Consider the following 71,553-nt stretch of genomic DNA (forward strand, 5'->3'; position numbering starts at 1 on the left):
GTAATACTTCTACAGGGAAATCATATTTGAAGAAACTCACACAACGGGGTCACCTGCTACATGATGGAGGGAAAAAAAATCTTATATCCTGATGAAGATAATTTTAGGTTCTCTTCACTGATGCCTCTTCTATGAATTGAAAGAAAATAAATACTGCCACCAAAAAAAAAAAAATCCCCCCTTCTATTTTCTAGGTAAAACTTTTATTATAAGAGTCCACAAGTTATTAAAAAGTCCCATTCCTTTTTCCTTCCAACGGAGTGCGGGTAAAGAGCAGTGGGAAGCACCAGGGAAGCCCTCTGTCCGGCATATGGCTTTGTTAGATGCGGAGCTGGTAGCCTACCTCGTTGAGCGTAGCCAGGTCTCCTTTCTTGTCCACCACCGCAGGCCTGCGAGCAAAGGAGGGAAGAGGGCGCTGCTCACCAGCAATCCCACACTGCTGTGCAGGAGTGGAGACAGCAGTTGTCAAATCAGGAACAGTTTGTGTCAAAATAGGAGTGACTAGATCCAAGTTTCTCATCGTAAGCACGATCCTGCTGAAATTGTAACATGAACTAGTGTGACCGAGCTACTCATGTGGGCTGGCTCTGAAGCCAAGCACCAGCAAAGAACAAGTCGTCCCATCCTGGGGTCTGTGACCTGAGCCTGGGAGCACCCCTCTCTCTCTGACTTGAGAGAGGGCCTAAATGAGTAGCTAAGACTACACATGTCCCGCCCATGATCTACCCGAGAGCAGGACTCCAGCTTTTAGAATAAAGTGGAAACTACTGAGAGCAAACAGGCAAGGCCTCTCACATGGCCATAGCGTGTTGTCTCTCTGAACCTGCCCTTTCTTCTTGGCTAGGTCTGTGTGAAGGGCTAGAGCCCGCCGAATAGAAAACACAGGATGAACTCCCTTCAGTCTCCAAGCATTTTACATTCTGATACAGTCCAGCCATTCAATTGAGTAATCACACATACACGTATGTTGTTAGGTCATTTAAGTGTATCAACAACCTGAAACAAATGATTGAGATGGAGCAGTCAGTCTATCCCTATCTAGCAAGCAATGGAAAAGCTCCTGCAATAAAATTGTCACAATGGAACAAATCTTGGCAATTTATAGTCTATGGCAGCGTCTAATCTGAAAGCTTATTCCAGGCTCTTAGCTGTTTTCATGCTAAGCCATATGTTTGCTTTTCTGAAGAAAAACTTTGTTTAAAATACACGTTTCTACTAGAACTAGACTCTACAGCACATCTGCTTCACTGCAAAAACTCCGCTAAAGCCTGAGTAGTACAATATGAAGCTGGTAATGGGTCCAGTGGTTTCCAATCACTTCGCAGAGCTGGTTTCCAGCTTACTCTTTGCTCACTGGGCGGCAGATGTGACCTGAGAGTTTGCACACACCAGGCTGACACTTACTCCCTCGTTGCCAAAGCCGCTCTGGGCAGCCAGCACGGCCATGGGAGAGGCAACATGCAGCAAGCAGGCTGTCGGGCCAGGGAAAACCTTGGCCTGCCTGTGGCATGCTGCTGGGTGCACACAGCAATCTAAAAGCTGTACCACTGCAGCGCTAGGAGGTGGGGATGTGTAGCTTACATATATACACACATGCCCATGTGGCAGAGCCTCAGAAATAATTCTGAATTCTTTGATTCAATGCATGATTTTTTAAATTTTTTAGAAGCAGAGCTGCTAACGCCAGATCTCTGCTAATAATTTGCACAGCATTAGAGAGCTGGGGACATTGCTATGGACAACTAATGCTCTTCTGCCTAGTCACACATTGAATGCAACCTGTTTTTTTGCCACTTATCCAAGCACCTCTATTAATAACCCCATCATCCTCTTTGCAGTACTACCCTGCACCCTGCCTCATGTTTGTCTCAGTTTGTAAGTACTTCACAGAAGTGAAGGTTTCTGCACTGGTCTCTGTCACTTGCAGGAAGGGATTGCACCTAAAGAAATCACTGTAAAGCAGTTCAGATTTTTCCACTTTATTCCTTCAGAGCAGATGGGAATTGTCTAGCCAGAAAACAAACTACAAGCTGCATCCCTCAGAGTTTGTGTAGGGGTCAGAGACCAGCAAGAGGTGCACTGTATGAAATTTCCAGTGTCCATCCTTCCTCTGTCCCTCAAATTTAGGGATCCCCTTCCCTTCCCACCCTTTTTTCCCTCCCTCCTTTTAATTAAAGCCAGAATATGGTTTTAATTAAAGCACCTGGATGGTTCTACCTTCTCTGATTATCCAAGAGAGATGGGGAGTCACTGCACACCCATGGCGACATGCCCATTTCCACTACATGACAATTCTCTAGCTTGTAGCTACAAACAGACTGTCCTCCATAAGGTTCACCCTCCATTCAGGGTTTTAGGAAAAGGCAAGGATTTGTCCCTATTCTCCTTGGCTGGCAAATGACCTGACATCAAACATTCCCTCCGAAGTGAGGGACCTCTGGGCCCATCAGATGGCACCTTGTGTCCGAAGTGCCGCGATGAGCATGTGAATAAGCTGCTGGGTACACAATATTCATGAGTTGTCTGCATTAGATGTGCCTGATTTTACACATCCTAATATAATATAATCCTAATATAATCCTGCCCCCTTGCACATCCTAGTGTAATGGACTAACAGAGTTTTCCTTTCAACAGCTAAATTAGGCCAGAAGCACACAAGGCCAGTGTTGTTATGACACTCACAAAGCATGCACGTGTTAAGCCTCAATTTGAAATTAAAAGGAAAAAGATCTGGTGAACTGACATTTAGAATCAGAGATTGCTTCAGGCTGCTGCATGATGCTCCCTTCCAAACTCAACTCTCCCAAACCCCTCCAGCTCCAAGTGCTTCTACTGAGGATGAAGCACTGCCTTGCCTGTTCCAGCACAGTGGCTTGCAATTTACTGCATCCTTCTGCTTTGGGACTTCAGAGGGTGGACAAGTGGACACAGTAAAGCTTCAGACCTACCAGACAGATTCACACCACCCTATATCCTCTTTAGGCATCCTGCCTCCTGGCCACCCTTAGCTGGATCACATCTGCTGTGGGCTAAGAGCACATGGATTGTTACATAGCTCAGTTAATGAGCTGCAATTTGACTACGCGCCAGTGTCCTAGACAGGCATGTACTGCTTATTGCGTTGCCACCCGTGTCCTGCAATGTACCCTATCTGCCTTGTAGCTGTATTTCCAGGCTAATATGCTATCGTGGGCTTGCTAGCGGCCACCGCTGGCATTTACCTAACGAACTAGTAAGAAACCAGGATGAGAAGTTAAAGGGTTGAGGCTGTAAAATCCACGTCTGTCCTTAAGCACCGCTTCAGCCTTTGTCTTTCAGAAACAATCCAAAGACATTCCAGTTCATGTATTTTTCACTGGGAGATTTCTCCCAGCAGGCCCGTATAATTTTATTGTTGACAAAAACCAGGCTGTAATAACAGCTTGTCATCGGCAGGTGAAGCCTCTCAAATGAATGTGTTATTCAGCCCCTGCCAGCTCACGCTAGAGCAAAACACTTCTCTTCCCCTCCCCTGCAAGCTCTAAAAAGCTGTAATTACAGCATGTGAGTAAGAGATCTACAAAGAAAGAAAACACAGTGTTGATAAGCATGGCCATTCTTTAGCTAGGATTTCAGCCTAAAGCCTAGCAAGCCTGAAAGTCTTTCCTCTTCTGTGCATAACACAATGGCCTCTCACTGCAACTAGGTTCTCAGAGATACATCAACATGCAGAAGAGAATACCCAATCTCCCCTCTTGTATTTCTCGCCCCCTGTCAACTGCTGTACGTGCTGGTATGTGTCATGCAGCTCATCCCTGATGAGGGGCTGCCATTCGCCCTTCAGATCTCGGAGACATCCTGTTGCAGACACCAGCAGATCTCAATTTTTGAAATGAAAGGGGTTTATCGCCAGAAGGGAACTCCCTACAGCAGCGCACTCCTCTGCAGCATCACTCCCACTGGGGCAAAAGGCACAGTCACCAGTGCCACTGCACAGAAGCATCATTTTAACATCAGGAACGCAGTTCTTCCCCCTGGCATCACTTTTCTAACAAAGAGCAGCCTCTTGGGTCTGCTCAAAGGCCCTGGACCTGCCAAAAGCTCCTTCACTCCCCTTTTCCTTCCAAGCGTACCGGCTAGGCTTGCGAGGGGACTGTGCAGGACCCACAGGGCTGTCACGCAGCCACAACACACGTGCTGCAAGAGCTCCCACCCACTCTGAGAGCCTTCAGCACCTTCTGCCAGAGCAGAGATGAAGGTCTCGTGTGGAGACTGCTCTTGATCTCCTGCTCCCCACATCATGCTATAGCTGGGTCCTGGATCTTGTATCATGGTGACCCAGGGTTTATTTTAGAATAACATATAATTCACTCTAGATACAGAGAAACACAGGGGAACCACCAAGCACGTAACAGGTGCTGAAGCCACTGCAAGGCCACCAGTACTTCACTTGTCTTTCTGTCCTGGAAAAGCAAAGCTGACAAGATGGAACCATCCACTGCAGAACAGCCATGTGCCCAGCAGGTCTCTCAGGAAACAGCCCAACTGGCGAGTCTCCAAGTCCAGTGAGACTCACTTGTCTCTCCAGACATACGTGATCCACTCCAGCAACTGCAGAAGCACTACCAGAAACCCAAAGATGAAACCATCCCTCAAAGCGAATCTAGGAGGTGAAGAAGCCTGGAGCAGCAGAGTCCATTACAATTATAATTACCCATGCACTAAACCAGGAGCTCTCAGTGATGAAGCCCAAAGTACAGCAGCATGGACTGAGTGTGAATTCACATGTAAAAATAAAAGCCTGCTGTGAAATCACCTGCTGCTAAAGTATCTTGGAGTTATCTTTAGAAGGCTAGTCTAATGTCTTTGTTAGCTGCTTTAAAATAATTAAATAACTGCTGAGACAGTAGTCTGGGAGCCTATTTAAAAAGCGGTGATCATAAATATGTGACTAATCTGGGTTATGTATAGGCTTTCACAGTTGTCAGCTTCCTGGCATGAAGCAGTACAGCTAAAACTCAACTCTTCCACATCTAAGGTATGGGAGTCTGAATTGCCAGGGGCTGTAAAAGGCCTGTGATCTGGAAGATCAGTTTTATCCATTTAGAGGTATCGCATGCAGTTAGTCCATCCTTCCCTCCCCCCCCCCCCCCCCCCCCAGTTAAAGAAAAACTATTAGCTACGACACATGAGGGAAGTGGTCTGGGTTTTTTTAAGCCGATTAAAATCAAAGAATAAAATGCAAGTGATGTTTCCACTTCAGCAAGAAGAGAGGTGGTTTACTTTTTCAGCATCCCTATAAGTCAGACAGTCCTCAGCGAAAACCACTCCATCAGAACAGCTCAATACAAAGGCTCATCACAGAGAATCCAATTTCTGTCTGAGTGACCATGACAGCAGGGCACCCCACCACCACCAGCAGATACATCCTCCTGCTTTTAATACCCATGTCTGAACACCCTTAAGTGTGATCAAACTACTTTCCCTCCTGTACAGGTCCCCTGCACCCCGAGCTAGGTTCTTTGTTTCCCCAGGAAGTGGACTGTATAAAGACTGAAAAAATAAAAGGGGAAACCCACACTTTCACAGTCATCCAACACCAAGATGAACCAAGCAAAGGCCATCGAGGCCTCCAAGGACACCACATGGAGGGGCCATCGGGCAGGAGTAAGCACAGCAACACAAGGACATCAGCAGTAGCAGCAGCTTCTGGAGCCTCTCGGGCAACCAAGATACTTGGTGCAGTCTTCCTATATATGCTAGTGTGCATGTAAGTTTTATCCAGCAAAATAATACGTCATCACCCTCAACTTCTGACCCACCAGTGATGGCAGCAGGAATACTCACGATTTGTCTCTTCTGCACACCCGTCTCTGAGGGCTGGCTTGCCTTCGGCGAGGGGACAACGACTTACCCCGTGATCTCTCTTTCATTGGAGAATGAGCACTGGAGGGTTTCAGAATCTGCGAGAGATGGGGGAGGGGAGGAAAAGGCGTTCAATAAAGGCAATGATTCACTGAAAATAAAAAATAAAAATAAAGGGCCTCATACAGTAGCGGGGATGGCACACAAAGAGCCTTCAGTCCCTTGGGGCTCATTAAAACCCTGTCCAGGTTAAGAGGAACCCAAAGCTGTTATCATGTGATAGCTGTTCAGGGGGCCCCTGCAAAAATTAGTTGGTGTCACCAATTCAGTTGCCAGCTAAATACTGAAAAAAAGGTCTCATCCACAGCTTTCTTCAGAGCTGGCAACAGCAAGGCATAAGAAAAACAGCTCTGAGCCTCAGCTGAAGGAAACTCATGCAGTCAAATCGCCCTCTCCAGCTTTCCTCTCTGCAAACAGAGGCGATCGCCTCCCAGGCTGGCAGTTGAACTCTCCGCAACAGTGGGACTTTTCAGTAGGTCTCCTGTCCATTCGCACACTTGCCCGCATCCCCCAGGCCCTCCAACCTCAGAAGTCCATCAGCATGACGCTCACACTCCAGGCAATTTTTAAGACCACATCCTCCAAAGTTAGCCCCCGGGAGCCCTCTGAATCAAGTGGCTCAAGTTCTGAATTAACTCAAGGGAAGAGTGAGATGCAGGGCCTTCAGCCTTCAAGGGTTCAGGGCTGTGGTCCTGGCCTTGAGGCACTTACAAGGACTGGACCCAATGTCACAGCTCAGCACACACACAGAGCTGGTCCCTCTATCAAAAGCGAGTTACATAAGTCATCCACCCATACGGACTTCTTCAACTAGAGCCTGCTTCAGCTGTTTGCTCTCTAGATGGTATTAAAAGTGCATGAATAGAGAAGACAGGAAAAAAGCTTCATTACATCTGTAATCAAGCACATGTGCTTAAGGTGACAGTATGGTACAATTTGGCCCTCAAAACTCCTTGGCAGGTCAGGAGAGGTGGCAGCAGGACACAGGGGCTATGGTGCCACTGGTGACACTCACCTCAAGGTCAGGGCGAGGGGGCAGGTGCCTCAGCCAAAAAGGCACGCGGCTGCTACGTAGGAGCCATTCCTCAGCAGGGCAGGGGACAGGAACCCAGAATAACTTGGACGCGATGCCGCATGCCTCTGCACAAGAGCCAGCCCCATACTTAGCAACACACCTGCTCTGCCTCTGCTGCCAGCAGCAGGCTGGAAAGGCACTGAATCCCCTTCCACCATGACCACAACCAGCTCCCTGCCCACACCAGCCCCAGAGACACAGTCAGGGACACCCCTTATCCCCAAGGGCAGCCTGCCCTGTCTCCCTGTTGTTTCCCTCCAGGCTCTTCAGTCCAACCAGCTAGCGGGGAAGCCCCAGCCTGTCAGGGATGTGCTTTCCTCACCCTTCCCATGTAACCTACTTCGTGATTTAGCCGAGGGGGGTAGGCATCAGGTGGCACAGGGCAAGCCCACTGGCACGCCCTGCAAGGAGAAGCAATCACTGACACGGCTGTCCCATAGCATGCCTTGCAGCTCAGGCGCAAAGAGCAGAGATCCCTACCTGCGACCAGGCCACCCACCCCACCAGCTCCAGCCCCAGGCACACTGGTTCTTCCCAGACACCTTCTTCCAGAGTCGGTGAGAAAAGCAAACTAGGCAATAGCTCCTTGATGGCCAGGGATGAGTATGGGTTCAAAACTGTTTCCCAGGCTGAAGGGGAGCTCTTTGAACTGAAAAACAGCTATAAGGGCTTGAAAACACACCACACCCTGAGGGAGAACCACTGAGACAGATGGAAGCACACCCCCAGCCCACCTGATACCACCTTAATCTCAGGCTAGAGTCAAGTCTGCTGACATGGAGCAAGACCAACCTCTGCATGATAGGACAGGCGCACCCACCTCCGAGTCCACTGCCCGGGCATGCGGACCTACCTTCATCCTCATATCCCTGGCAAACTTCTCCAGCTCCTTCCTGACTTCTGTGCGCATCATTTTGGATACATTGAGGACCAGCTGTTTCCACTCAATAGGCTGAAAGCTGTGTGGCTCGTGCGGGATGTATAATCCAATTTTTACTTTTTTGACTGAATGCAAGTACTTTTTATAGGAGTCTTCAAATTCAAAGATGAGGTCGCTCAGAGTCCGGTAAGTTAGAGGTTTGTCCATCAGATCTGATCGTCTGCTCATGCCCAGTGAGCCATACCGGCCGTTGCAGTAAATCCCAAGCACCACATGATGAAAATAGTTCCCTGAGAAGTGGGTTTTAAAGCTGATGGGGAATCGTTCCACAGAGGGCTGCCCGTTTGTTAAGTATCTGGTGTGAACTGCATCAAGGCAACAACAGCACTAGGAAGGAAGCACGCACAATTACACCTGGAAGACATCTTCAGCAGGTTTTTTTAACTGCCAGGACAAGTGCTTTCTTGCAAACACAAATTTATTCTCACTGTGCCCCAGAAAGAGTCAATGCTACCAAAGCCCATTTCACTGCTTGGAGAATAAGATGCAATGGTTCAGGCAGTGAAGGGCCCGATTCTTAACCATGCTTGGGGGGAAGGAAAAAAACCACAACTGTTTTGGGGTCAGCATGCCAGAAGAGAGACGACCCTCCTCAGATCTGTGGGAACTCCCCCATTCGATGCCAATATCAAACTCCCATACACCCAAAAGGGAACAGTGTTTCCCTCCGTTTCATGCTGGAGCTTGGCATGACTCAGGTAATTGATCCTCATTTTCCAACATCTTCAAACAGTAAAAAAAAAAAAATCTGAATTTATTGCTCTCCAGGGTGACAGTCTGCCTTTCCATCTGTAAACCAGCCCTCAGCATGGCCACTCCTCATACAAGAATGTTTTTGCATGTTAACTTTGTAATGCAGGAGTAGGGAAGTGATTGTACCTTTCTACTTGGCATGGGTGAGGCCGCACCTCGAATACTGTGTTCAGTTTTGGGCCCCTCACTACAAGAAGGACACTGAGGTGCTGGAGCGTGTCCAGAGAAGGGCGACAAAGCTGGTGAGGGGTCTGGAGCACAGGTCTGATGAGGAACAGCTGAGAGAACTGGGGTTGTTCAGTCTGGAGAAGAGGAGGCTGAGGGGAGACCTCATCGCTCTCTACAACTACCTGAAAGGAGGTTGCAGAGAGGTGGGTGTTGGTCTCTTCTCCCAAGCGACAAGTGATAGGACAAGAGAAAATGGCCTCAAGTTGCGCCAGGGGAGGTTTAGGCTGGGTATGAGGAAGAATTTCTTCACTGAAAGGGTTGTCAGGCTTTGGAACAGGCTGCCCAGGGAGGTGGTGGAGTCACCATCCCCGGAGGTATTTCAAAGAAATGTGGATGTGGTGCTTAGGGACATGACTTAGTGGTGCACTTGGCAGTGCTAGGTTAACGGTTGGATCATCACCTTAAAAGTCTTTTCCAACCTAAATGATCCTATGACTCTATGAACTCATTGCTGAGACAAACAAAGTAAAGCTCCCAGGCGGATAATTAATTAGATAAGCACAGAGGCATGGTCAGGAACAAACGCTTTGAAAAAGCAAAAGAGGTCCCCTGAATCACTGGCTAACCATTTCAAATGCACCACATGCAGAGGCTGGGGCCAAGCTCCGTAATAGTGTAGTAGTGATCTCAGAGGGGAACTATGTGCGGGTCCCAGGTCACCTCCTCGGGAGGCTGCTGGCCTGTGCCAGCGGCAGGAGAGAGGTTTGCATCAGTGCCTACGTTGCACGCGGCTCCCTGCTGCTAATCCCCAGACAGCTGAAACCCACCCTGGCTCCATGTGCTGACACCCAGCCCCTGGGACAGCAGGCACCCTTCCCCTCTGCAGCTGAGACCCCCACCCACACCTGGGGAATGGAGGAGGGATGATTTGCTGCAGCAAGACACTCCAGCCAGAGGTTACTCCAGCCAGAGGTTACTCCAGCCAGAGGTTACTCCAGCCAGAGGTTACTCCAGCCAGAGGTTACTCCAGCCAGAGGTTACTCCAGCCAGAGGTTACTCCAGCCAGAGGCACTTGCTGTAACCCCGGAGCCATCCCCAGAGGCAGACACGGTCAAGGTGGTCAGTCAGGGTGGTGCCACTACAAAATACACCAGCCCAAGGGGCAGTACTGCCAGGATAGCGTCAGAGCAGCCTGAAGAACGGAGCAGTGGGGTTGGTCCCTGCTAGAGCTGCAGGGACTGGCTCAGACCAGGGTCCTGCTCTGGGGATCTCCAGCATCCCCTCCTCCCCCCACCCCGTGCACAAAAAGGAGGTCTTTAACAGCAGTGAAACAAGAGCTACTGCACAGCTGAGATGCCCTGGGATGTTACTGCAGCCAGGCTTCCTCCCCTGTCTGCATAGCACAGCTGTCCAACAGCTGCTGGGAAACTGAGACCACAAAAAGCCTTAGTACCAATACTGTAAAACACAATTTGGGTTCGGTTCTGGTTCTGCCCAGCCTGACACCCCACCTCACCACCAGCATAACTCCCCAGGATGCTGACCCCCGTCCACACCCTGCATTTCACCTCTTCTCTGTACAGAGGTGCAGGAAAAGCATCCAGCGGCTCTCATCTGTCTCTAAAGCATTTTCTGAAGGGAGTATTTCGTCCACCTGATGCTTCTTGAATTTCACATACTCAAACTTTTGCCTTCCAGGTGAACACAGAACACACTAGTAAGAGATTAATGAACTGCCCAGAATCTGAGGTCAAGAGCAAGGAGCAAAATCTCTGTAAAAAAAAAAAAATGCAAGAAAAACACATTGGCAAAAATCTTGGAGAACAGCCACAGGGAAGCTTTTCGGTTCAATGTCAAACACATTTAATTGTGTTCAGTACTAGATGTCATCAGCTTTAGCAGTCTGGAGAAAATGTATTAGAGAGTATAGGAATGGACAACACTATGGGCCCAGCTCCTGGTCCACTTCAGTATCTGCACGACAGTAAATCTGGAGAAGCGTGCAAAGCAGAGTACAGACCTTCCTACCACGAATACAACCCCTCACCCAGCCAAGACTACATGCGCCCACCTCTGCCTGTCTGCTCCCCCACCTACATCAAACATAAGCACCCTGCAGTAATTGTCAAAGCTCACCCCAATATCAACTACACCGATGTGGAACAGAAATAGCTCTATTGCCTTCAGTGGCCTCGCTGGATCGCTGATGCATTAGGACTAGCTTCTCCAAGAAAAACCCCACACCATCAGTAGAATTAAAGATTATAAATACACTGCAAGGTCAGAATGGGGCCCAGCACCATTATATTAACCGGAAAACTTAGCCCACAGTCACCTCATTTAAAAGGTCACCTTGCTCCAGGCCTTAAAAGGAGCATCCTGTCTACATCAAAGTCACGTTACAATAATTTGTATCCTACAGCCAGATTCTTGCAGAAGCCTATTGTATTTATCATTCTGTGTAACTGAAAAAGCAGTATCTTTTATTAACACCTATGAAGCTTTCAAACATCACCACTATTTTTTCCCCCTCATTATGAAAGGGTTTTCTCTCTGCTCCCCGAGTGCCTTTCTATTAAGTCCACACAAAGCTTTGGTGGCCACCTGCCACACATACACACTTCTGCCACGAGGTCTCGGAGAAGTTGCAATTTAATCTCATTAAATACTAGGTAGGAGTAAAAGAATCTTTTGAGGATGGAAATTACCCATCATCAAATAACCCAGCAACAACCACTGCGGAAATTAACCTTTAGGTACAGGTTGCTTCTGCTGAGTGACTAGTTAATGAGAGTCCCCACCCGAGATGAAATACACAGCAAACGGGCTGGAAAGGCACATCAGATCTTCCCCTCCGTCCATGCATCATTATTATTTCTTTTCCTTTCTGCTCTGCCCAAGGAGAGCTGTATTGTGGCAAACAAAAGGCAATGACACAGCAATGCCGCAGCTGTAATCACACTTTTGAGCTGGGACTGTAACTGCAGGATAGAGAGTCAGGGAGTAAATTATGTGCCACAATACAGAAGCAGCGCAGAGCAGGAGAGGGCAAATGCATCTGTAATGAAAGCTCGGTGGCCTCCCGATCCCAGATCTTCGTGTAAATCAAAGCAGCAGAAAAACAGCACTGAGGGATGCTCATCTCCCTGGAGATCACACAAGGGGGACACTAATCTTCTGGCTGGCCACCTCTTGCCCCAGTATCCCTCCTCTTCCCCCGCACCCAGGAAATGCACAAGGACAATACCTGAAGCTCCACCAGGGTCTCACAGGAATGGGTTGGTACAGCATGTCCCCATCCCTCGGAGATTCCCAAACCCTGCCCACCCTGACTCTCAGCTCTTCTGCAGCCTCATAGTAGTCCTTCAACCTCAATTTCTTCCACCCCGCAGAGACACTAATGCCTGCCAGCCAGGGCTTCGTGTATTAATCAACTGATGAATTCTGCTCTCGTACCCCAGAAGGCTGATTTTGAAAGAGGTCAAAGTAGTGAGAGAAGAATTGGGCCTAACACATACACCACGCTTTGGAGGTGACAGGCCGTTGGGGTAAACCAGTATGGCTCTATTAACAAGTAGGCTTGCTTGACCACACCAATACTGCTAGCAGCCTGTAGAAAGGGCCACAGGTTGTTGCGCTTCCCATAGTCCCATCGCCTTCACCACCCAGGCTCACGCACAACCTAGCTTGGATACTGGGGAGACATTCAGGTCCCAGACTCAAATACAAGCAAGATTTGGGACACAAACCTGTACCCTGGCCACCACCTGGACCTTCCTGGGCAGTGGGGCAAACGAGGAGTAGCAACCTTCGTCAGTTGAAAAGAAAAGGGGAGAATTAGTTAAGGTGTTAGCTGAGTCAATCCCTTAGTCTTAAAACTCGGGAGCAGAAAGCATCTGGATGGGTTTTCTTTCTATCTGCACACTCACACAATGACTCAAACAATTCCCTTCTGTGGTTTGTTTGGGTTTGTTCCACCTCCTGATGAACTCTAATAACAAAAAAGTCTCACAAAGAAGTCCCAGCATCTTCCTTCCCAGTACAGACCCTTCCCTACACAGCTGCCCCCACTGCAGAGCACAGAGCTGCTCCCAGCCCGAAGTGAGACTCGAAGCCCTTTGCCTTGTTTATTTACCAGCTGCAACTTTTAGAAACAATGTTCTCCCTTGCCTTTTTTTTAATTATTATGAATAATCGGTGCAGGATATTTCCACGTGTCAGCACTGTGGCTCTGGTCTTCAAATATTTCTGGAAATAGGTCTTAGCAGCTGATACACCTGCCGGACAGTTAGGTGAGCTCGGATTACTTGCTGCCAGCAGTTTTCCCACCACTGCTAGGAACTGCAGCCAGCTGAACAGGAGGTGGGAGGACACACTGCAAGGCCCTGCAGAGCCCATAGCAGTTTGAAACAAACCCAGACATTCTCAGGTTTCAGAGGCAAGTGCCAGCATCAATTGTTTGACCAGACCAGCATCAATTGTTTGACCAGACCAGCCCACCAATACTGATGCCTGAGCAGGTATAAGCACCCAGCTGTCCCAGTGCCCAAACTCACAAGTGCTTCTCCTCCAGCTGCAGGAAGACCCAGCATCACACCTGACACCTTCCAGTGTCTCTGCTACAAGTCCCACTCTGCCTTGCAAACCAAAGACAAAAAAAGGAAAGCCAGATGAACCTGATACTGAGCAAATGAGTGCCCATTGCACCACTTGTGCTAATCAATTTGTTATTTCTTGGTTTGAAATTCTCCCTTATTTAACTCAGACAAGATGACATTGCAGTGCTTCATGTCTTAGAGCCCAGCAAGGGTGTTTTTTGCTGAAGTCTGGTCGAGATGAGCACAGAAAGCCACAGGGTGTCTGGTCCCCTCCTCTCCTACCGCTCAACAAGGGCTGGGGAAGCGTGAGCAGGCGCCCTGAGCCATAGTGGCAGACTGTGCCACAGGGCACAAGCAAGCTGGAGGGGATGAAAGCAGGCTGAGAGGAGCAAGAAGGCAGCTTTATTTATGCTAGCAATGCTGAAGCCGCTAGCTCAGAATGAGGAGGTGGAGCAGGAGGAAAATAAACCTCACACTTCAAAACTGTCAGATAAGGCTTCAGTAAAAACTGAAGAGCTGTTTTTCCGAGAAACCAAGCAACTGCTCACAATGTCAGAGAGCCTCCGGCCACCAGCAGTAAACACTTGGAGAAGTTTCCAACCACAGCCTGGAGTCAGACAGCATTTCCCACAGGCTCCAGGAGTGCCGAGAACCCAGGTTTGGGATTGCTTACTGTGAGGCAGAATGCTACCAAGCCCACATCTGGATGTCATCTGTACAGAGGGCCTGGGTTCCCCCCTGCAGCTCCAGCGCCCATGAAGGAACGGCTCGAGCAGCTGGCTTAGCCTCCCAAAGAGGGACTGCCAGGCCGGCATCGCTCGTTTTGAGGGGCCTGTTCTCCAGTGCCCAGCTGCAGTCTGAGGTGACTAGCTTAAGATTAGACCGTGACAATGGAAGCGATTAAAAGCTCTTTCCCAGCTCTTCCTGGCTACCAGAGGGGCTGTAGATTTTCAGCAGGACCCTCCTCGCCCATATTTCAGTTAGCGAGTGGGTTGAGCTGTGAATGAGCATGCAGGAGGCAAAGAGGGGCACTGCAGGGACATCAATATCCTGCAATGACTGCAGGAAGAAACTCTCCCCCCCTACTGAAAACACTCGCTCCCAGCCCAAGGATGTACCTGCTAGGCAGAAGGAGCAGGATGGGCCCAGGTCTCCAGCAGCGATAAACATCATACATTGATTAAATGCTCAGAAGGGATAGTGCAAAAGCTATTAAATAATTCCTCCCTCCTGAGGCACTACTGCTCTCTTCTTCCTCTTTTAATGATATTATTGGATGGTGGGAGGTCTAATACACTGCATGGGTCTGACCGTTACCTCACATGAACTGGGAGAGGCACACTGAAGGCAACAGGAGTGAGTTATGTTCACCCGACACAGACACGCTCTGTGAGACTCTCTGAGGATGGATGCACTGTGCCGCTTCCCTATCTCCCTTTGATATTTTGCTCTCCCCATTTTAATAAAGTGAATACAGCATGGATAAAATTCCCTTGGCACTTTTTGGTTTACTATCCCCTTCCTTGAGCACAAGTCGCTTCGATCCTTGCTCAGAAAGGATGGGCTGAATGCACCATTACTCAGCTGATTCACAACTGAACTGAGAAATGCCCAGAGGAAGACAGCAGGAGGAATGTCTCTGGTTAGGCACTGATGAGCAGACCATGTAAGCAGAGAGATATGAAGCCAGTTCAGACAGCTACACAGAGAAGAGCCATGCAGACTGCTGCAAAATAATATTGGAAGATCTGTACGAGCTTTTAGTCATCTCACAGCAGCTGCTCTCTTGGTGCGTACAGACAGGGTAGCTCAGTATTTTAACTCACTGCCCTATAAAAACACCTTAAGATCTAGTGCAAAGACAATTATGGAAAACATAATTCTGCACCAAGAGGGATTACAAAAGCGTTTTATAAGAAGTCACATAGTAAAAGGCAATTGCACGAGCCAGCAAGCAGCTCAATTAAAATGACATCTCGCTAAGCTGCTCTGCGCGAGTCGGTCTTTGAATGAAGGCTCATGCCGAGGGTCCGCTGTAGTGGTCTGTGCTCTTTTTGGTATCCAAGCAACATGGCAAAGTCTGCCAGCACACAAATGACAAGCAGTACCTTATTTCCAGAGACAGAGAAGGGAACCAGAGGTTAACGCACACATGCAGGGATGCTCAGCTCAGGCATATGTGAAGACATTGGTTTGATGCTCAGGAGAAGGTAAGCGCATCTCTTATCTGGTAATGGCCTGACCTTGAAAAGCAAGTCACAGCGGCTGGCCTCACTGTGTCCTCATCCAGAGAGCAATGCTGAAGATCAAAATCTCACGGCTGAGAAAAATCAGCAAACTTTCCCACATGCTTTTACAAAGATGACTCCTAAAAACCCAAATGGTGCACATGCAGCACAACACCATGCAGTTGTGCAAGGACACAGGCTTCATACTGGCCACTTTCAAAGCTCATATATTCAGACAGCCCAGCCACTTAAGCAAAATAATTAGGTTTTATATATTAACATCTGTTACTGGACCACCACCCCAGCAGATAGCCCCTGTTCTCACACAGGAGACTTCCAAGATAGCAAGTAGAAGTCATAGGAAGACAGGCCTGTCCCATACTTTCCCCTCCCTAAGCCTTCTCACAAGGTAATCTCAATTAAAAAAAAAGTTTTCCATAAACATTTTTTTAAAGTAGCATCTAGAGACAGAAAGATTCATCCAAATCTTAAAAGTCCAAAGAAACTTCAGATGACACCAAGTAGTATAAAACAGAGCTTTCAACTATTTTGCTTCCCCCACTGCTCAAAAAAAAAAATTTTTAAAAATTGAACAAAAGTCAGGTTTGAACCCTGGTCAGAAGGTCAGAAAAAACCCTCTTGCCAAATGAAAACAAAACGGTCAAAACTTTCAGATCAGCAAGAATACTTGTAGGTTATCATGGTCATCTGTAATCCACTAATCACCCTCTGCTCGTGTGGTATGTGGAATAGTCACTTCAGTGCTAGAAATACAGCACTAGAAGCCACCCTGACACTTACTAGTACTGCAGAGCAGCATCAACTCCACATAGGGATTATTTCCCCCATCCCTTTGGATCCCAAATAGTTTGGGACACAACCCCAACACAAGGGCAAGCACAACAGATCCACTGACATTATTTCTGTTTCTGGGAGGGCATCGGTTTGAGTCTCCAGATGACATGAAGCCCCCAGGACCCCCATCCCTGTAGCTGCATGCAGACCCCCCCCAGCATTTGCAGGGGAAGCCCTGTCAGCCAGAGCCACCTTTCAGACTCAGACCCGAAGCCCTATCCCTGGCACACGCGGAGCCGCGAGCAGCACCCAGTGCATACCACAGACCTCCTAGCACAGCGGGGGCCGCATCTGGCATTCAGTCTTGCCCACCACACATGACACTTGCTCAGCCCACGTCCCCTTCCCACCCCACAGCAGCTACCCCCTCTCATGAGCCGACACCGGGCACTACCTGCCGGGCTCTGCCAGATGCTTCTCCCACAAGAGGGGGCAGCAGCAGCAAGCAAAATGCCCCAGAGACATGCCAGAAGCTGGTTTGCTTCAGTTTATTTGGGGTTGGGTTTTTGTTTTGTTTTAAACCAAACTTGATCAGTGGTGGTAAGATGTATCCGGCATACCGTTATTCCTGTAACCCTGCTTTGCCCTTCTCTAGCGTTTTAGGATGATGCAGGTTGATTTATCAGTGACAGAACAAGAGGGTCTAGAAGCGAGTCAGTCTCTAAATGAAAATATTCTTGGGTTTTTTTTCTGAGAATGAATAGGAAGCAAGCATTATGTTAAGGTAAAACTTAAATGTTTAACTATAATACACATGTTTCTGCACAAAGCACAGCTGTGGGCTGAGAGACAAAAATTAACGTGACTTTGCCATGTAAACCTTAGACAAATATAGGACAGAACCGGCGTTCCTCAGGTGTTACCAAGCTCCAACAATAACCGGCAGAGAAACACTAATGAAGAAAACAAGGACTGTGTAGACAGATACTTATCTGGGCACTTTGGGTCAGATCCTGACATTATGCAGATTACCAGGGCAGGAAGCAAAGTCAGCACGGCCAGAGCATGACACTTGTGAACTGGGCACATGGCATCCAAGCTCCTACCGACAAGCCTAGGCAATTCAGCAACTTGTTGATCAATACCACAGCAGTTCCCCAAGCTGCTGGCACTCACCTTTCGCTGTGACCATCTCAAACACCATCTGGGAAAGGCAATATATTAAATGGTGCTGCAGCAGAAAAAGCCACAGGCATGTGAAAGGATACATCCCCAGGATAACTGCTTCAAGGCATTTGATAGGTAAGGACTCCCTGGTCATTTCTTTTGCTGTCTCCATTAACCTAGGATAGAAACAAAAAGGTTTTCAGTCCTTTCAGTTGGAGCAGTTGACAGGAATCATACGGTCCCCTTGTACACTGAGAGCCAGGCGCCTCCAGTTCTTATCTCAGCAAGCGCTGGTGAATTTGATTCTCCTCTTCAGCAACTTTGCCAGAGTGCTCGTGACTTCTGGAAAATGACTGGCAGGGGGGCGGGGGGCGTGTCACGGGTAGAAAGGGTGTTTGGCATCCCAGTGCCTTCCAGACTCTGAAGATGGGTTGGAGGAATGTGGTCCTCACTGCCTCTCCAGCAACTCCATGAGCATCACTGCAGGCTGTAACACAAAGCCCTGCTGAGCTGCAAAAGCTGACAATCATGCAAGCTCTATCCATATCCTCTCCTTGAGAACAGCTTTGTAAACAGATCCCTACTCTATAGAAACACAACATAAAATGATAAAAATATTTGTATTAGAGAAGATGATGAAAATACGCATCTGAAACCATTAGTTTGTTTTTCCCACTTTCTAATTCACCCACCTTATGCATTTTAAACCTTGTATTGACTGCAAATGGCAATACAGCTTCCACTGCTATTACAGCCTGTCACAGCCATTCCGTGTCCCATTTATCCAAGTAAGAAATTATCTTTTCATTTGTAAACAACCGCCCTTTACACTCTGCATGCAGTACAGAAGACAAATTAGAGTTAGCCTGCCTCCTACACACTCACAATCGGCCACAGAAACCCCACTGCTGGAAGCAGGGAGCAGCTCTGACAAGGGCACACAAAGGGACCCCTTCATCCCCCACAGTGGCTCCTCAGTGCTGATTGCAGCAGCAGCCGCTGCAAAACCCCATCTCTGTCCAGAGAAGTATTACATGCGGACGATGCATAGGAGGTACCCACAAATGAGATGATCCACCGAATTTCCCACCTTCTAACTCCATGGGAGAAAAAAAAAAAGATCACAGCTGATTATGAATGTTTATCAGAGGCAAGAAAAAGCTCAAGTTGTAAAGCTGTTTAGCTTCAAGCCATTTAGTGTGGTGCATACCTGGTTAACATGGTCCAAGGGGCAGGGCCAGCATCTCCTCCTCAGGTACACACCTACACTGACCCAGCTGCCAGCCAGCAAACACAGTAACTGCACTGGAGCTGCCTCGTCACCACATGCAGCATCAGGTCTCCTAACATCTGCTTTTATAAGCTCACTGCTGTCATGATTTCAAGGTGTTGTCAGCATGGAGATAACATTAGTAACTCCGCAGCCAGGGAGGGAGTCTTCAAAGCAATTGGCCTAAATGAGCAGTCAAATTACTATCCACTTATCTGTCACAGCAACACTCACACTATTTAAATACTAAGTTGTATTTAACATGCACTCTGTTTGCAAGCCTCATAGATGCTGGTTCTGAAGCACAGGTCTCCAGGACACTATATGGTTATTAAGACAGATTGGAATTGAACAGGAGAGGCATTTTGCTTGCTTAAAAACATGTTCCTGCTAGTGCACGGGTACCTCAGCTGACCCTTCTGAGGCTCGCAGCAGCCTTCCTTTCGCTTTACATAGCATCATTAGATAGCTGGGCTCAGAAGGGACCCCGGGAAGCCCTCCTGTCCCACCTCCTGCTCAAAGCACCCGGGTCCAAGAGCTGCAGCAGGTGCTTAGGGGGGCCTGGCACTCAGGACCTGGCAGCTCAGAGACAGCCACGGCCTCCGGATCGTGACAGTGATGAGGATCTGTGCAAAGGGAGCATCGGTCAAGAAGCATCACCGATGACCAGTGAACAGGCATCCACCTGCACCCACAGGGCAGGCCCTCATGCACACCCATCCCAGAGTCCTGGAGAATACTCTGCAAACAGTTTGCTTTTTTCCCTGCGTTTGCAACACAGACCACAGGATTTCTGCACATAACCCAGTTCAATAACCACTGAGAGAGTCTTTCTTCTGCTTTTGGCAAGCTTGAGATGAAGCATGGCCTTAAACCTCATGTTTGCATTGGAAGCAAAGCCTTTGGAGACTCCCCAAGCCACCACTCTGCCCAAGGTAGCATAAGCCAAATCTAAATCTCTCCTCACAGATAATTTTCCAACCTACTTTTAACTGTGTTCTCAAAGGTTTGGGAACCCAACAGTTAATCTATCTTATATTTAACCTTGCATCTAAGAAGGTTCCCTAATGTTTAAACTAAATCTTTCCTTTTTTTTTTTTTTTGCTATTTAAATCAGAAGCTATTTCTGCTATCCAGAGTGGGCATGGAGACCATTTATTATCTCTCCTCTTGTAACTGACATTTGTATACACTACAGGCTGTAATCTACCCTCTCCTCTGTAAACATGAGAAAGCAGACACAGATTTTTTTTTTTTTTTTTTTCCATTTTCTTTTTAATCCCCCCCTTTCTCTCACCTCAAATCTTCCCTTAGGTCATGTTTTCTAGACCTTGGACCATGTTTGTAGCTTTCCTTTTGAACTCTCTTCAACTACCTGCATTTCATGGTCCTTCAGCTGAGCCCACCATACCAATACAAACAGACCAATTTCCTTCTGAAACCAACTTTCAGTATATTTTTCCTATCAACCCCATGGTTTTTTAAGATCAGCTCCATCTATGCAAAACTAGCCTTTCGTTCTCCATTATGTATTCCCACAGCTGGCTATTTCCAAATCCCTTCTCTGTATTTGCCCTTACTCATATACCTCCTGTTTGTTCCAAACCAGCTCTCTCATGCGCTTTGAGATCACTCTGAATTCCAATTCCAGTTTGCAAAGCCTTGTCACCTTGTCCAGCCTGGACCACAAAGCACATCTATTAGCAAACGATTAGTCTTATCTGTACCATTAATGAAAAAACATTAATCTGGGACAGAGATTGCACACCTCAACTGACCACCTCTGCTAGGCAAGAGCAAGCTGTTGGTTAAGTACCACTTCCTAAGTGCTGCTTTCCACCAGGTTGGGTCCTTATGTCAAAATAGTTTCATTTAGACTCAAGGTCCCTGCCTTATCTGAGGGCTGCCAAAAGCTGTACTACAGCAAAGAGTTATCACAACCACAACTTCTCCCTGATTGACAAAAGCTCTTACAACTCTCATAGAAGGAAATTATCAGAACCAAACCATGCCAAACTAAATTCATGTTGCCTGTCACTTACCACCTTGTTATGTTCCAGACACTTGATTATTTGCCCTAGCATTTTTCCTGAAACGGCAGATAAACTCAAATAGTTCCTAGACTTACCTTTTCCCTCTTTTTTTTTTTTTTTAAAGGCTGGTATCTTTGCCTTCCCCAGTTTCCAACAAGAGTACCCATCCTCCCCACACCCTGTAACAGAAGTATTAATGATTTGGAGGTTGTTTGTCAGTTCTCTAAGCAAGCATCCAGCTCATTTGAAAACAACCAATTACAAGTGCTCTTTGACTTGTCCTTTCCCTATTTTCTTTCACTGCTGAATTCTGAATTCTTACCATGCTGTCTCAGATGTCAATCATGACCAGAAAGGCTGCACCATTAAACTTGTGAACAAATATTTAAGGAAGGGGGGAAAGAATTAAAAAACAGCATCAAGTATTTCAATTCCCTGCCTGAGCTGGGTTTGTTTCCAGGATTTTCTTTAAATCTTTCCAGTTATCTGAACAGACACCACATATAGGATACTCTAATGCAGTACTTTTCCATCTCTTATCACGGTTAGCTGGGAACTAGCCCAAAGCTGCCCCCTCCACAGACCCCAGTGAGCATGGGGGCAACCCATCTCTTCCAGTACCTTGGGGGAGACTGCTACATTCAAAAATAAGCATCATGCAGCTTTCCTCTTCATGGCATTTACACCACTGTCTAAAGTCTGCCAGGCAGATCTCTATTCCAGACCACAGTGAACATTTGTGCCTCTAACAAACAGGCTGCACACTCCTCCCTCAAGATCTAGTCCTTGGCAGATGGTGATATTTCCTGGTAAATTGACTCAAATTTCTTTTAATGTTTTTAGAAGCCCACCTGGATTATCTCCCTTGCTTTCTGCACTAAGAGAAGGCCCATAGAGGAGATGGTTTTGCATCTTTTGGATGCTTTCTGTTTAAAATGGCAGTAACTGCAATCATCTTAGGGGAACCATGAATTCCTTTTGCTCCCAGATTTTTCACTAGGGCATCCGATCTCATATACAGGTTAGAAAAAGCTTTAAACCTTTCAGCATGCCCCAAACTGGAGGATCACACCAGCTGGCACCCATCATGCCAGAGTCACTTCAGAGATGACCATGCTGAGGAGGAGAGGTTGTCCATTACCTTCACCAGATAGACTCTTACAGACTTCAATAAACTTTAATTAGTGAGATCCTCCAGCACATTTTCCACTAAGTTCTCCTTCCCTAGGCCTCAGTACTTGCATGAGGTCCATAAAATGTCCCTCTCCCAAGTTTTACCAAGGCTCCTGACAGTCTCTTTCTTCCTAATGAAGCAAAGACAAGTGAAAGGCACCAACAGGAGTAAAAGGAGATAAAACAGCAGAGCAGCTACTGCTCTCATGAATCTTCTCAAAACCAGTTTGTTTCAATGGCAAAAGCACTTCTATCACATGCTGAACGTAGCACCGTATCTGTAACATTCTCTCTTTGCGCGAGAGAGAAGCAGATGTTCAAATGCCTTCTGCAGTTTATTGTCTGGAAATGGTATGAGCCCATTTTTCTTTACTGCCCCATCAGGGTTCCTTAATAACATAGTGTGTTGAAACAGTATTATTTTCCACACACATACCCCCTTCGCTGTTATTTGGTTGCATCGTTCCCACGTGACTACTTTTATCATGCTCTTTTATTGCAATTGATTACCCATTATATCTGCAGCCACTGAATGTCTCTCCTTCTTCACAGAGCAGCTTCTGAGCTGTAATTTCCCAAAGTCCCCAGAACCTACCCAAACATCACTTTTTGCTTCAGTCATAGGTCCCACTGATCAGCTGGCACTTAACTGGAGGGAACAGCACAATATCATACCTGTCTCCAACCTCCCCAGATACTCTGTGGAGGACAAAGATATTTCTTCCTCGTTGTGGCTCATGCCTGCACCCTAGAACAGAAGCTTGCAGAGGTCTTACTGCTCCTTGTAAAGCCAGTAATAAAAGCTTGTTGCATTGAATGCTCAGTTACAGATACTACTAGATATCCATAAATATTTTTTTTTTCTAAAGCTCTTACATGATCTAGACTTGGGAGTTTTAAAGAATGACTATTCCAATTAACAGTGCCATTTTTAATAAGAATGGTTGTACCAACAAAAGCTGTAGTGTAGGTTTTGCCAGCGTAATCCTGTATGGCAAAAGGAAAATCAGCTCAGTCAGTGTCTGAAACACTTCTATCGCGTGTGTACACACATCACACACATACCATGGATCAGTAGAGCTGAACTCCATGGGGTACCCTTTACCTACCTAGTACGAAAGGGTACATCACGAAACCTGTGTAAAGGATACCATCCCAGGTCAGGATACCCTGTATACTCTATTAGCAAAGCACTCCTATAATGGATGTAGCTGCACCTGTAAATCTGGATTTTGTGCGAATACAGCAAACTCAGGCCAGGTAAGATGCATTTTCAGACATAGTTTGCCAGTACAACAGGGCCACCACACACAGTTTGCAGGATCACATCTCTACCACCCCAACCCACACAGCTATGCCAACAAAAATCTAACATTTTCAAAAGTGTTATCTGTAGTCTAGACAAATCCACAGGGTGTCTGGCAGTCTAGAAGCAAGTTGATAGCTAACAGTGGCTTTTTCTTAAGGGAGGTAGTAAATACTGAATTATAGCAAGCCTGTGTCCCTTAATGTTATGAGTTCCTATAGATAATTTATGCTCTTCTTCCTAAGCGCAGCCAGGCATTTTTATTTTCTCATGTATCACACCGATGCTGACAGTAAATCTCTATAATATCTAGTCCTCCCTCCATAATAGAAAAACTCATTAATATGCCCCAGCTGCTTTAGAACACTTTCACATGAATTTATGAATATTCAATTTCCATCTAGTGCTCAGCTTCTTTGTGTCCGGCCACTGCTCTCTTGAAGAGAGGCTGCCAAAGATCTCATAATACTTTCACTAGCTTTGAGCCCTCATATTATGAAATAAGCAATATGTTTAATATCAATAAATCACAGCTCTGGGAACAGCCTCAACTTCCAAGAGCCGGTGGCAATTGGAGGTGCTCAGCATCTTGCTTGATCAACTTGCAAATACAAACTTTGCCTTGCAGCAAGCGAGGCCTTTCACACCACAGAAGCTTGCTGAGCAGCGCTTGTCACCTCAGCACAAGACACCTGTTGTCACCACACTGGAAGCAGATTTCTTGTAAAGTGGAACACACCTCCCAGGAAAAAACTTAGAGGTGTGAGCGATTTTTCAGCTCTCATGAAAACTAGCCTGGCAGCAGGAAAACAAATCGCCAAGGAGAACTGCAAGAGAAGACATCCTCAGCTGGTATGAACAGCCATGCACCCCAGACGAAGGAAAGGAAAGCCTTTAGGGACACCTCAACATTACAGGGCAATCAACACTTTATTCCCCTTCTCAAAGTTGGGGAAACCAAGACAGGGCAAATGCTCGAGCCCCGCTGCAGTACGACAGGATCTGGGCAGCTAAGTGTGCTCCTAACAGCTCCACTACTCCCAGCACTCACATCCACCAGGTCAAGGAGCAAAGCAGCACAGGTCTTAGGACTTAACACTGTGCAAGTCCAGCATACACCACGTGCAAGCAACTGTGCCTGGCAAGCTGGCAGCAGCTGCCCCGAGGGGCTGGACCATTTCCAGAGGCACTCTCCTTAACTCTGCAGAAGTCCTGCCACCACATACCAAGTCACTCACAGAAGTCGTAACAGCAACAGGACAAGGAGAGAAGTCAGACACTAGTCCCCAGGCAAACATGAAGGCAGGTAAATAAGATGAAATAGCACCACTCAGGAGAGGATCCAAAGCCACAGGTGTATCTCCAGCTGTGAGCACTATATCGGTTCCCTTCCAGGAAAGAGTACCATCCTCGTAAGCCAGGCTTTCATCCAGCCCAGGAGGACACTGAACTTTCGAGTGGTGAGTGCTGAGCACAATTCATTTTCATCCTCCACTTCCTTGAAGAAAAGTAATGGGACAAATTTAAAAATGAGTGACCAGCCTGAAAATTGGTTTAAGCTGCTGTAAACCCACCTGTTCAAGGCACAAGATTTCTTCTAAACTAGATCCACCGGTGCAGTGAACATGACTCAGAGAAAGGAAGTGGGAAAGACTGCTGTCAGCAAGATGAGAACCTGAAGCACAGAGCTGGGATGGGAACTGGAATTTACAGTGACAGACAGATTAATGACAGACAGCTGGGGAGAGCTAGAGAAAAGCCAGTCTACAGGAGTAATTATATTCTGCTTATCTAAATTTCACCCTAAAATAAAAGCATAATGTTGTCAACATCACTTCCCGCCCTAACCTGCTAATTTACTGGGTGCTGTTAAAGAGCTATCCTAACTATGATGCAGTTCTTACATGCAAGGGATCCAAGCTCTCTGTTGCCAGGCTCCCTGCGCACATGTTCGTACTTGTATTGCACGACTTATCGGCAACCAGCACATGAGTCCACCACGTCGAAGGAACGGCAAGATGAGCAGCAATGGGAAAAGCAAGGCCATGACTTAAACAGTCCATTGTGATCCTCCAGGGGAAAGGACTGTGCCTGTGACGATGTCAAAATTCCTGCAGCGTTTTGCACAGTTGATCTCTTCCTATCATCAGCAAAGTGCATTACAGCGCAACCAGAATATCAGGACTTACATAGTTTCCATAAAAGCAGCCCAGCCCTCCCAACCAAACACCAAGTGAGAAGTGAGAGTTTTCCCAACCCTGTGCATTCAGCTTCGGCCTGCAGCTATGCAGCAACCATGCAGCTGCTGAGCAAGACCAGCCCTTACACTCGTTGGCTCTCAATGGGTCCATTTGCCACCTGGCAGCAAGCTGGGACCCTCCTTGCAAAGGCAGCAATGTACACAGTTTTGGCCCTGCCAGAGGAGCAGTGGCACAGAGGAGACAGCCCTCCCATGCCATGGTGCTACAGTGCTTAAATGCCCAAGGCGATCAGCTGGCATGATGTGGGACAAAGGCACTAGACCACTTCCAGAGACACTTACCCACTTAGAGGTCTGGTTTTTCTAATCTCGAAGAACTGTGTTCCCGTGTGATTGTATCTGAATTTTGTCTGTTAAAAGGAAAGTAACTTGAACAGTCAAACAATAAAATAACCATGTTCAAAAGGTGTATTTCAGTTCTGATTTCCCGTTGAAACATAAAACAAGCTTGAAAGCCATTGACTCTCACAGATAAAACCCTGGCATGTGAAATAAAGCAATTTTTTCACTTGACTTTTTATATGACATATTTATGGCATTAGGTAGAGAGTCAAGCAAAAAGGTTGCTTGTCTAAAATGACACTTATATTTGGCATTTGCAGGTTAGGAATTCACTTTTCCTTCAGGTCCCACTCACTATTAGGTTGCAAGTTTGAAAAAAACCTCTCCCATTTGGGCAAGAGAAAGCTTTTATAGTCTAGCCAAACCAATCAACATTATTCATGGTTTGAAAGAACTTACTTCCTTTGTAAGTTTTTAACTCAGTCAGCCACATAGCTCACATAAACCAAAAGCATGGCAGGTGCATCCATTTACATCTAGGGAATATAAATCATTCTCTAAAAAATACAATGCACTTGAAATAGAAATAACCAGCTAAGTGCAACTCAAGAACATTAGTTAACACTATAAGCATAGGAGAAAAGTTCATCACAAAGGATGCCAGCAGACAGTCACCCATCAACCAAACCTCAGCACCACTTGCCTAGGAGCGCAAGTTACCATGCAGCAGCATCATCACCAAAAGCAGCCTCTTCCCTGCTCCTTGAGCATAGCTGTTCAAGTAGTAATGCAGTAAATCACATCAGAAAACCAATCTGTGCAGTAAAAACAAAAAACCCAGTAACAAAAATAATAATTTAAAAAAAAAAAAAAAATCACACCATCCACGTACTTTTGCTAGGTTATTTTTCCAGTTGAATCTGTTCCCCAGCCTGGTCCCCAACACGGCCACAAGAACATTCACGGCAGCAAAATTGTTGTGGTGATACCAGGGCAGAAACAGGTGACCCCATGGAGACAAAGGGTACCTTGCAAGGCATAAATAGCACAGCGGCTGGCTGTATAACCATGGTCTAAATAAAAACTCCAGCTCGCACCAGGATGCTCTGAACTGACTTCAATTAGAGTTCAGAGTTCTCCGGAAACGAGGCTTTGCTCCCCTTCTGTCTTCAAAACCTAATTCATGAGGCCCTCAGGAGGCCCTTTCAGAGCACTCTGAACAAAGCATACAGCCTCTCTTAGCCCATAAAGGAAGCCCAGACCCTGTTCCCCAGTCCATGTTGAAGCTTTTCTGAACACAGATCCAAACCCTGTGCCTCAGGCCTGCTCCTGCTATGTAGTACAGGATTTCAAGACTGCTGGGGAAAAAAAAAAAAAAATGTAATTTTTGGAGCTTTGTGTGACATAGTTTCCTCCCCAGTACAACCCCACTGAGCAGCGAGCCTCTCATCCTGCCCAAGTGGCCGACATGCAGAAGAGAAACCCCCCGCAGAGCAGGCTGGCCCCAGCCTCCTTCCCTTTGGCAGCTGCTGCGGCTCCAATCCCTGCTGCCGCCTTGATCCCAGCCACTACTTCCCAGCAGGCTAACCACGCCTGCTATTTTTGGATGCTCTTCCAGCTGCCACCCATATCCTTTCTTAATCCTTACCAGGACTTTACATTCGTTCCTCATCCCCACTGCTTACACACACACACACACACACACATAAAAAGGGAGAGTTTAGAAAAAAGGAAAACAGAGAGAAGAGCAGCATCTGGGCCAGCAACTGTCTCCTCTGATATTATCTGTCAGCAGTGGAAATGGTCAGGTATTAGGCGTGGGGCAGCGATAGGGAGGCTGGATAGATGTGTACATCTCTGATGAACCCCCCAAGCAAGGTGGGACATCTGGAAGTGGAGACTCCTTTGGTCAGTTCCTGTGTCGCGGGCAAGCCTGCCCACCTGAGGGTCAAGACAGCCGCTTGTGCCCCCCATCCCAGTGACAAGCACTCCCCATGAACTGAACACATAGGCAGTCCTCAGGGAGCTCGCAGAGGCTGCCAGGGCATAGGGAGAAAGGGTTTGCCGTAACACTGGCTCTCTCTTATTCACTTTAAGACGAGATGCCATACTATTTCTCCAGGCATCACGATCCGATCATAATATCCTCATAAATCAATTTCAAAATAAGCATTTCTACTCCCACCAACGTCACTTCTGTTAAATTCTTCAGTATCATTTACAGTTAATTACATCTCCCAGAGGATTGCTGTGACAAGCTCAGTGCTGCAGGTGCTATCACAAATCCTCAGACGCATCCTTTCACCCCCTAATGATCCCAACCCCTCGCAACCAGCTAGTGCTTCGGTAAAGCCCCTGTTAATTCATGCCAGGCCTTATCTCCGGAGACCGTGCGCTGGAGAAGGATACTGCAGCATCTTCATGTAGGTCTGTATTGCCTGAAGCCATTCTGGGATTGACATGGAGAGCTTGTAGTTTGGCACCGGTGGCACTGAGGGCTGGACACAAAAAAGCAAAGATAAAGAGGTTAGACAGTTACCACTCCCTGCAGAGCGGATAAGTGATTTACTTGGGCAGCGGCATGCGCTTAGTGCAACAAAACGCGGCAGCACAGATGGCTTAAATCACACGTGAACTCAAGCGTTGGTCAAAGTCATCCCGCTAACAACACGGGCTACCCATGGACCGGAGCCAACCCCATCCCTGCTGGCATGGAGAGGCCAGGGCAGGCCCCTCAGGGCAGGCTGCTGATCCCAGCCACCAACATCCCTCAAACGCTGCCCTAGGTGGGCAGGCAGTCTGGCACAGAGGCCAACGCTTCCCATTTTTCCCCTCTAGCACAGGGCAGTTTGGATGAGCAGAGTCCCAGCACTGGCTCTGCTGTCCTCCCTCCCCTGAGAAGCCATTTCAAGTCAATTTTTGGCTTCCTCTACCACAAGAGAAAGCTAAGAGACAAGGATCCCAGCCTGCATAATTTCCCATCTGCCGCATGTCAGCGGCACACTTGCTGGGCAGGGAACGCACGGTACCTAGAAGACCGCCTGGGACCCAGATATTTAATGATATTAAGACACTTAATGATATAGACTGGCAACGTAATGGGATTTTTCCAAAACCCCCCAAGACATCTGCTTGTGCCTAAGCACTTTAAGAAGCCAGGCCCTCAATCCATATTTAATCCTCACAGCTATGTGGCTCCTGAGCCTGTAACCATACAGGAAAGGGGCACGGCCTTGTCCCAAGTCCCCTTATTTTAGGGGGGAGACTGCAAAATATGGGGTCAGCGGATGTTAAAGTGGGCAGTGTGGTTAAAAAGTAGTTAGTATAATTCTCACAAACGGAGCAGAGGAAACAGTTTATTTAAATACTAATGCAGACCCAAATTCAGGAACCAGCGACCTGGGCAGCCGTGATGGAAAGCGTGCGGCGTCTGTGGGCCCACGTAGTCATTATAATAGTTTGAAGATCACAAAGTGAGATATCACTATTCTAAATACACTTCAAGTCAGTGATTACAGGTAAGAAATGCAAGTTCAGGCGGTATGGGGCCGTCTCCGCCACACAGACTTCCCTCTGCGGTTCCCACCTCCACTAAGATGGAGGGATTGTGTGTTCGCTTTCAGAGAGCGAGCACCGATAATCCCAGGACAACCAAAACCCAGCATTTACTACACGTAGCTAGTTACTACAGTCAAATAGTAAATACACCTCAGAGAAGGGAAAAAACCAAAACAGAGACTCCTACACTACTGGCACACAGAAACGTATTTCACGTGGCAAGCAGACAGATGGCCAGGCCTCCAGCTCGCTGCCGCCGTCCCCAGCACACGGGAGACAACCGGCACGCATGCGCGCGCCACAGGTTCTCTCTCCTCTCAAGTGGGAGTTACGAGCAAGACTCATTAGGGGAGTTACCCACCCGTCCCTCCCCGCACTAAGGCATGCCTGCACCCAGCGCACCAGCTGGGGCTCGAGTTTCAGGAGCAGCAAGTGGCTGAACGAGGGAATTAAGGCAGGCCTGTCAAATCCTTCCGGGGCAGCTATTTCTGCTCCCATATAAACTCTCCTTTTCTTCAAGGATAAAGAAACTCTAGGTGCACACGTTGCACTTACACAACACAACGTGCCAAGGCAATGGGAGTCCCAGCCAGCGAGAGCTGCTGCAGAGCAGCTGGGGCGATAGGACCCCTTTCCCAGCCCTCCATAAAATGGAGGCCCCTGCCCTCACCCAGCTGCGGGACGGGACAGGACAGCACCCCATAGGGACTGCAGCAGTGCAGAGGGACGCAGCCCTTGCTGTAACCCACAGCGGCCACCCTCGCCATGGGGGTCGGGTTCGTGCTTCTAGGCGAGGCACTTCCCCATCTCCAAGGCGGAGGATGATGGTGTCAGCCACGGGGGCATGCTCGGGTAAAGAGAACCAAGGTCTTCCCGATGGCTGACGCGTATCCCATCACCTGCCTGTTAAGAGTTACCCCAGCAGGCCTGCCGAGGCAGGCGGCACAAGCCCCTCCAGATCTCAGGCAATGAGGGAGAAGCAGCCATTGGTCTTCCCCCGTGCAGGATGGTGCACTGCTCTCCTCTTGCCAGTGCCGGGCAGGCACTACACGGCACTACGCCGTCAGCCAGGCCCGGTGGTGGAGAGCCACCCACCACTCCCACTCCCCCCAAACAAAACCCATTTTTTCCACCCAAATTCCTGCCCCAGCTGCAGGAGCACCAATCCTGGGCACCCAGCCAGCACAGAGCAGAAGCCAGGGCTGCACGATACCACAAGCAAAGGAAAGCGCGACCTTGTTTCGGCTGAGGCTGCAGCCCTGCAGCTACTGGTGCACATCGCAGCACAGCAGCCAGGGGCTGGTGAGGGTTTGTAGCAGCAGGCCAGAGCCGCCGAGAGGAAACACAGACACAGCACTACAGGCCGTGAATTTGTAAAGCGAGTGAAATTCAGAGACCAGGCAGATCATAGAATCGTTTAGGTTGGAAAAGACCTTTAAGATGATGATCCAACCGTTAACCTAGCACTGCCAAGTCCACCACTAAGTCATGTCCCTAAGCACCACATCCACATTTCTTTGAAATACCTCCGGGGATGGTGACTCAACCACCTCCCTGGGCAGCCTGTTCCAATGCCTGACAACCCCTTCAGTGAAGAAATTTTTCCTAATATCCAGCCTAAACCTCCCCTGGCACAACTTGAGGCCATTTCCTCTTGTCCTGACGCTAGTCACTTGGGAGAAGAGACCAACACCCACCTCTCTGCAACCCCCTTTCAGGTAGTTGTAGAGAGCGGTAACGTCTCCCCTCAGCCTCCTCTTCTCCAGACTGAACAACCCCAGTTCCCTCAGCCGCTCCTCATCAGACTTGTGTTCCAGACCCCTCACCAACTTCGTTGCCCTTCTCTGGACACGCTCCAGCACCTCAATGTCCTTCTTGTAGTGAGGGGCCCAGAAAGATGAAAGGCCTCAACTCTGTATCAGTATTTCTAAGTAGTGGCAGCTCCAGAGACAGCAGAGCCTCTGCAGTGCAAGACCTTGTGACAGAGCTGAAGACCATCATCCTGGGGCTGGAAATGCTGTAGTCTCAGTTCACCACAAACAGCCTGTGTGAAACTCGTCTTGCCTGACTCCGTTGTGTCTCATTTAATGACCAGAAAGTAATTTTCTGCTAGCTCACCCCGCAAGTACGCTGTTACTTAGCGCGGATGAAGCTGGGAGGCTCGAGCCCTCAAAGTTGATGAGAGGTTTAATTCATTAAGATCTCCAAGATCACAGACCGCGTAAAGGATTGCACAGCCCTTCCAAACCGGGAGCCCACACCCTTCCCAGAGCTCAAGCCAAAAGCCAGAGGTGGGGGGTGCAACCAAGGGACCCCTCAGGTTCCAAAATTGCCCCCCTTGTAGACAGGCCGGCTTTTTGTGAGGACTCTTCCTCCTGGGAGAGATGCAGCCCTGCACCCCTGCAGTTCGTGTTTGTTCCAGTAAGGACAACATCGCGGATACAGTAAGAAGCTACTTACCACCCTGCGTGTATGATCACTGAGACTAATACCAAGATGATTAGAGCAATCAAGTGGAGCTTCTTGGGGAGGGGATGAAAACTCTCTCCCATCACTAGGGATTAAGAACAGATCAGATGCAAGAATGGAGCAGTTACACACACCACTCTCTCAGCCTCCACTGACTACCAATGCAAGCATATTAAAACCATCTTCTCACAGGCACAAGTTTCTCTTGTCACTCGCGATCAGCACTACCTGGTCTTTTGCAGGTTGCCACATACCCAGTAGCACAAGCCAGTTGAAAGAGCTGTACCATCATTTAAGGAACAACTCTCCCCTCACATTCCGACTCTGACCCAGAAATTACATCACAACTTTAACAACCCACTACCACTTTGTAGCAAACAAACCTGCTCCTACCCTTCATTTGCTCACCTGAGCTGTGTTGGCCTTAAGGACCATGTGGTCCTCAAACTACCCTCTGACCCCAGAGGTCCCAGGCTTAGCCGGCAAGAGCTAATTAGTCACAGGGGACATCAGGCCCTTCTGCCCTTGAAGTTAATCACTGCAACAGGGAGTTTGCTGCCAGACAGTGCTGGAGAAACTCAATACAACTCTTCTACAGCACCCTCCACCAATCGGGAACCAGTAACTAACATAAAATTTTTTATCCAAGCAGATTTCAAAACATTTTTCCTCCTACCTAGCTTCAGCACAAGTCGCACTGAGTCAGCCTTGTGCTTTGGCACCAAGGAAGAAGCCATGGGTGATGCTCCCTGGGACACTCTGGCAGGCAGCGTGCCGACACATTGGAGCCACTGGCATGTCTCTCACCAGATGCTTTGTCAGTCACTATGGGTATCACCAGCAAAAGTCACGTGCTTTGGAGCTGGGAAGCAAGGGAGGGAAATAAAGTCCAGTGTGTGCTTTGCCATCTCATAACACCAAACAGATCTGCAGGCCGTTTAGACTAGTGTAAGCTGGTCATGCTGCTGAAACGAGAAGTTCTGCCCTCTCCCTGCCCCTTCATTTCTACCTCAAGCGCTTGTGCAAGTGTGAGATGAACCACACCAGGGAACCGCAAACAAACCCAGCAAAACCAGATTGTTCTTTAGCTGGATCTGCTCCCCCCATCCAAACAAAGGCTGGTGCCAGCACGAGGGAAGCAGGGGAACGGAGAGAAAGAGATTGCCCCTTTTGCACTTCTGCTGAACTAAACACTGCAGAAGAGAGATGAAAGGCCTTTTCAGCCTGCATCTTACTTGACAAGCACCTTTGCAAGACGGCCCTACACAATATACTTTCAACTTCTCCGTGCACAGAATTTTTCCTTTCTACCCCACGTAAAGAACAAGCGTACATCTCACTGACAACCAGGATCGTGACAGCGCCAGCCCAACCATCTCACCCCAGCATGCAGAGGGGTACGAATCAATGCCAACTTCAGTGGTCAGCTCAGATTAATGCTGCTTGGTGGGAGGAGCGAATCAAGCTCAAAGCCTGCGAAAGCCGACAGCGTTAAAGACATTGTGATCAGTAATGCAGTGCAGTGGTGAGAAGCCTTGGAACATCAGCAGACAGCAACATTTTATTTGCTGGCTGGAGGAAAAAGAAAAGATTCGGGTCAGGCACAACTGTTTGGAGCTTGCACCAAGGAATGTACAAGACAAAAGTATTTGGAATCTTTCCCCGTACTGGAAATGAAACGTCTGAGTTGTAAATCCCTTATTACATTTCAGGAGCAAGGCTGTGTTTGAGGAAACGCCTGTGTTCCAAAGAGATGAGCAAAACGTCCTTTGGATTGCACAGAGCGCTTCATTCAGTCCCTGAAGATTTCTTTTAATTCTCGTTTTCCGCTTTTTCCTCCCCAAGATAACAAAACAATTTTCATCCTACTTCCTTCCCAAGACAACAACTCCGGCTGCTCGGCACCCCGCGGCACAGCCCCCGCACCCCGTTCCGGGTGCCTTCCGACAGCGGAGGCTCCAGCTTTCCCCGTGCTGCCCCTCGCAGCGGGCCGGGCCCGAGAGCGCCCTAGGGCTGCGGCGTGACGCCCCCCTGCCCAGCCCCTGTGTCTCCCCGTCCCCTCGACGCCCACAAGCCCGGCAGCCGCGGGATGTCCGGCTTTGGGCTTTGTGGCACCCTCTCTTTTCTTAAGGGGCGGGCGGGGGCTTCGCCTTACCCGAGCCAGGCGGGCGGCGCTCCGGATGGCCGCCGCCACGGCGCCGCCGTCGGGGTGCACCCGCTCCACGTGTCCCCACATCCGCTCCCAGGTCTGCCCGTCCATGGGGAAGCCGCTCTTGTTCACCAGGAAGAGCGACCCGCCGTCCCGCTGCTCCTCCTCCTCCGAGCCGCCGCCGCTCCCGCTGCCGCCGCCCGCCGCCCGCGGCTGAGCGCTCCGGGACCGGCCCCCCGCCTTGCCGACGGCCGCGCGGCGGCTGCTCCCGGGGCCGCCGCCGCCGCCCGCCGCCGCGCCCGTCATGGCCCCGCGGCCATGCCCGAGCCTGGGCGCGCCGCGGGGACCGCTGTCGGGAGGCGCCCCGGGGCCTCGCCGCCGCCCGGGCCCTCCCTCTCTCTCTCTATATATATTTGTAATATATATATGTGTGTGTGTGTGTGTGTGTTACGTGCGTGCGGAGGAGGCTGGGCAGGGGGACGGCCCCCTCCCTAGCGGCGGGCGCCCGCCCGCCCTGCGACACGGCAGCTCGCTCGTCCCGGGCGCCCCGAACCGGCCCCGCTCGCCCCGGCCCCGGCCCCGGCCCCGGCCCCAGCCGCGCTGGGGGCGCGCCCCGCGCCACGCTCCATGCCGCCGCGTTACCACGCTACCGACCGCCTGCCCGCCTCCGGCGCGCTCCTATTGGCGGCCGCAACAAAGAGGGGCGGGGATCGGGGGCGGGACGAGCCGTGACTGGCGGAGACGCTGGCTGGAGGCGCCCCCTGCCGGGCGGCCCACGTCACAGGAGCCAGGCGGCACAGCGTGGGCCCTGTCTCCAGCAGCTGGCCGGCGTGGGGCTGCGGTCCCCGACCCGCCGTGCCGTGCCGTGCCGTGCCGTGCCGTGCCGTGCCGTGCCGTGCCGTGCGTCCCGGCCCGCCGCTGCGTAAGGGTCCTTTGAAAATCAAACTCCTTATTGAAGAGAGCTGGGCTGCTCCGTTCTTCCTAACGGAGCTGGAAAATTCATTGTTAACCACCGAGCGTTACAGAGATGGCAGGGATGAGTGGCTGTGGTCTCGTTGCAGCCCGCACCCTCCCTTTGCCACAGACGGCTCACGGGGTGGTGCTCCTCCTCCGGGGGAATATTTCCTCCTCTAATGGTAGCAGCACCGGGTGCCCGACCGCTGAGTGGGAGAGGGGGTAGTCACAGTGTGGCGTTTCTGTGTTTTGCTGCCACACAGACTGCCAGAGGACTGGATGAGTGGTCTGTGACTCAGAGCACAGCCCATTCTCAGGGTGTCTCACACTGCGCTACGCACAGCGCCAATGCCCTGCCTTGACCCCCTGCAGCAGTCAGAGGTACCTGCCCTACGCACCTGCACACAGTGCTAAGCACAGAAACAATGGCGCCTGGTCCTTCTCTGCCAGTGCCCGGTGTGAAGGAGCTGCCTCCGAGAGCAGTGGGGAGCCTGTCTCTTTCCCATGGCTTTGCCCAGCCATGTCGGTGGCCTTGCAGCACCTCCTGGACAGACGACTCCCTGGCTGCCGCTGCCATCTCCACCACTTGGCTCAGTTCCCTGATGCTTATTTCCATGCTCGGAGGAGGTTTTTTTTTTAAGCTCTTTATATCAAGCACAACAGTGTCAACCTAACACAAGTCGTACAAGCTAGAGGTGACTCGCCATTTGAAATAAATAGTAGTCTGAAAAATGTTGTTCCCATCCCTGGCCCATGCACTCAGATACTGCCGCCGCTCTGATCTCCCCTGCTCCCAGCCAGGCTGGGCGCGTACCTGTGCAACTCCTCAGCAGCTGCAACTACTGATTTTCATCTCTCACCATAAATAAATCTCTCCACTGTCCTAATCAGCTTCCTGAAGGCTCTCAGGAGCCTCGGGTGTATGTTGAGCTGCTAGTCACTCTCCACAGGGGTTGACGTCCCTGTGAGTCCCACCAGTAATCTTCGCGGCTGCATACTGGCCCCACGGCATGCCTGAATCTCATCAGGAGCTTTCACACAAGGGAGGCCGGAGGAAGACTGTTCCATCAGCTAAAGCAAACCAAGGGTTTCAGCTTACACAGCTTGCCCAGTGTTAGGTTTCAGCCCAGGAGACTTTGCTCTAGGGACCCCCCCACCCCGAGCTGAACATGGGGGCTCAGTGTGTAAATAACAATGCAATTTGGGGGAGTGGAGGGAAGTTCAGAGTGGGTTTAGAGCTGCTGTGAAGTCTTCACCCTCACAGCTATGTCCTGCATTTCCCTAATGATCAGGCAAACATCTCAACTGGAGGGCAAATGAGCCCCCCCACCCCATGCCTGCCAGAGGCGATCCGCACCCTGCCCAGGTTTTGGAGCAGGATCCCAGGGGAAGTGCAGTCCCTCTCCTTCTGGAGCGCAGACAAGTCTGCTCATCAGCAAGATGTGAGAGCACCAAGATGAGCTCCAGATGGGAGCTGATGAAGCACAGAGACCCAGAGAGGCTGCAGATGGCTGCAGCCATGGAGGAGATGGCTCTCGAGGAGCAGAGGGAGGCTCAGGCAAGGCAGAACAAGCAAAAGGAGGCTGAGAAAGTCTGCAAGTTCGCTGGAGCAGAGCCAGGGGAAAGCTCAAAAATCATTCAGGCCTGCATCTTAGGACTAAGGGGACTGTGCAGGTGGTGGCAGCCATGGGTGAGCAGTCCAGGGGCACGCTGCATGTCACAGTCTGGAGCATTGAGATTGCACAGCAGAAAGTCGTCATCAAGGATGCTGACACACAAGCTGGCAGCCATGTAAGTCCCAGAACCTTGTTCACTGTTGGAACAGGCAACCGTGGTGAGGCTGCCGCAGCCTCACTCAGTGCTGCTGCACTGCTCAGACCAGCCAGGAACCCTCAGACCACGCTTTCCTAAGCCCACCCACTTCTTAGCCACCCTGAAAGTGTGAAGACCAGAGTGATGCTACATGCTTTGAAGTTCAAAGCCTTCTGCATCCACAATGACAGAGCATGCTCTGTGCCAGAGGGAAGAACTCTCACTGGCCGGGCAGGTAAGGGGCACGGCAAGACTGGACACCACAGCCCTGTCTGTAGCAGCGCTTTGCAGCACCCAAACGCCTTCCAATTTGGAAGAAAAAAAAAAATCTTACCAGCTCCTCCTTGATCCTCAGGCTGAAGAGGGACAAGTTGAACTCCCAGAGGTCAGCCAGCGTATCCAAGGCTAGCTGTGGGCTGGACAGGCAGGGCAGAAGTTAGCTGAGGTCCTGAAGCTAAGGCAACTTCGAAACAACAGCCTAAGGGGATAAAAGCAGAGTCCCCAAGTCCCTACAGCTAAAGGAAAGCCTTAATTACACTCTTCCTAGCTACAAATTAGAGTAAAAATAGAAGAATGCTGCCTTTGTTACCATGAAAAATTAACAGAAACTTAATGCCTTTATATTATAAATCAGTTAGAAACTGAATGCCTTTATATTATAAATTAGTTAGAAACTGAATGCCTTTGAACTATATATTAATTTGCTGTCTTAAAACAATGACTGGGGATAAATACTGATTTGCAGATTTAGGAGCCCATAAAAAAGCAATTAAGGTTGTCAAACAAATGAAAAACTAGGGTAAAGGTAATTCCGGCAGGGGCACATCACGACCACCGGCTCAAAGACCACCGGCTCAAAAAAATTAGGAAATGAAATTGTAAAAATACCTATTAGGCATGCATGACTGTTTACATACTAGATAGGAAAATGTAAACTGATCGTTGAGAGCAAGAGTGAATATGCATAAGTACTGTGTATAAATAACTGTTAACTTGTGCCAAGGGTGTGCTGGTTTGGACCAGGCACCCGTATCTGCGCATTTACATAATAAAGGAAAATACCTTGACTCTGTGTGTAAATTGGGCGATGCACACCGGGTAAAGAACCCAAGTTTTGGGACAACACCTTGGTTTAGCCCAAGCCCTCCACAGTATTAGTCATGAACAGACATTCAAGATGAGTTAGAGCAGGGTGGGATATGCAGCATGTCCCCCTGCATCCCCCCCAGCATCCAATGGCTTTCACCTCGTGGGACCACCTACTTTTGATATCGTAACTCTCAGCAGAGCTGCCTTGTTCCTGGCTCTTGTTCTTGGCACTGTTCGCAGGTCTTCCTCCACCCTACCAGTGCTGCCCTTCCCCTTGTCCCCAGGCTGCTGCCTGGCCCCTGCTCCAGAGTCCCAGACCCTTTTGATTTTGAAATCCAGTCCCTTTACATGGAGGTACCTTTCTAAAGGTAGCTCTGAGTAACACCTTGAACATACGGTCTTGTTCCTAGTGCAGAGCTTGTTGCTACCACAGCTGCTTTCTGGGTCAAAGGAACTAATTTGATCATAAAATCATGTAAGAGGGTTTTAACCTTCATTATTTCCAACTGCAGACTAATTTAAATGCAGTATTCAAAAGGCCCTGCAGCGCAATTACACAACTAACTGCGGGAAGATTAATGGCCTTTAATTGTGCCATAGCAGCAAGGTGATACAGCATCCGCACTTTTTTCCAAGATTTCTTCTCCAGAAGTGTCACCTCCACCCCTCCCTGGAGTCCCACTAGCCCCTTCCCCAGCAAGCATCTTCTTGTGCATGGCAACAAATTCAGCCCTGCTGCATAGAAACCCCTCACTGCCCTGTGATATTCCATACGCACAGAGGCAGTTTATTTATTTGGGCTTATTTGGGAAAATACTTCCTCTATTACCCATTGTTTGCAAGCAGCCCTTCTTGCTGGCTTGGTGCAGGCGGGAGCTAGGACTGAGCAGAAGAAGTCTTCCCCGGTCCATGGCTCCAGCCCAACCTGGGCTCAGAGCAGGAACCTGCTGGCTTTGCTGATGAATGGACCACTGGTGTAATGAGTGCCTGTGAGGTCTCATGCAGTCTTTCGTTCCATCAGATAAGTGCAAATCAGTGGCAGCATGATAGATCTGGACCTGTGCTGTTACCCAGGTCAGCAAAAGCGGATGCTAAGTGCTCCACACTCGCTGAAGGTCCTTGTACCAGCACTGAGCGTATGAGAGGCAAGTTGGTTACTGGTGGAGCAGGAAACACATCCAGTACCTCCGGCTGGCAGCAGTCAGTGCAAAAGCCTGAAGCCTGGGTACCTTACAAGTACCCCCAGCTTGGGTGCTCTCTACTGCTAAAGTCGGGCCAAGTGATCTTCATGGCCTTCTCTGAATTTAGGAATCACTGTATGTCCAGAAAAGCAGCAGCAGTTTGAAACGGTTAACCCTACAAAGGTGCTTCAGCTTTGCAGAAGGGAAGGAGGAAAACACAGGTGGAAAAGTTTACCTGCCATAAGTGAATTGCATTATTGCTATGCAAACATTAGCCCATTTCCTGAAAAGAGGACAGTGACCTCATTCGATCCTTGAAAAAGAAGATGAAACTTCTTTGTTTGGGGCTATTCTGGAATTCGATTGGGTTAGTAATGAAATGCAAGGTTAAACTGTGATAAGGATGTAACCATGGTAATATGGTAATGGCTGTTAATGCAAGTTTGCAGGAGTGATTTGCGTGTAACCACTAAGAATGGTAACTTTATGTATTAATCAGGGTTATCCTTGGTAAAATAAATATGTAAAGTAGACATACACACACAAAAAAAGAAAGATATAAAAGGAATGCTTTAGGGTGTGCTTCTTTGGAGCTTTCCCCAAGGTAGCCCTTTCTGGAAACTCAACACTATTTATTTTGCAATGGTCTAGCAGGAAAAGCAGCCATCAGCTGCTCTGGCTTTAGCAATGAAGAACATCAGCAATATCTTTTGATTTCTCCCTGAGCAAGGAAGAGGACCTCCTGCAGTAATTCTACTGCAGCAAATCATTACAGTGTTTATTTTAGATGGGTTTGTTTAACTGGGCTTCAGTTGATCTCAGCCTGACCCAACAGGCAAGATTTCCAGCATTAAAAAAATCTAAGTTGCAGGAAAAGCCTATAAATCAGGCCTCCCCAAAACCGTTTTGCACGTTTTCTCTTTCCACCCCTCATTGCAGGTCTTACTTGACCTGAGCCTTTGCTGACTGAAACAGCCCTTCCTCTTCTGTACTTACTATAGTCACCTCACTCTGATCTACAAGTGATTGCGTTAGACACAGATGAGATTATTGCTTCTCCCTGGTGCAGCATCAGCATCCCTATTAGCCTGCCTTACTCCTTCTGTCTTGTTCCAAGGTTTCAGTCCCAAATATTGCTGTAACCTGGGGAAATATTTACGTCAATACAGTTTGCTGTGAAGGTCTTACTTGCCAGCGTATCACATGATTTGGTCTCTGCAGCAAGCTCTGCTAATAAAAACAAGGAAACACTAATGTAACTTTCCGTAAATCTCAGTGATCTATCTTTTTTGGGCTAATTACTTCATCTTTAATCTTTAGTCAGAGGGTAAACTACCCAGCACAATCACTTCTCTTCAGGGGAACTGCATAATAAAAGTACAGGTAGTGAAGAAAGGCAGTAGCTAAAAAAACCTTCTACTCAGAAACGAGATCTCTTTTCAGCAATCGTCAGCACCTGCAGCCCTTATCACAGGGGAGCTGCTGGTGGTGACACCAAAGGTGAGGGGCAGGACTGAACCTCTACTGCCAAGTGAGCACCTGAGTCATCCCTGCCTGCGCGAAGAGAGGGTGTACTGCAATAAAACCCCTGCCTGCTTAAGATTAGAAGCCCAGTTTTTGGTGGTGTTTAGAAATTGATTAAGCAACATAGCTCTGTGACGGGATACCCTGTGCCCTCTAGGAATAGTATGATGCTGGTTAGGAAACGCTCTGAACAAATGTCATCCTTATGTATTAAAGTTCCTCAAATGCATTGTCTTTCCAGGCAGTACTTGAAAGTGGACTGAAAAAGTTATTAAGTTTAGCAATAGAACATGTCACAAGTCCAGAAACCACAAGCCCTTGAATTTAGGTGCTGTGTGAAACCTGCAGAGAAATCCGTGTTACACAGTTCTCAGTGCCATGGTACAACAAGATATCATCATGACACCGATGATTTCATCAGTTTTTGATCTGAAGCACCACTTCAAGCATCCCTGGAAGGCAGTGCTCTGAAGATTAAAGATTCCCCCTCTCTAGAAAACGATTGAACAGTAGTCAAAACACTGTAGAAGCGCCTGAAAGTGAGAGTGAAGTTCAAATGTTGTGGTCATTTTAAAAACCTTAAAGCTCTTAAAGGAATTATAGTTATCTGGAGCAAAATTATTTTTTTCCAGTCATCTTCATTATTTGCCATCACATGAATGATACTAATTTTCAGAGGTAACTAGCAAACTCAAGAAGCCTACAGAGCATTTTCTGACTTTGGAATCAAAACCAGGAACATCGTAAGTGCAATCACGGAAGCTGCAAAGTTCAAGGAGGCTCCATAATGCTTTCTGCCCTCTTCATGCACCCAGACATTTCAACCCTCTTACAGCTCAAGCCTCAGCGGATGGGGTAGGTCAGAGGAAAAAAAAAAAAAATCACATTGAGCATGGGGTGCTCTGCTCCCCAAAAGCTGATGGACCTCTACATCTCCCCTGGCAACACTCTAGTTTGGGTAACTTTGTCAAGCTTCTGAGCCTTCGAGGGCTCCTCCATCCTTTTGAAGCTTCCGTGGGGCTGTTACCAGAAAAGCTGGTCATAAAAGGACTCTCTAACACTTGTTTGTATGTTAGAAAGCAGGCATTCTTTATTGAATTTTTATACATATTCACCTTATTGCCGAGATCTTATTAACATATGCTAACGTCCTTTGTGCATGCTTGTTAGTGTCCCCGGGTGGTCATCGGGGGTCTTCAGATGAAGGCTCATACTCTTCTTCATTGTGTTTGCTGATTGACCTTTGTTTCTGTGCAAGCTCAGTCCTGGGGTCACGTATATCATGTCCTTCAAGGCTGGTTTTGTACGCATCTTGCAACTTCCTTATCTTCATGGTTCCATGCACCTGCTCCTCCAAGGCCAAGGCTGTCTAAAGTGAGATCACCCTGGAGCTCCCTATCTTACAACTATTCCAGTTGTTTCTAAATTACAAAAGATTTCTTTCTTTGTTTTGGTTACATCTATTGAGCAATAGCTCTAATTGTCCGTCTGCCAGAATTGACACAGGTATCAGAGCAGTGTCAAGATGAGAAATCATGGGATTTCTAGGCTTTAGGCATTAGCCTCTAAGTGAATTTCAGGCTTTTATCATTAGGCCCATAAGTGAATTTCAGTTGTTCTCTGGGAGCAGAAGATACACAAATTCAAGTTCTGTGGAGCCAGTTAATCATCCAAGGGTAAGTCATTCTCACCCTAGCAGGACAACGCTTCTTCATTCAGCACAGGATGTAGGTTTTGTCTAATGCCTGTAGGGTTGTTCAGAATTAGCTGATGAATTATTCTGAAGAAATCAAGTCACCTTCCAGGTATTAATGGAAAAAACAGTATGCACAGGCTTAGAAACTGCGCTGTTAATTTCTTTTTCCCTTGGCAGCAGGCTGGACGATTTGATTTCTAAAAGAATAACTAACTTTTCCCTTATCTGCAGTCCCTCTTCTACCTTATCCAAACTAGTGATCAGCATCTGAGAAACCTTAGGACTGCCCCATTCTGAAAAAAAGAAATTGGGAAGTTTCTGGTTCAGCCTAGTGCAGGCTAGGAAAGCTTCTGAAGCCTTGAATACTTCCCTGGGATTTTTCCCAGCAACTTTCACAGTGCTCTAAGAACCAGGGTTAGCCCCTCATGTTCCTAAGTCATGCTGCTCACCAAGAATTTGGGTTTAGTAGTTCCCTACCTAACTTTTGAAAGCCAAGCAGGGGCGTGATTATGAAACTAAACCTCAATTTTGCTCCTACAAGTCAGCTGGAGAAAAAACTTTCAAAATAATTTGTTAGGGTAAAGGCCAATTTCTCCATTAAGGAACACCTAGATAGAGAACTAAACTATCATCCAGAGATAACATTCTCTCTCAGTAGGTTTACTTTTCTTACTCAGGCAAAGCATTTCTTTCCAGCTGCTATGGTCAATAATGCCAATGATATTTTACTCAACTGATTAAGTATCATCCGAGACTCTTTTTCACATGGCTTTTACAAGATATTTTTTCAGGATGCACACACAAGTACAGGTAAAATATAAAGAGAGACAAAACAGTAAGAAATTGCTATTACAGTGATAAAATAGACATCATAAACCAAAGTCACCTAGGCATGGAGAAAGGTGGCTTCTAATTACACCTTCCCGTTCTCCAAAATCAGCTCACTAGGATGCACGTTCACTGCCTCGTCTACAAAACTGATGAACTCCGACCTGCAGAGATACAGCCACAGCGACAGAACTTCTAGACTCACGTGAGGCATCTTTAACCAGATTTTTTAAAAAAAGAATTGTTTTCATGATAATTTTCCATCAGCATGGCGTTCATAGCTTTTGTAGGGTCTTGTGCCTGTTTCTAGAACTCATACTGCAAGGCCACAATGCCCTTTAGATAATTATTTACAACCTTTTTTAACGGCCTAAGCATTGTTAAAAGCAGAAGCAGTTTATTGAGAAAACACTGGAAATCGGCATCCTAGAGGCTGAATTTTGATCACACCTGATGTTAAGCAGGTATTAGCCAATTACTCACAAATACATATATAGTTACAAATCAGTAACTATGCCTAACCATTGCCAGTACTTAGCCCCCCCCCCCTTTTTTTTTTTACTATGACATCCCTGCTGAAGTTCTTTCTACAAAGTTCAGGATATTATTGTTTTGTCTTCTGAAAGATGTTGTTTAATTGAAGATATAAATATTGATTTAGAACATGGTCAGATAAGGTTAGCTCATTGTGAAGCACAGCCAGAAGGAAATCCAGCAGGCTTCTAAGAAACTTTTCCAGCCTAGGAAGCAGCTGGACTGTTAGGCACCTGCCTATTTTATCCGTGCATAAACCACATCACTTTCTGGAAGGGGTAACACCTGTAAGCTTTGGATACGTAGAGCACCCCCCCGCCCTGAAACAATTATCTGACTAATCATAGTCAGAATGGCTTCACATGTCCCACTTACCTGATGAGGTTTCTGGTGTTTTCTTTCAAGACTGAGCATCTGCCAAAAAAAAATGGACTTTAAGGCAATAATAATTTTCTGTGATTGTTCCTTCCCAGCTGTGGGAATGTTTAAATTGCAATGGTGAGTGGGGATATAGCCTGCAGCTTTCATAGCGATACTATAAGGAGAATACGACCCTATAGTCCTGGTTGTAAAATGAAGAGCCCATCTGAAAGCTCAACCCACTGTTGAACTGGATGCTAGTGTTGCTTTATGACAAAAGGCTTGTGTTTCCTGTGCTCTACCGCACCTGCAAGCTCCTTCTGTGAAGAATCTCTTATATAAAAATAGCTCTGAGATAATCCCAGTTTTGTGAAGGGAGATGAAAAAACAACCCCAAACATTTTCTTACAGTGACTCTACTTTCTTTGAAGCAGGTTCCTCAAACTTACCTTGCTCACAGCTGATGCGCTGGGCTAAATGTCTGAGGATAAGTGACAGAACCCTGGGAGAGTGTTCACAAGGGTCCTACGGTGCTCCCACTGAAGACAACTCCGGTTTTAGAAACAAAAGTTGGGCCACAACTGAATGTAATGTCTCACTCTATCCTCTCTAAGTTCTACCCTCTCTCCCCAGATAATCTCTCTACAGTTGGGTGCTTTATTAACATAATGTTTGCACTACCCTTAAGGAGATGACACTGGATTGCTCTGCTTTAGGGGTTAACTGCACTTTCTTTTCCTCACAGACTTTTTCCAAAGCAAAGGAGGAGAAATCACTGTGCTAGAGCAGTGCAACTCAACAACTGATGTTAATACTTTAATTCCATGCCCTGAGAGAATTTCTCTGAAAGCCAATACTCTTGTGTAGAATACATTTATATACCCTGCATACATGCACTGTACATATACGTGTTGATGCATGTTTATTAATGACGCAGTATGTAATTCACTTACAATTTTCCTGCATTAAATGGTAGCTTATAAGGAAAAAAATTAATCATTTTTAGACCATCAGCTGTATCAGCAGCTGTGAAAAACGGTAATCTTGGCTCTAATCAAGTTACACATTTTACACTTTATTAGTAACATATAATGGTAAGGAATGATGCCACCCACATATACACATACGTACAATATTGCAATCGGAGAATATTCGTAATGAATTTTTAATTTTCTCTTGAAATAAAGAATGGGCCACTAACAAAACAAAAATATTACAGCAAAAATATTTGCTATCTTCATGAGAAGAACAAAGAAAGACATGAGCAGTAAATAACATGGGTCTTACATGGAAATATATTTCTCTTAGGAGTACTTTTGGCTTAATTAATTCTAGTTCATGCATTAACAACACTTCTCCCTCTTCACAGACATCAGACCGAATGGTGGTGGTGGCGAAATCACGTGGGATACAGTAACTTAGGTTGTGGTCCATGAATCAGTAGCCTGTAATACTTAAGAAGGTGGTACATACATGTATTGAAAGACAGCAACCGAAAAGGTCACACGTTTCCATTCACACAGGAAAACTCATGAGTTCACAGAATGGAAAATAAAAGCAATAAATGCTTATAGCTTAACCCAGTTTCACTTCGTTGTAAATGCACAAGGTAGTCCAAAGATTTCTCAAAAAGCTTTTTTTTCATTAGGCAACATGGACTGGCAGCTCTAATTACACACTCCAGTGATTGTCTCTGAAACAACAGACTGTCTTGGACAAAAGAGATGACCAAGAGGATGAAGTTAGGAAAGCCCTATTAACCTGAAACGATTCATATGTATCCTTCCCACTTTTTCCCTTGTTCTTTCTTCCTCATAAAACATGAGTATTCAGCAACAGAAAGAGATGTTATTAAAGACAAGCACTCATCTACAAAATAAATGCTCTAAAGCACTTATCGACAAGCTGAAGAAGAAAGCTCCTGATTGCAGCAATTGCACACTATGCCTTACAGGTCTGATATTTTCACACCCAGCCAACAGAAATGAGGGTTTTAAGGCCATGTTAGAAATCCTAAATAAAAATGGGTCAATGTTCTCTGGGTCTTTCCCACTGAAGTTAGCAAAAGTTTAACATGGTCTGGAAAGAAAGAAAGATAGAGTTATTTTAAAGACTAGTCTTTGGATCTTGTAGCTGCAAGTTAACAGTTACACATCCTGGTGGGCCCCTGGGAACTTGGAGGCAGCCCCCTTGCTTACGCTCACCATTACATGAGTTCTCTTGCATCCTCTATAGAGTTCTCTCAAAGTGATCAAAAGAAAAGCATATTGAAAAGCAAAAACTGATGCATGGGATTGGGATGCCTCTCCTCACTTGGTTTCCCACTAGATCCTCTCATAGTTGACATGTAATTCCATTCATTAAATGATTACCTCTTTAAGCAGTTAAAATTTTTAGCTCCCACCTCTACTCTTACAGAGGGCTGAGCCAGAATCTGAAGGCTAAGAGAGTCAGAAACCCTATTTCCAATTCCAGATGGATGTTTGATTGCATGGATGTTGTTTGTTTAAAAACAAAAATTAAAAGCAAAAAAACCAAAGCCCCAACTACCCCAATTCTGCCATGAGAACCTCAGTTTCTTGACAGAGAGATGATAAGATTATTGCATAAAATACTGGTTTGTTCTTTACTTCCTCTTTATTTTGCTGCTGAGCCTTTTATTTAAATACTTTATCATTGCCTGGAAATAGCTCACAGGTTTCCAACTTTCAAGCTCCTTTCAGACAGGGAGTATTAAATCCAGGATGTAATTAAGCTTTCAGTATCAGGAATATTTTCTTTTCAGGGACGCAGCAGGGTTTCCAGCATGCCAAAATCTTGTTTGGACCTTTTCAGAGCGTACCCAAGTAATTTGGCAGAAGACAAAAAACACAAGGAGCCAGCAAGGCTAGAATAGTTTTTTCAATAATCAGCTGAACATAACTAAAGAAACTGGAAACTATTAGTGAGCAAAGGAATTAAAAAATAAATTTTAAAAAGGAAGAAGAAAGCTCAATCTTTGAAGTTGAACGTTCTGGATACTGCCAAAGACTTTCTATTGGACATTTGAAAACACTTCCCCAAAACTGCAAAGATGTTATCTTGTTAAGATTTTGCAACAGCAGAAGCACAAAGCAACCATGGGCCATGAACACAAATACTTACTGGATCTGTATCTTGTGGAAGAATGTATATATTTTGGCACATATTATTATCATTTTTCCAAAGGGAAAAGCCACCCACAGATATCAAAAGGCAGGAACTTTCACTTTGCTCACTCAGGCTGAAAACATGTACATCCCTTGATGGGGCAGCTTATATCATAGCAAGTCATTAAATGTAAAGAACTGACATAATGAAAGCATCTCTACTTCCACTCCTATACTCTTGCCTGCCATTTGAATATCTATGACTTACTTTTCCTATATTCAGCTACCTCACCAGAGGACTCTTCTCATAGAGCTCGCCTCTCCAGGTGCAGCAAGGTGTGCCCATTTTCTTTCTAGCACTGGACTTGGCAAAGAGACATGGACCCTTCTTGGAAAGGCAAGTGTTCCAAGCCTATCTAGCTTATTCTGATATTGCCGTTCAGTCTTCCCATGTCTGAAGCATTTATTATATAAAATGTTAAATCAAGATCATCAAGTTTAGAGGCTAAGTTTACAGTGTCCTTTTTATATAAAAGGACTCTCTAAATCTACAGTGAAACAAGAAAAAGAAAAGCATTTAATGATACTTATCATATTGAAATACTATCTTGGAGTTAAAAAGTTCCCCATACCCAACTGTAACAATCCATGGAAAACTATGAGTAGGATTCCACCTTCTGGATGGCACTACATCTGTGGGAACTCAAAGAGACAGCATCATTGATGGTACTGAACCTGCAGGCTCAACTTAAAGGCTGCTAAAGCTTAAATGTTTGCAAAAAGTCCACTAACTCAGGTCTGAGCTTTTCAGTAATAGTAGGGCCTCAGTATTACTGTAGTGCTATCAGTTCTGTAGGTGTGTAGATAGAGCACAAGGTAAAGGAGAATATTTTCAGAAGCACTGCAGTGAGAAATCCACATCCCAAATTCAGATAAATGTAGTAACACAAGGTGAATGTTAATGAAGTCCGCTCCTTTTGTAGTTAAGATGCATTATATAAACAGCAAACATTTCATCAAAGTGAAACATCACTATTTTCCTTTCAGTCATCCTTACAGCTTTTAACAAACTGTAAAAGACGATTTAAGTTACACGAGCACAAAAATTTCACAAGACAAATGATACAATTCATCACGCAGAGAAATAAATGCAAAAAAGGATAGAACACATTTTCTGATACTCAACAAATATTGAGAGGGGTTTAACACACAAATTGGAATTTCTTCAGCAGCACTGATTAAACTCAAGATGAGGCAAGGATCTTTACAAAGTAAAGGCACCAGCTCTTTGTAAACACATACTCCTCTCACTTCAACTGAGAAAGCACTCAAAATATTCTGTGGAGGCAAACTGTGTGGTAGCGCTCCATTGCCTACAAATATTTCACAGTAGAGATATCAAAGGCCTTTCCCCTTTTTACTGTATTTAATTAGAAATGTTTTTTCTTCAATTTATCTAGTGGAAACTCTTTAAATCTCCCCGGAAATGTTACAATCAATCTATAAAACAGTGTTTTCTCTTATCTGCCTTCTGATATCTATCAAGAAGTTTCAAGGCAAAAGAAATACCAGATGCCAGTAAGAAATACACATGTTCGCAGTCATCTCTTGTTTTCAGTATTGTGCTATAGACAGTTTCCCAGAAGGAACCGTTGGCTTATATGAAAAATACAGATACATTTAAAAAAAAAGGAACTTGTGAACATCCTCCAGCTGTGCAGCTATCAACTCTCTGACTTCTCAAATGCACTAGCAAAGACTGAACAAGAAATTAACTACCTCTCAATTCTTTGGGGAAAAGAGGATTAGATACTTCGGATCATGACGACTGTACTTCAGGATTCCAGATTTTTTCAAGTGTGCGTCCTGAATGTACATGTCTCCCTGGCATGGAGAGTATTCACACAGTTCTTTACTAATGAAACTGCAAAACTTGAAAACTATTAAAATAAGTATTCCATACAAAGGTGAATTGTTTGCATCTTGGGCAAAATGAACTGAGCATCTTCATAATTTCCACTGCACAACTATCACCAATATCACCAAACACATTTTACTACTCATACACACAAATCCAGTGATTAGGCTAATTAATATTGTTCAGTATCCAACCAAACTTGTGTGTTTTTAGGTCATTTCTAGGTCACCTTCTTTCAGTTTTATAAAGCCGACTGAATTTTTAATGTAGTACTTTCAGGTTCTACAGGACTGTCAACTGGTACCTGGAGAGAGGGAATAAAAAAGCAGAAATTAAGCTGTTATACAGCAGAAGCTATTCCTAACCTCAGTATTCTTGGGTAATTATTAGGTTAGCCTCCAATAGTATATGTAGTTAATTAGCCAAATTAGAAATTTTTAGAAAGCCCTATTTCCCCTTCTCTCTGTAATTAAAAAAACCAAAAAACATAGACTTGAGTTTCTCAGTATAACTCTAAAGTATATATTTACTGCATATAGATATTTATCACATGGAGATTAACTCTGAGGTTTTTTTCTCCGTTACGTTTAAATACAGTATAATCTTGATAATTAAGGTTTGGAATCGAAGTGCTATTGAACTTCATTAACACAGGCAGCTCTCAATTATTTATGGTAATATCAGAGTAAGGACTCTGGGCTTTCGTTATATCCTGGCTAATATAAATGAAGTTGTGCGACAATCTAGGCTAATTAACAAGGTGATAACGGAAAACAGAACAGTCATGGACCACTGCCTATAGTCAGCATGCACACCCCCAAGACAGCCCCGACCCAGGCTGGTAAACCCACAGGATGCCACACTGTGCACACACAGCTGCACAGGTTTCAGGTTCATGTTGGCTCATATAGCACCAGTTTGGAAGTTTCTGAACCTTAGGCGCTAATAGTGCGCACCCGATGGCAGATGATCAAAAGCTGCTATATATGCAAGACACCTACACATAAAAAGAGGCACGGCAGGGGATCTTGCAAAATCTAACTCCAAAAAGCTGCTTCATTATCTTGATCCAAATGATGAAAAAACCCACAGCAATGAAAAAAGTTTCCAATGTCAGCCTTATTTCTACTAGTGACTGAGATAATTTGCAGAAGCTGCTGAAACATGGTCTTGGGACCTCCTGAACAGCAGAAAGTGCTATGCTCACTCTTCATTTAAATTGAGAGGGTGCTCAGCAGAAGAATGGACCCAGCTTTTCATGCAGCACAGTATAGAAACTGCAGCATGACTTCTGCTCATCAGACACTGACTTCACTTAAAGGGACTGCAGGTATTTTAAATAAAATATGTAGTCTATAGCACAGCCTCCTAACCCTATACACAAAAAGGCTTCACAATTTACAGTGCTACCTGCAAATATGAAAAAGCAAGATTCAAGCAATAAAATCAGACATTAATATTAGCCAGTTAAAATTCAGGAAAATCTGAAAGCAGAAGGTCTTTCAGTTTTTTTCATGGGAGCTAAGGGGAGAAACAGATATCTGAGGGCAGCATTCCATGTGGCTCTGTTGTTCCAAAACAGCGTGGAAACAGTCACATTGTAAGTTTTTGTAAATTACTCTTTTGCTGTTAATATTATTATGCCAATAGAAGCCAAGCATTCAAGTACAGTAATATAATCATGGTAAGAGTCACCACTTACAGCTTTAACATCCAAATTCATAATCCCTGAATTCACATTGTGTCTTCGCAAATCTGATTTTATTAAGGCTGAAACAAAAAACAAAGAGAAAGCTAGTTCACAACTTTGCAACGACATGCATTTCAAGGGAAATGTTTGTACAGTGCAAGCACACAGCAGCTGCTTTCAGCACATATTCAAAATACCTGTATTCACTCTTTTGTGATTTGAACTTATGACAATTTGAACTCACTCCTCACAAAGCACACGCAGAAAATGGCATTAAAAGCTTTTAAACCATGAGTACTTAAAGCAAAGCTTGATGGCTTTGGCACTTTCAGCACATCTGTAAGTACCAGCATGTGTAAGTCACTGGTACAGTTTAGGAATAAATCAGCAGTTTCTTGCATTTGGAAAACTGCAAACTGCCTCATTCAAGACATGACTCAAGAAATGGGTGACAGATGGCTGTGTATGTATTAGCAACATCATCCTTAAAACAAAGGGTGTGCACACAGCAAGTATTTAAAGTGAAAAACAAAGCAAAAAAACCCAAAACCCTGCACTTACAACTTCTGTCCTCATCCCAGACAGGAAGCCACATCTTTAAATTCTAGATATCTGAGACATCTAAAAACCACCTGGAAATTCACTATCTCAAAAAAAACTCCACATTTTTAGATTAAAGAGAAATCATTACTTACATTTCTGATTAATTACCTGTTAAGATAATGCCCACAAAAATCCAAGCACAAAGAAAGAGGTTTCCTGCACGAGGACTGTAGTCTGTTGTGAGTTTTCCTTGAACAAGTGTAAAGACAATCCCAAATATCTATAAACAAACAAGTCACTTCATCAGGATCACAAAGAAAAGAGTCATCACTTTACCTTGCAAAGTTTCAGGTCACATCTTAAAGAAAACAAATTAAAAAAATTAAGACTACAGCAACACAATAGAGACTTAGCAGCCAAGTCTAAGAAAGCCTTCTTAGATTCGAGCACAGTGGCCTTCCTGAACATTACTTCACTTGAAGAAATAAAATTATATAACCTGTGCTGATGCATTAAGGAGACCTGAGGAAGTGCCTTCAGACTCTGGGTATGTAATTTCCACAGCAAATTCAAACCCAAGTGGGAGATAGCCAGTCATGAAGAACCTGTTGAAGAAGAGAGTAAGAGGATGACAGGTGTGGCCTTCATCTATTACTACAGCTAAGAAAATCAAACATAAACACATGGTATTATGAATTAGCTGGTATTTTGAACTGTCTGTTTTCAAGACGTAACATGATTCAATACTTGCTTTGCCTGCCTCATTTGCCCAACCTCATCCAACAATTTTAGCCATACACCTCTCTTTTTAGGACAAAGATGTTTTAATATGTGTCCTGTTTCTCACAACCACCTGCACTCTGCTCCACACATATGAAACAATCTTCTATGATCAGTCCACAAGCTTTCAAATGAAAGACATACACGAACATCATTATTTGATCAGCCCAAACATCCATGGAGGACAAAAAGAGACCATCTGTAGGGAGTGAGGTTGGACACTGGGCTGCTAAAAGCTGCTGTGGAAGAAGCTGAGGGGACCGACGGGCGACAGGAAGAGCAGGGGCTTAGTGCAGTTGATTGTTGGTTGATTGGTTTTTAAACTAAAACTCTCCCTTGACTGCTGTGTCTGGATACAGCACCACTCCCTCAGCACCTTTTGGGGCTTTTAGATTATGTAACTATGAGAAGTGCTTATGCTCTTCTGAGCAAACAAAGCACCCAGCACGTTGCTCGGGCTATCAAAAAATAGATTAATCAAAATGCAGAGAAGGCAGTCTTCCCACATTTGCTCAGTTAAACTCTAATTACTTATCACTGGTCAACAGAAAGACTTTACTGCAGACAGCTTTTTAAATTGGAACCAAACAAATTGACCGCATACAGACTTCTGTTAGGTCCATAAAAATGTTAAATGATATTAACTGAAAAGTGAGTTACTTTAGATTTATTCTGATGTAACAGAAGGTGGATCCCTAGTAAACCCTACCTGTACTGTGAGCTATAGGCATAGGTTGAGAGCATGGCGACAGAATATACAGTAGAATCATTTAGTTAAAACAGTTAAATATTGTTTCTGAACAGAACTGCAGGAAGTCTTCTAGTCCTCTTTAATTGCTCACCCGAGTACTCCTCCAGTCACGAACACTACTATAAGGTGTCCGAGGTCCAGGGTGAAAGTAAATACGAGCAACCCAATGAAAGAGAGAATGTAAACAATCAAAGTAGTTTGCCTGCAACCCAAAAAAAAAAAAAAAAAAAAAAAAAAAGAAAAAAAAATTAACATTGTTAACATAAGGACATAGTACGTTGCTGAAGCATGGAAAAGTAACATAAACATTACTTACTCTCTAACAACTGACATTCTAGAGCTATGAAATTTGCTTCATGTAATTCTGACTCAAACATATCATGCAGTGAGAACATATCCCTTCCCGAACTCTTTATTGCCTTCGTTATATGGCTGCTTCACTCAAGGCTAAGAGACTTGCTCAGACTCTCAAAGAGTGGACAATCACAGCAGATACTATTACCTCAAGACTATTTTAGTTGTCCACTATTTTGTACCTCTTGGCCATTCTGCAGCACTGCCCATTATACAAAGATCAATACATGAGCAGACAAATCAAACACTATTAGTGATAAAAGTCAGTCTAAGAGGCAAGTCAAACAAGTCTCATTACAGTGTTCTATTTATTTTGAATCTGGAATAAGGGATGTCATCCAAAATATTAAAGCACGTATCACTTACTTACAAGCCAAACACATGCAGAAACAAAGCCAATCTACAGCATTAACACCCATTAGATTTCTAGAGCTCTTGCATGTAATGTACCAAGAGCCACCAGGAGAGAACTTCTCCACTGCAAGCAGTGCTCCAGGGCACCGCCTACTCCTGGGGGACACCACACCATGGGTGATGGGTCCACGAGTGCCTACCCCAGAACAGAGTTCGGCTCCATGGTCAACCCCTGAATTAAAGCAAATGCTATGTTTACTAACAGGCCCAGGAGTAGTGAAAAAAGAAAAAAAAAAAAGAGAATCCATCAACTGTCCATTTTACAAAACAATGCAGAGTAGGTTTTGAGCCTTTATGCTTTCCCAGGAGAAGGAACCCACTGGACCACCTGGCCACTGTATATAGGACATACAGTGCTTTCCTTGTTAGCATTACACTCCTGCAGAGACAGGAGTAGATGGAAAACCCCTTCGCATCTCTGCATTCTCCTCTCTCATTTCTTTTGGCCAAGAACCAGTAAGAGTCTCAAGCTCTTGCTGTAGCCTCAGAAACTTGTCTCCAGCAAGGCCGCTAAAAGATCAGGGATGAATGGCATTTTATCATCAGTTCACTTCGGTCCTTACATTGCAGTACTTTTCTAATGCAATTACACTGCTCTCCTACCCTTAACCCCATACATGCCTACCCACACTTACTTGTATGTTTTAGTGTAATCCAGCCACAAACCACAAATAATCGAACCCACCATTCCTGCCACCACCAGTGTCAAGCCAATTCTCCCAGCGTTCACTTCTTCTCCCTTTCAACAAATATTTATATGGTGCTCATTAATAACTTGCTTCCACTCAGAGTCAAGGTCAGACCTCTTGGCAGTCATAAGTGCAAACAAACATTCCTATGACTCCCATAGCTGTATGGTGCAAGAAACTGTAGGGGGGTATAAAGGAAACCAAACGTCTGAGCGCACATAGCACCTACATAATAATAAACATCACCTCTGCAAATGTACAGAAAAAAAAATACAAAGAAGACCCAAGAAACTTACCTCATAATGAGTTACTATCATCTGGTTTAATAATGTGGAGACAGAATAAAATGCCCCAGTCATAATACCTGCAGTACCAAAAGAAGAGCTTCAGTCATTCCAGGTGTAGCCATGCAGATCTGCTACCCCAAAGAGTTAATCTTCTGATATTTAAGACTCACATCAAAGGCAAAACCTTTTATCTGCCAGGTAAGATCTCTTCACCAGACCTACAAATAGTATTTTGAATCCTGCCGGATTTTCCAGCACTGACTGCTGATTAAGTAGAAGTTTGACGCTCCCTCCCCCATGAAAAACACTTCCACAACTGAAACTCAGTGTGCTTTCGGCACACATTCAGCTGTTCTGCCAGACTACAGCCAGACAGCACCACTTACCGTAACTGATGAGCAAAAGCACAAATGGAATATTTTTGAACAGGTTTATAATCGACTGCTTGTAGGAATAATCCTCAGGCGGCATAGTTTGCAGGACTGCTTGAGAGTGACTAGGAGGGTATTTGGGCTTTTCTTCAAACACTGGGGAAAAAGAAGGAACAATTTTGATTTGTTTTTACCAGACTAATGCTTTTTCTTTTCGAAGTGTTTCAGTTTGATGAATTTCACAAGTTTAATTAAAAAAAATATTCTAGATTTTGCTCATGGAAGAATCAAGTCACAGCCACAATGGATACGCTAATTATTCGGTCATGTCTAATTGCTGCCAATGTATGGTCAAACACAAACTTCATCTGCAATGTGTCCAGACCTTCGTATCTGAATTGTAAGAATAACAGAGAGAAATCATATTATATCATAACGTCCCTGTGGCTGGTAGCAAAAAGCCTAAGTGAGCTGCATATCCTGAGAGGGCGTTCTTCCGTGTGAAGCATGACATACAGTAAACTGGTTGTTGCTTAACCCTGGCACAACAGATAAGCGAACACAAGTAAACCTGAGAAAAATGTAACCTTGACTACTTTGAGAAAAGTCAGGTGCTTCAAGTGAGATGTTGTAAACGCTCCCGATATAGTCACCATTTAAATTACAAGAATGGAACACTTACCAACTCCCGTTAAGAAGAACAAAAGCGTGGACACTATCGCTGTTCCATAGAACATGATGCTGATGTTATGTGCCATTAGATCAATATCATTAGGCGTGTTTGGAACCAAAACAGGTGGCAACAAAAAGCCAATTGCCGTGCCAAGCTGTAAAGCAAGAAAAGAAAATGAAAAATAATTTCCCTGTGAACATAAAAATTAATAGAAGTGAAAAGGCTTACCAGGTAGAATTCAGAATTTATATCATAATAAGTTATTAATAAAACTATGAAGGAAAAGTGTTCCTTTAGTATCATTCTCCTGAGCCATTTGCTCTCAATGACATTTCACAAGCAGGTCTTCCCTAACTCAGGTTTTAACCTTTTCATTTCTAAATTATTAAACTACAATACTACACCTAGTATATAGCACATTTAACAACTAAGCATTAAGGAAGGTTTTTTTCACAAGATTCTTTTACAGGAAAATACTGTGCATGTACATAAATTTGTATCGGTCATCCTGCAACTGATGGCCTAGAGATGACAGAAGACTCTAGCTATCTCCTGCAGAAATGTGCTTCTCTTTTTCTCGAACAAAACGCTCCACTTGATGCCACGATCCTGCCACTACAGTAACAAAGACTGACATTTAAGGTTTATTGCAGAACTGATAGAGCAGAGAAGAGCAAGAGAAAGAATTATTACGAAACACAAACCCAAAACATACATCTACAATTATTGCTAAGGAAATAAAGAAAAAAAAATAAATCACAAAATAAAGTAGTAGTGGGTTTGTATCTGGAGTCACTTCCAACATAGCAACTGATTTTGCATTAACAAGAGACAAAAAACAAGGACTTAAATATTGGGTATATATATAAAGCATTTTAAAACATGAAGGAACAACAGTCTTGGACTAATCTCCAATTTATCTCTGCTGCTCCTCCAAAACTAAACTTCATTTTAAAATGTTAGAACAATTTTTAATTTTTTTTTTTAACTAAAAAAGCCTGCATCTATTTCAGGTAAAAAAATAAATTAAAAAAGAGCACGAAAGACTGTTAGCGTAGCAAGTCCAACACTCAGATAGTACTCAAATTAAAGGTGTGCACACAGCTCTGAGCTAGCAGGGCACGGCATAACTGCAGAACAAGCCATTATTCTCTGCACAGGACTGCCAGAGGGAGAAGAAACACACCTTGTCAGTGCATTTCCCAGGTGCTTCCCTGGCAGAGGACCATCAAGCATGTCGGCACACTAAGATCGGTCCTAGCTTCTGGAGGGGAATACGCCCCAGAAATAATTAAGGTTTATTTTGTTCACACCTCTACTCCCATTTTCCTTGTCCATCTTTCTTGTGGTTCCTATCCACGCAATCCCTGCACTCCTGTGCTCCTGTCCTGCACCACTTCAACCCCCACATCTCAACATCTGAGCAAAACATCAGTTTCAGGCTCCAGGTTGGATCCTTGGCACTGTACTGCAGACAATGGAACCCCAGTAACTCCTCGCTACTGGGTGGGCTGGTGCATGTCAGGAAGAGGGGAAATTTAGCTGCCGAAGAAACTTTTAACCTGATTCCGGGACGCAGATGCAAAATTTTTGCTCATCTGCTAAACCAACCAACCAACAACCCCCAAAGTCTTCAGTCCAAAAGGGTCTTCCACTGGAAGGCTTCAATGAAAAAAAAATTGTTTTGGAGAAGCATTGGGAAAACTGTAAAGAGGCAGGTATGAGCTAATGAGCAACCTTAACTGTAAATATGTAACGCTAATATTACCGCTGTAATAATCCAAAGTGCACAAACATAAAATCATGAGACTTACATGAGGAAAAACAAAACCCCCGTTACCTGAGTCAAACTGTACCTATGACCTCAGCCTGCACCAGTGATGTTGATGGGAATCTTAACATCTTCTTGCCACAGAAAAGCAACAGTGGCCAAGCGGCAAGGGGCAAGAACAACGCTATGGGAGGAAAAAAACCCATCAGCATCATACCTTCACCCGTGCTTTCAGATATGCCTGTTCCAGCTCTCTGAAATCGCCCAGGACCAGGGACCTTGAGGAAATCTGTGTCTCGGTTATCAGCTCCCCACAGTGATGTGAACTATCACAGCGTTACAGAGAACTTCATGAGTCACCAGGGCATTGACTACTGGCACTTAGTGATTCGAGGCCGTATTTTAGAAAGCAGGGATTTTGGCACTGGGGCTCTCCACGGAAGTTCAGGTACTTCACCCCCCTCCAGCCGGGAGTGGATTCAGCCAGAGGAATGATGCCAAACGTAAGAGACAAGATGCCAAACACAAGATGAAGAGAAAGCGGTGCAGGACAGCTTCTGAAAAGGGTCTCGACTGATGTACTCCAGGCGGCTGACAGAAGCACGCAAGCTGCTACACGCTGCCACGCAGCCGGGGTCCGGCAGAGCCAGGCTGTCCGCGGAGGGTGGGACGTAACATCACCCCCGCGCTTGCCCGCGCTCCGTCACCTTTCCTCTCTCCAGTGCTGCCCCATAACCGTCTCTTGGCGAACGGTTTCTCCCCCTTCAACGGCTGCTTTTTAAACCAATGCCACGCCAAACTCCCAGGAAGCTCACTCCCCCAGAGCCGCCCTTGCCCCCCTGCGCCCGCCGCCCCTACCTGGTTGCCCAGCACGGCCACGGCGCAGGCGGTGGAGACCTCGGTGGGGCCGAACCAGACGGAGGCGATGCGCGAGGGCAGCCCCAGGATGAAGACCTGGGCGACGGCGCAGACGGCCTGGGCTGCCAGGGTGAGGGGGTACCGGTCGGGCGCCAGGCTGGCGCACTTGAGCCAGGCGCCCAGGCCGTTGAGGCCGGCGCCCAGCAGGGCGGTGAGGCGCAGGCCGCGGGCGTCCAGCAGCCAGGTGCCGGGCAGGATCAGCGGCACGTAGGCCACCATGTAGACCATGGAGAGCCAGTCTATCTCCGTGAAGGAGACGCCGTAGAAGCCGGCGAAGACGTTGCTGAGGATGCTGTACTGGATCCACTGGAAAGCGTTCACCAGCGAGTAGCAGCTGAAGACCGCCAGCACCGCCAGCCGCCGCCGCGACAGGCGCGTCTGCACCCGGCTGCCGCCCGCCCACAGCATGGCCTCGGCCTCGGCCGCCGCCGTCCGCTCCCCGCCGCCCGCCGGGGCCGCCGGCCCGCCGTCCTCCGCCTCCTTGCCGGGGAGGAAGCCGTTGCAGCGCTGCAGAGCGGCCGCCGGCATCTCCCCGCTCTCTCCCTCCGCCTCCTCCTCGCCGCCGTCCTCCACCATCTCGGCCGTCTCCCCACCCAGCTTCCCCGCTGGCAGCGGCGGCGGACGCGGCCCGGCTCTGCGGGCCAAGGTCACCCGGATCCGATTCCGGCTCCGCCGCCGGCACCGCGCCGCCTCTGCCCCGTCCCGGCTGCCCGCGCCCGGGCCCGGGCCGCGGCGACCCAGCCCAGCCCGGCGGAGCGGGGCGGAGCGGAGCGGGAGGCGGCCCCGGGGAGTGGCGGGGGGGTCTCGCCGGGCGGGGCGGCACTGCGCTGGCCGGGGCGGGGGGGGGCGGTGAAAGGCCTTTGCGGCAGCGCTGGGTGCTGGAAAGCTGGTGTGCGTGTGTACGTACATGCACCTATACCAATAGACGGACATGCACGCGCTCCTTACAGTCTTTCAAACTGAGCCTATAACGGCTCTCCGTGCGGGTGACTGAGAACCACACAGGGATGGGAATGATGAACATGATCCCCACGACATCCCCCAGCAGCATAACCTCATTCCTGTAATCGCGTTCTTGGCCGATGTGTCCTCCGCAGGCAAGGCTGAGCGGGCACAGACCTGCGCTTGGCAGCTCGTCCCTCGCCCGCCTCCCGTGGGGCACAGCACGGGCCGCAGCGGCTGCCCCAGCGGCTGTGCCACGGGCACGCGGGCCGCACCGCTCCCAGCCCACTCGGGGAAAACCACGGGCCTTCCCCTGCCGTAACAAGATTCCTCTCTTCGCAGCGGCAGTGCAGAGAAACGTACCGAGGTGATGAGAGACAGACGTGCAGAGATGGAGGCCCGAATTGCGGCGGAGGGTGGGCAGGAGGGGTGCATGGCAAGGGCGTGTGCATCCACCCCAGCCCTTCATTGCCTCCAGAGCCGCAGGCAACACGTTCCTTGTTGCCGCTCAACCTCTGGAATGTGATTTGACACGTACCGCAGAAAACTGGCCATCTGGCTCACGTGCGGAGGCGGTTAGACATCACTTCAGAAAGCAATCTTCTCTTCAACCCTGCTCGGTGCATGTCTGCGCAGGAGCAGAGTCTGGCAGCCCCTCTCACGGTTTGTAATTCTGCTGCTGCAGACAACGTACCCTAAAATACCCTAAATAAAAAATACCCTAAAGTAGCCTAAATAAAAAGACAGATTATTCTCCAAAGAGCATTAGGAAAATACAGAAATATTTAAGTTTGTTAATGACGTTAGAAGTATTTTACTGGCTTCTGTGGGAAATCATTTAGCGTGTGTTCAGCAAATAACACACTGCACATTGTTCAGGGATATGGCAGAGCCTAATCAGATCTGTGTCTGTGTGGTACATGCACTTAGCCACCAGCCTTAAGTTCCCTTACTATTTATAAGTTGATATTTTACTCAAGATCAGGTGATCTATGCAAGCCACAGTTCCTGATCTTTCTTACAGCATGAATAATAATATGAACACATGCTTCAAAATATTAATTTGGCTATGTTTACTTTCTCTGAGCACTTAGCTGAGTAGCAGTGATGATTGCAGGCACCGTGGATTTTTAGACACTACTGGAAGTGAATCCTGAATTTGCAGATCACAGGTGTGTGTTAGAAACCTGCTTTTTAAAAATAAAGTTAGCTATGTCAGATTCAGGCCCTTCTTGCCTCTTTCATTCATACCAAGAAAAAGCCTGATTTACTTTTACTTTTCCTGCGTAAGAACAGATGCTAGGTAAATTCTTCTGAATTTCTCTGCCTGGCTTCACAGTTCAAGTGCTACGTGCTGTAGCAATGAAGCCTTTTTTAAACCAGGATTTCAAGAGGAAGAAGTGTAGTGGGAACTGAAACAAACATTATCAAGCAACAGAATAGCTGACTTTCACTTTAGGAACGTATATCCGTGGTACATATTGACAGAAATGTGCTGAAAACACACCTGAGACTACGTCTAAGCTAGTACTTCCAGCAGTGCCTGTTCATGGTCACTGGGACCCAGTCATCCACGGTGCTGAAGTGCTACATCAATCCCTGGCACAGGCTGTGGGTTGGCCTTGGGGCCGTGACACTTTGGTTGGGTCATATAGACATAGCAGCATCATCCTAAACAACTCTTGTTCTTTTGGAAGAAGGTGTAAACATTGATCTACAGCTGATTTCATGTAACACTTTTTCCTGTTGAATTTTGGATGACCTCAAAGTTCATCCAAAGATAACATTTACTCCTTTAAGAGAAAGGAAAATAGGCTTTGTTCTTCTCTCACTCTTCCTTTTCTTACTGTTGCACCCTTGGCTCCGTACAGCAGACAGAGCTGCTGCCAGCTAATACCCTCAGCGAAAGGTTCGAATTCAGCCTGTTCTAGAATGGCCGGCATGCGTTGGGTTTCACTGCCATAGTGCCCACAAAGCATCATCTCCTCTATCCGCCTTCTATCCGAAGAACTCTACCCGAAGTTCAGCACCCAGAGTGTCATCTGCTTCCTGCACAGGGATCCTGCACGGAAGAAATAACTAGACATCAGGGAACTGTAGAGGAAAAGAGGGAAGCCTGGCAGTGGAAGGAGCACCTGGATGAAAGCTACCTCCCATAAGGAGAGGAGACTTTTTCCAGAAAGAAGTAAGTTTATTTACAATAGATCGACACGAAGCCAAATCCACCTTTGCTACAGCTGCACTGATCTTGGTGAAATAAAACCAGGCTGATTTTGGTGAGGTACGGTCAATACAATTCCATCTTTGGGGATGTTTATCTCCAGAAGTACCTTCCTAAACAAGAAAAGAAAAAGCAAACCAAATTGACAGCATCAAGGCAAAGCTTTGATACTTATCTCCTGACTTTTTACACTCCTATATTTCATAGGCTTCACAGCCATTACTTCTGATTTACACCCATTCGTATGAGAAGCAGGGCCAAGGACGTAGTTGCCCGGCAAGAGAAAGTTATCCCATGAGAAACATCCATTGCAGGAACTCACTTAAAATGCGCATCCTTGAATTTCTACATTTCATGGACAATTTATTAAGCTAAAACCAGAACACTGATGTCAAGGTTTACAACACAAGTTTAGCTTAAAACTGCTGCTATCCTTTTTCAATCTACCCTCTAACTGAAAATTTAGGCTCTTCTGAATATGCCTATTAGTGATACAGCCAGAAACTGCTCATGCATTCCCAAACATTAACAAAGTTGTTTTCCTGAATGCTGTGAAATGGCAAAAATATGTCTTATGTATCAGGCAGTCACTGGGAAGTAGCTGATACTAATTTACCCCACAGCAATTATTTTCTTGTGCCCAAATTCCAGAAGTCAAGCAGAGGCCAAGCACTCAAATTTTCAGGCTTGAAAAAGTTAAAAAGCAATTAGAAATGCAGTATCCTTATTTGTAGTGGTGTTATTGTTCCTCCTGTAGAATATGTTCCATTGAAAGAGCAATGTATTTTCATAACTATTTCCAAACTTTAATTTTATCTTGCAGATAATGCCATATTTGTACAAAAAATGGCTCAGAAGGTGCCTTTTTGTTTCAGTCCAGGGCACATCACAAAATAAAGGAAACCCAGCTATAGAGTGCTGCTTTCAGGGTGTAATTAGCTTTCTGACACTCCTCGTTGGATTATTTCAGTGATATCAATTCCTGGTTATGTCCTTCTTCCAAACCTCAAAATGGTATCTAAGCCACCCCCCAAAGAAAACCACAAGTCAATCCATCTTTGTAAAACTTGAGCCCAAGGTTAGGAGTCTGAAATGAACAATGTAGAATGTTGCCAAAATATCAACACTTCTAAAATAAACCTAGAATTTTAATGTACAGCAGGCACACAGTTAAGACCTCCAGATTTTCTTTTTTTAATGTTTTAAACCATGTATTTCAGTCTCTAAAGGAAAAAAAAAAAACACTATTATTTTATAATGCATTTAAATCTTGGTTATGATTTTCAATGCAAAAGTTGATCTCTTGATGCAGAGAAAATCTACATGGCAGGAGTGCATCAGGTACTTGTCTTCCAGATGCGTTGTTTAAACAAGAAAGCTACAGCAGCTTAAGTAAGGGATTTCAGAACAAAAGATCTGAAGTTCCAGCTGAGCCAGAAATGAACTATTTTAGCAGGATGTTAAACAAACCTCAATAAGCTGGACTTGAAAGAAAGTAGTCAGAGAGTCACATGTTTAAATTTCTTGATTGAAAGCTATTTGAGAATACAGCGGAAAATGTAAACATCCTCTTCCTCCTATGCAGTCCTCATTCCAGCAGCATTTGCCCACTCCCCCCCCCAAGAAAAAGCCATAATCCCACCTGGAGAAGGAGCGCTTGCAACACAAGGCACTTAAATGAAATTTGTTTGTAGCTCCAGGTGTTTGTCTGGCCACCTCAATTTTGGAATATGACTGCCCACAGTAGGCATGTTTGCCCGTGACCTGGATTCAATTTTTGATGTACTGACAGGAATATAGAAGTATACTCTTAAGTATCAGAGAAAAGTTCTGAATTTTAAAATATGAGTAATGAACTCCTCTACTGTAAACAACAGAAATGCAGGATTCTGGGTGTCTCCATCCATATAAAAGGTGCAGAAATGTACATCTGGTACTTCTGTCATGCTGCCATCTGGTTTTCCTTTTCTAGTTAGCCATCAATTTCATGTACATAATGGAATTGTACCCCTGGGCTTCCTATCAAAGCAAGCGGGGGAAAAATTATGTACACAAAATAAGTTTTGTGTACAAAAAAAAAGCATGTGAACAAATACAGTTGGTAAAGTTTATTGGATTATTATTCACTGAGATTAACAGGCTCTTCATATATTACAAAAAGTGTAACCTCCATCTGAATCCTTTATACATAGTAAGAAAAGTATATATGCCCACAAAAATTAATAAAAAGCATGGTCTGCAGAAGGGTTTTCTTGGATGAACGTTTTTCAGAGGCACTTATTCAGTCAAACATTGGTTAACTTGGGGGAAAAGCTTCAAGGCATTTTTTGTTCTTACTTCACAAACTCTTTCCACTGATACTTGCCTTTCACCACAGCAATGTGCTGGAAGACAATCCTGATTTTCTCTGGTTCATTTCTTTCCTAAAAGATAATCAACAAAGTGCTTTTGTGAGAGAGATCAAGTGACATCAACCTGACCCATCAAAGGACCGTGGGACAGAAGTGATTAGGGAAGCCACGCAGATGCAGCCAGCTGCATCTGAGCTGGTTGGCTCGGTTCACCTATAGCCCAAGGAACTGCTAGGCTGCAGTTCAGCTCATCCTAAATAGTACACCAGGGAGATATTGCAGGTTTCCACTAACACAACCCATTTATCAACTCAGCATGTAAGAATTCAGTGATGTGAGAGGAATTGCTCCCGAAGAGTTTTCTCTACTGGCTGTAACGGGATCCCAAGTGACTAACTCAGATGTAGCCTTCTGTGGATGCAGAATGTCCACCGAGAGCTCCTGCTCCCTGCCCCATCTATGGAGGAATATATAGCAATGTTGAAGCAATTAGCTGGTGAAACCACCATTCAGAGCAACAAGGATAAAATGTCCTCTCCACTCCTAGGAGGTCTCAGATAACTTCAGAGCTACAACAATTTAAAGCACTATACTCGTGAAAAACCACCGTAACGTAACTTAAATTTTCCAACTCTCTTTCACTACCTGATTCATTGCAACTTACCTGCCTGGTCCATGCACACATGTCCTTTGAAAATTAAATAGAAGGGACATGTGAATTTGGAGCTATTAAGAGCCTAGTACAGAAATGTGCGTGTATTTTAGAGACAGATTGCTCACCCAAGCTTGAGAAATGTTGCTACTTTTACTATTGAGGAAAACAAAATATTTAATAACAGCTTGAAGTTCCCAATTTCTCTCTGAAAAGGTTATCAGCAGGAAGAGAGCCATGTTCTTTAAAGGTCTACATCCATTTGACGGGGAAGATGCTGGCTGACCTCAGCTTAACTAAAAATCAGCAGGAATTTTTTTGTTTAGACTGAATAACAATAAAAGATGCCTGCCCAAGACCCTGACTGCGCCAGTACATTATGGAAAATGCATTAACATTCCAGCAGCATTAATCATTTTAACAGGAATTCAGCCAGACACCAAGGGAGACTGTCCTTGTTGGAGCTCCTGTGTTGGGAAAGCACTCCAAGCATTCTCCAAAGTCCCTTTTGAACATTGTAGCACCCCTAGCAAGATATAAACTATTTCAGATTAGCTGCAAACCCAGAATCTCTCACAGAAAATTCCCTCCCTTTTATTACCAGGGGAGACAAGCGAAGTCTCCCTATCAGCCATGCCGTTAGTGCCACAGCTGCCAGCCAGTGGGCAGCTCCTCTGCTAGGACAACCCCAGAGCTTCTAGAGCTTTTTGCGTGTAAGTGACAACATCTACTCCATCCAGATGTTTAGAAGGCAGGACAGAGCTTGGCCTCCTGCTTCCATCTCCTGTCTGCGCACTGACCCACTCAACACTACGCCCAGCCCCTGAGAGCACCGCTGGGAAAGGCGGGCACTCAGCACCTCCGGCACTCACCCAGCACCTGACATCCCTGAGGTGTCCACAAATACGTTCATCAGTGTGTTTTTCTGGAGCCGTGGTCAATAATGTCAGCCCAACAGCTGAAGTGTTGACTTACGAATTGTTTCTCTACCTTGTGAGATCCCTGTGGCTCTTACATATATACAGAATCATAGAATCTTTTAGGTTTGAAAAGACCTTTAAGATCATTGAGTCCAACCGTTAACCTAGCACTGCCAAGTCCACCATTAAACCATGTCCCTAAGTGCCTCATCCACAGGTCTTTCAAATACCTCCAGGGATGGTGACTCAACCACTTCCCTGGGCAGCCTGGTCCAATGCTTCACAACCCTTTCAGTGAAGAAATTTTTCCTTATATCCAATCTGAACCTCCCCTAGCGCAACTTGAGGCCGTTTACTCTCATCCTATCACTTGTTACTTGGGAAAAGAGACCGACACCCACAACACTCACCCATTTATATAAAAATATATATATATTTTTTTTTTTTCATGTTTTAAAAAATAGTAAGACCAGGTCAGTAAAAAAGAACATATGTAAATGTTACATAGCACTAATGCTCTTAAATTGCATGAACTTTAGAGAGAATATAGGAAAAGGATTTTAAAGGAGCCTAAATATGGGGAGTAATCTACATGTTTTTCACTATACCTCTTTGTTTGGAGCAAGGGAAGGGGAATCAGTCTCCAAGCAAATGTTCTCCAGTGGAATCAGTTTAATCCACTTCTCTCACCAGTACAGCCAGGACAGAATAGCCCATGAGAAGGTCAGTCTCACTACAGCAATCAATATAGCAACATGCAAAATAACTACCAGCTCTGCTAGAATGGCATTCAGACTGTTTAAGCCTTTGGAGATAATCCTATATTTCCAATGAACTGCAAACACAGGCTGAACAGAGTATTTATGTCCCTTAAGACCTCCGACAGTATCAACAGCTTATAGCTTTTAGAAACCTTAGGAGGGGAATGAAGAGGAAATAACCTGGGTCCTGAGAATAACTCTGCTTTGTGTCCTTACTTCTCTCCGCTGGCTGTACAACAACCTCGGGCTCCTAGGAGCTACGCACAGGACAAAAGTGATGTTGGGTGCCAGAAAGCAGACTCGCAAAGCTGCTGAAAAGACACAGATCCATTTAACGCACTGGTGAAAGAACAGCACAGCCACGACCCGGCTGGCAGCGCGGGAGCACCGTGCTCAGAAATGTCCCAGCATCCCTCCTCCCAGCCTAAGTGAAGGGATGGGGAGAGCTCATTAATTGCCTCCTTTTCCCTAGGCAGATTTAGCACTCGGTGACACTCCTGTCAGCTCAGCTCTTCCCAGGGTAAATGTCTGAGCACTGGAAGCAAGACTTTGTGCCTCCATCAGGCCAGAGGGAGGTGATGGAGCAGCCAGAGCCTGGGGCAAGAGCAGAGCCTGGGCGATGTTTGGATGGATGGTGGTGAAGGTGAAGCTCCCACTGCTTCCTGACAAGGGGTTGGCTTGGGAGAGGCTGCGCTTTTGAGGGACCAAAGTTACTTACATTTTTGGGAAACTTTCTTTCATTTATAAACACCAAACCATTTCACTGTGAATTTCATACTGAGCTTTCAGCTGAGAAGTGTTGAAATGTTTGGTTTTACCTGGGAAATACCAAAAAAAAAAATCAGCCTCTCATTTCAAAATGGGCAGCTTTGTTTGAAAACAACAGCCTGTGAGAGGTTCAGCTTCAAACTGTGATGTGAGGTTTCTTTTTCACGTTTTTTTCCAAAATCAAAAAAATCCCAGTGTCTCATTTTCACTCCAAAGGAAAACAAGTTTATGGGGGCATTGACATTTTTCATGGCATGGCAGTCACCCCCCACCAGCCACAGCCAACCCCCCATCCCTGCTAGTATCACTTTTCCTTCTGCATTGATTCAGGTACTGGAAAACGATAGCTGGAAGAGAAGGCAAAAGGCCAAGGCTCATGCAATCCAATTATAACCCTGCTCAAATGGCTCCCAGGAACTCTGCAAGGACTAACCTGATCATGCCGTGTAACAGCCAGAAGAAAAGAAAAATAATAGCCAGGTTGTACCCCTTCCAGAAAGACAGACTGTCTCCCAGCAAAGTACACAAGAAATGCAGGGAGCTGGGATCAGGCTGCAGAGTTGAACAACCCAAACACTGTGCATCAGGTTTTCTTATAGCAGGGCAAGACGACTCCAAGATTATAGTCAGTGCTACAGTCACTGAAAAATGCAAAGCTTGGATTTGTTAATCCTGCCCTCCATTTGGTAAAACGGCTGCTGAGATTCCCTCAGCCCACTGGTAGGTAGGCAAGTACCACCAAATTAACTTCTTATCAATCACCAGAGGACTGGTAATGGGCATCTTTTTCAAGTAGCACCTGCCTGCTCCATATTTGGACTTGGAAATACAGGAAAACTCTTTGCTGTAATTGCTGTCTTCCAGGTCCACAGCCCCTTTTTTCTGTCCTGTTGTCTTCTGCCATGCTTATTTTTTAAGGTATGCATAAACCTAATTGTTTTTAAATGAGTGGAAAGGATATACATTTTTTCCCCATTAGGTAAGTAAAGTTTGGGATAGACACATCTGCTTAAAATAGTCCACAAGGAGAAAAAAAGCCTCATGAAAACATACTTTCCTACCCTAATTCAAAAAACCCCACCATATTGGGTAATGCTGAGGCAGCAGCTGTTTTGCTCCACTACCTTCACCATTCCCCCCAAAGTTACAGTACTTTCCTTGGTCTCCGTTTCACTGATTTTCCATCTGACATACTTCTTCGGGTGTACTATGTGACTACTTATGTTACTAGGTCAGTACTAAGTAGCACCCCTGTGCTTTCCACCCAACTCTCTTGACATTACTGAGTCTTGAGACATATATTCAAGGCAGACATGCATTACCATCACCTCTGTGTAAGCAGAGGCAATGAGTGCAGTTCTTGTATGTGAGCAGAGTCATCTCACAGATCACTTCCAAAAAAATAAATTATTTCTAAGCCCAGGTCCTGTACACACTGTTGCTTCAGGAAAGCAATCGCCTGTCTGCTGGCTGAGCAAGGATGCACGTTTCTGCTCAATGCAAACACGTGCCTTAGAAAAGCAGAGTGACACTGAGCGAGTTCATCGTTTTTATCTTAAAGACTAGTTTGTTTACTTTTAAAAAGCAATAGCCTTCCATTAGCAATAAAGAGCAGCTGTGGAGGTGAGCAGAGTTAAACTTGGCACTCAGAGCACAGTGGAGAGATAGGAGCACGGGTCACTCAGGAAGACAGCCATGTGCGGTTCAGGGGAAGGCTTTGCACCCTCTTGCTGTGTACAGCCATGATAGCTGTGGAAAAGCAAGGCAGACCTGTTCTTTTTCCTTCTAGTTTTCCTTCTGCTTCCATCAGTTCTGGTGGTGGTGCACATCCACCAAACACATACTAAGATGACGGCACTGAACAGTTACCATGGAGGGCACTGCTTGGTCTGCATCCTTTTGCTATTGGAAGAGTGAGGGAAAGGACCTCAGCTGGTTTGCAATCACAGATTGACTCTACAGGGCAGGCAGTCTAGGGAAGGATACTATCCTACAATGATTTCCCAAACCAAACACAGACAGATCTCCCTTTCCATGGATCCAGATCCCTAATTTTTGTGGATTTAGCAGCATAAGGCATGTCACAAGTCACATGCAAATGTTTCAAGTCCCCCTTTACACTGACTGTCTCCTGATGTTGTTTTGAGCAGATCCTTACAGCCAGAGGGCACAGAGTGAGCAGGGGCTGCGCCGACTTGCTCTGGACTGGACAGAGACCAAAAGCAGCAGGCTGGAATAAACACTCAGCCCTTTTTTCCAGCCCCACCTTTGTATCTGCTGTGCCATTTCCAAAGGGTATAAGTGGAATAGCTGGCCATGGACTGTACCCAAAACACCCTCTCCTGATCACTCAAACTGACTTATGGCCAGGTTACGTGGACGGTGCACAGCAAAGCAGTAGTGCTCCAGAAAATCTGATCCTTGATTTCCTCCAAATATTTGTTTTCCAGCGATTGCTGCTGGCCATGCGTTATTTCATTTTTGTTGCTATTTGCATCTCCCTGACGTTTAAGAGAGTCTTTCGCAAGCGTTGGCTTAAATTTAACTCGTTTTTATTCTGTCAGTGCCCTGGGCACTTATGTGAATACAGCTATGACCCTTCCCCCTGTATATAAACTGCATGCAGCACACTTATTTATATTAATAAGAAGATAAGCTTCTTTGTCCCATCCTTCCTCCTCCACTGCAAGTTACATATATGAAGGGCTGAAACCTTGAGTCAAGAAGGAGGTTTTAAGAGTAACTGGACAGGAGGCACATCTGCTCCTGGGCATCATGGGCAAGTCACTAGCCAAGTTCCCTGGAAGTCAAAGCAGGCCCTCTTCCATTTTTCTCCCCTTGTTGCAATGAGAACCTTTCCTCTGCTACGTCACATAGCACGGGAGAGAAAATGAAGCCTTGAGAGTAATTAGCACAAGTCTAAATCCTGAGTGGTCCTTTTAGGGAAGCATAACCCAGTTATCACTGAAAGGATGGTGTGGGTACTAACAGAAAAAGGTGAAGAACCATAAAAAGAAGTTTCCTTTGGGAGAAAGGCTAGGAAGTCTCCCACATCCTTAGCAGAAGCACGGCTGGAAAGGAACATTTTTCTAGTTCACATTTGGCAAAGACACCACGCTCCTAGTTTTAAGTGCTCACAAGCATTGTTATTTTTTCATCTCAAGCCATTGAACACTTGGATAAGTTCAAACTTCAAAACAACCCCTACTGTTCTTTAGAGGAGGCCTGTGGAGCTGCGATGCAGGAAACAGGTGCCGAGCCTAGTTAAAGTCCGATGTACGAAGGAGACACTGTGTGAAAGGTTTCTGATTCACACCGGCAAGTACAGTTGTTTTGCTGTAGCCAGCTGCAGCGCAAGGACTCTCTGCTGCTCCTCGTATTGCTGAGGTGGGGATTCAAGCCGTGGAGTGAAGTCCAGCCCAACCTGCACAAAGAGCCAGTTAAGACTTCACAAAACGCGATGAACTTCAAACTGTGGGGTTCTAATGCCTTTGCTAGCTTAATTTTCTCAGGAGAGTGGCAGAAGCTCTTAGCAATGAAGAAACAGAGCAGAAAACAGCACCCTCCAAAAGGCAACATACCTGGAAATACAGTAACATATGAATAATAAAAATCAAGAAAATGTGACATCAGCTAGAAAAATACCCCTGGTAAAGATCTGAAGTAGCTTCTCTAGCTTCCCCACAATGTTTTCTTTGCAGGAAGCCAGCATTTCAGACATCGCCTATCAATACGCCCCCCTTGTAGGATTTCGCAATTTTCATTTTACTCCTGCATGGATGTTTAGCCAGGAAAATAAAGTTTTGGGGTTTAATCCCAACTCATTTCGTATCTATCCATAGAGAGGAATGTAAGCGGCCAGAAGTTACAATGAGTTACATGCACCTTAACACAGTTTGCATATAGTCAAATCAAGCAAACTCAAGCAAACTCTGGTTATGCAGAAATCAGAGCAGGTTACCTCACCGCTGGCCACCAGCTTATCTTTGTATTTCTCAGAGAGTGGGAGGACAGATTCCACGTCCTGTAATAAACCACCTCACGTGCTTTGTGAAGACTGCTGGATGCTACGCTGAGCCGTGTCAAACAAAACCACACGCAACTGTATTTTTGTGCATCTTGAAATGCAAATCATGAAAGTCACAGTCTAGGACAGAGGGGGTCAGTCTACTGTATTAACAACAGCTTCTGAATAACCTAATTAGTCATCCCTTTAAGAAGAAAATTAAAAGATAGGTTGAAAGAGGGTTGGAGGGATGCTAGTCCGGGTCACTCTGCTAGTCAGCAGAGGAAGAAAGACCCCATTCTTCCTAATTTGGCTGAACTGAGGGGAAACCTCTGAGAAAGGCATCTTCGCAACTTAATAGGTCCCTGGCAGCCTGGTCCTGGGTGGTGTCCTCCCCAGAGGAAAGGCAGTTGTCAGTGCCAGGGAACAGGTCTCATTGAACCAACCCACCAGACCAGTCCCACGAATCACTGCCTTTTCATCCGAGCCCTTCATCTCCGGGCTATTGAAGAGCACAGGATCACGTTCAGGAGCTGCAC

The 71,553-nt window shown here is 46.1% G+C and overlaps 2 protein-coding genes across 3 annotated transcripts; both read right to left on the reverse strand.

Annotated features, from left to right (window-relative positions):
- Nucleotides 1-281: 281 nt before the first annotated feature.
- Nucleotides 282-34,230, reverse strand: VASH2 (vasohibin 2). 2 transcript variants are annotated; one of them, XM_059835544.1, is made up of 7 exons: nt 34,135-34,230; nt 28,362-28,450; nt 25,953-26,009; nt 17,730-17,804; nt 7,833-8,214; nt 5,827-5,942; nt 282-389 (listed from the first exon to the last, which is right to left on the reverse strand). In XM_059835544.1, the coding sequence occupies exons 1-7, from the start codon at nt 34,213-34,215 to the stop codon at nt 320-322; spliced, it is 870 nt and encodes a 289-aa protein (XP_059691527.1). In that variant the 5' UTR covers nt 34,216-34,230; the 3' UTR covers nt 282-319. The 2 variants fall into 2 exon arrangements, with proteins under 2 accessions (XP_059691527.1, XP_059691528.1); XM_059835545.1 differs by lacking the exons at nt 17,730-17,804; nt 25,953-26,009.
- Nucleotides 34,231-49,267: 15,037 nt separating this feature from the next.
- On the reverse strand, nt 49,268-58,969 carry FLVCR1 (FLVCR choline and heme transporter 1). Its single transcript, XM_059832797.1, has 10 exons — nt 58,334-58,969; nt 55,714-55,858; nt 55,047-55,187; nt 54,670-54,737; nt 54,320-54,423; nt 53,008-53,118; nt 51,885-51,990; nt 51,554-51,665; nt 50,855-50,922; nt 49,268-49,456 (listed from the first exon to the last, which is right to left on the reverse strand). The coding sequence occupies exons 1-10, from the start codon at nt 58,967-58,969 to the stop codon at nt 49,394-49,396; spliced, it is 1,554 nt and encodes a 517-aa protein (XP_059688780.1). The 3' UTR covers nt 49,268-49,393.
- Nucleotides 58,970-71,553: the final 12,584 nt, after the last annotated feature.

This window comes from Gavia stellata, chromosome 2 (genome assembly GCF_030936135.1).
Source record: "Gavia stellata isolate bGavSte3 chromosome 2, bGavSte3.hap2, whole genome shotgun sequence".
Lineage (NCBI taxonomy): Eukaryota > Metazoa > Chordata > Aves > Gaviiformes > Gaviidae > Gavia > Gavia stellata.

Bases quoted from the DNA above. Each gene is read 5' to 3' on its own strand.
- VASH2 (XM_059835544.1), bottom strand. From the start codon at position 34,215: ATGTGGGGACACGTGGAGCGGGTGCACCCCGACGGCGGCGCCGTGGCG. The intron at 26,010-28,361 runs GTATCCTTCTCC...GACAAAATTCAG, and splicing joins ACCTACATGAAGATGCTGCA to ATACAATCACACGGGAACAC. The intron at 8,215-17,729 runs GTATCCTTTCAC...AGTTCACACCAG, and splicing joins GAAGCAGTTATCCTGGGGAT to ATACTTAACAAACGGGCAGC.
- FLVCR1 (XM_059832797.1), bottom strand. From the start codon at position 58,969: ATGGTGGAGGACGGCGGCGAGGAGGAGGCGGAGGGAGAGAGCGGGGAG. The intron at 51,991-53,007 runs GTGAGCAATTAA...CTTCTTCAACAG, and splicing joins GTGACTGGAGGAGTACTCGG to GTTCTTCATGACTGGCTATC. The intron at 51,666-51,884 runs GTTATATAATTT...GTTTGTTTATAG, and splicing joins TCCTTAATGCATCAGCACAG to ATATTTGGGATTGTCTTTAC.